Consider the following 72,089-nt stretch of genomic DNA (forward strand, 5'->3'; position numbering starts at 1 on the left):
AGGATCCGTGGTCTTTTACCAAGCCGGGCTATCCACCTTCTCTTAAGGGAAGAGCGGCTACTTACTGAGATGACGTGGCCTATTCCAATCCTTACAAGAGCTTGGCTTCTTGAACACCCGGGTTTTCGAACAAACGGTCAACTCCCGGTTCTATCTAAGTGCTTGCTAATGGCCACTCGGATCTAAGATAACCCGGGCTATCTTACCGGGTATCAGTGTGTATATATTTAATTGTTTCTGTTATGATTCTAAGCTGTGTGGTTCATACAGCTTCGTATATGATGGAGGTTTTGAAGACATCTAACTTAAGAGCAAGGTATTAACGCACAATACGCGCGAGTTTAAAAAATAAACAGTAATGATTTATTTTTTTTTCAAGTAAAAAATCAAGGATGATTTTTTTCCCCCTGGTAATTGCAAACATTCTCTAAAGTTGTGTTTGGATGAAAAGATTTGCAAGCCATAAATTTTGATTTTAGTTTTATTGTTAATAATGAAACAACATATAATGTAAAATTTTTGGACAAAAATTTAAAAACTAAGGGGTAACTTATTAGGGGAAATTATTTTTTTGGTCCAATAAATTGTTCAATGTTTGGTTTTGGTCCATTAACTTTTCAACATTTGGTTTTGGTAAGCTAACTTTTAATTTTCAGTGATTTTGGTCTAATTGCTGATGTGATAGCTAGACACGTCAGTATTTCCGGTGCCACGTCAGCATTTTTCGGTGCCACATCAGTAGTTGGATCAAAATACTCGAAAATTAAAAATTAGTGTACCAAAATAAAATTTTGAAAAGTTAATGGACCAAAACCAAAAATTAGACAAGTTAATGGACCAAAAAAATATTTTCCCAACTTATTACACATACCTCTGCTCGTGTGATTCTAGACATAGATGTGAGATTATATTGAAACTAATTTTATTATGATGTGTAATTTAAAAATAGAAAAACAACAAAAATATCCATTGTTTAAAAGCTTCATATACAAGCAATTGAGTAGATATTTGTGAAATGGTCTCTCTTTATCCGTGAGATGAGCCAACACTGTTCATATTTATAATAAAAATAATAATAATACTTTTTATATTGAAAGTAATAGGGTCACCCATATAAAATAACCGTCTCACGAAATTGATCCAGTTTTATAGCTCACATGAGTTTTGTGCAAGGAAACACAATGAATATCGAAAAATTAATCGTGGTAAATTTCTATATATATAAACACATAAAGGTGTAAAATTCAATCTTGAACTTACACTTACGCTTACACTTCAATGTAAAAATTATGTTTCACGGCTTTAAAAAAAAATTTATGGTATCATGTTCTCAAAAAAAGTTATGGTATATAACACAAAATTTAATAGAAAACTTGTTCTCAAACTAAACTTTCTGTAAATGATTGTATCAAAAATTTCTTATTTTTCTTTTAAAAGATAAAAAAAATTATGAAACTGCACATTATTAAACAAATATTGCTCCAAATCCGAAAAGATTTGTATTGATCTAATTTAAAAGATATTACAGTCAAACTAGGATTTAGGTCAGCACCTCACCATGCGAGACAGTGAGTTCAAAACGGCTTGCGCCCGAGCGGTACAAAATTGCCGCGTGAGCGCGGTACCAAAATGGCGAGGCAGTGTGTTGGCTTAAAGTTGGGCGCTCGCGCGGTAGAAAATTACCGCCCGAGCGCACCTTCTGCAGAATGAACAGTCACGACTGTTTCTGGCATTTTTCTGTCATGGGTTGCATCCTTATGCCTTCAAACGTGTTGTTTCGTGTATAAGACTATATATATGGTGGTTATAACACAGAAAACAAACACAGAAACATCTGATAACATACATTTTAGATTTCTGATTCTCAAAATCTCTCCCTCACTTTCTCAAAAAAAAGTAAAAGCATATTTTCGTTCGTTGAAGTTCGTGATATTTGCTGTGCTGCTATATCACGATCGAAAGTCGTTGTATCTTAGAGACGATTGCCGCTAACGTTTAGCACTTGGAACGGGCAATTTCGTCTTGCGGATAGAGAGTTTCTCTCGCCTCGACTGTGTTCATTATTGTCGCTGTTATTGTTGCTGCTGTTTAACAAGGTTTTCAGAATTCGGAATACACCCTTGTAACATATATATATATGGTGGCCGCACATGCGGTTGAAGATTCACAATTCATTATCTACTTTAACTGCAACTTCCTTAATTTGTTTCCTTTCAATCGTTTCTTCCAGGGATACTTTGCAACTCTGAAAACTTCCCAAACTTTTTGAATCTTCCACTTGAATTTAATTTGGAGGGTTACTTTGCAACTCAATCAATCAATCTCCACGAAATACTTGAGGATGATGCCACGGAGACTCGTCGTGAGGTGGAAGCTTCCCAAAGAATCACACGCTGATTCAACAAAGAGTCTGAATCCACGATGGGCTACCAAAGCTAGAACTCCCCGCCTACCGGTTAATATCGGACGTGTTTCGAGTAGTTCTGATAATCACCAGAGACGCCATTGGAACGGTAACATGAAGACGCAATCTGCTCGAAAAATCTTGGATTTTGATCTGAACGAGTTGCCCAAGGAAGAACTAGATCATGAAGATTTTTGTGCAAACTAGCTAGTGTTGAATCTGCTTGTACGTAGGTTTATCAAGTTCATGAAGGATAGCTGGGTAATTATCTACTTTTTTTTTTTCTTTTTTAATTTCCTTGTAGGGTTTTGGCTTGAGTTTTGAATCTTATGCATTGAACAAAGTTTTATAAGCACTCTATTACATTTACCTTTGTTTTCCATTTGGAGATAATGAATATTGCAGACAGTTGTATATATATATAAGTCTTTATACCTTCATTCGCGATGTTTTTAGAACATATATTGTTCCAACATACGTACATCGGTACATTAATTAACTACAAGATCATTGGCATATGATCTTTAGAGTATATGACTTGTAGTTTTTACCCCGCAATATTTTCCAACAAAAAGTGCGTACGTACGACACCAGTGACATCAAATTTGTGTATCTATATTGAACTAAAAAATATATATCAATGCACAACACATTGTCCATAAAATTTGCACATACAAAATTTATTTGAGACATTGTTACACTCATGGGTTGCTGGTACGTATAGTTTCACCGGTGGTGTCGAGAGGGTAAAGGTCGGGATTTTTCCAGATGGCTTAGAAGAGTCACCTTACAGTAAAGACTGCAAATATCGTCCTCAGCTTCATCACACACATGTATTCATCGTGTCCATATCGCCCGCATATATATAACGATTTAAATAGACCAGTAGCCTTGTTCAACACCCGCATGACATATCATATATATCACTGTCTTCCATATTGAAATCTAAAAATTTGGACGATTCTTGTCTGCAGGGCTCAGGTTTGTGGGGAAAAATGATTATTAAAAAATAAAAAAAGCAAAGTTCTGGGAAAAAAAGATTATAAAATAAATGAAAAAAGAAAATTGGAGATGCGGGGTATCGATCCCCGTACCTCTCGCATGCTAAGCGAGCGCTCTACCATCTGAGCTACATCCCCTTATTGGAAAAGGTTTTGGAATTAATTATAAAATAACTAATAAACACATTCGATTCTTCATTTCTCGGCATGTTTCAACAAATCGAGCCTTCTCTCACTTATTTTCGTCCACTGTACCATTTTTTTAGTCCGAATCCATTTTATAAACTAATTATATGCTCAAATATAAATCACGAGCGTATTTATCGGATTGATTTTGAGCTGCTTGAAAGTAAAGATGTATTCCCCAACAAAATCATGAACTGATATCCCTCAACGGGTAAATTCTCCGAACAAAGTAAAGAAAAGCATATATAAATTTCAGTTTATAAGCTTCACGTCTCAAATCACAAGTGCATATTATGACTTTTAATTTCAAAGGTTGTAGATATAATTTTGTATTTTGAGGGTTCTCCTTTTGATTCTCGAACCATTCAAAAAACATAAACCCGCAAATCCTCCAAGTTAATTGATAGTGTTGGGGTCATTCAGTTCATCCCAATAAATACTTTCCGAGTGTGCTTGGATTGAGTGGTTTGAAACCATAAATTTAGTTGTAATGATAATTGTGAAGAATTTGAAATACATCGAACATAAGTGTCCGGTATTTTCAGTTTCCGGGTTTTAAACATATTCTTCAAATTTTTCCGTCCAAATCGAATTCTTCCGTATAAGAATAATAAAAACCAGTTTGTGAGTGAGTCCCCTCGCATTTCATAACAATCCACATCCTAACCATTTTTGGCTTTCACATTTATACGCATAGCTGGAATCTAAAAACTATCCAGTTACATATACCAGAATTTTGACGCGAATAAAGGACAAAAACTTCATAACTATAAAAATGTGTACATTATCATGGCTTATCAACGGCAAAAAAAATACAAACTTGGCCACAAAACAGGTATATCTATATATATATAATAACTGAGTTTTTGTCAAATATAATAAAATCCCGCCAAAAATTTTTAGCTAAAAAAGGAAAAAAACACTACTTATTTCTATTTATATTTTAAATGCAAAGAAACACATTTCAAATCTTTTCATACCATATATATATATATATATATATATATATATATATATAATAGATAAAAATATTTCACAGATATAATTGACTCAAATTTACATAGTTTATAATATTTTTATTTGCTAAAAAATTTGCACATTAAAAAGTGGATAAATAAATACAAGTATAATAATAAATAAATTATCATTTTAAAATTTGCTTAATCACTCTATACAAATTTATTAATTTTATGAATCTGTATTTATCAAATAAATGCTTTAATATATAAAATATTTAAAATTTTTGTCGTTGAATTTTTAAAATGAATTACAATAGAAGATTTAATATACGAAATGAAATAATTACCTAATTTACTTTTAACATTTAAAAAGTCTTTCAATTTCGGAGATTGAATTTTCTTAAATAGAATACAATATTATAATTAATAATATGAAAGATTGAGCACGGATTGAAATAGAGCATTATTAACAGAAAATTTTTATTCCTTTGCATATTTACCATATTTATTAGGTTCAAAGTAAATTTGATTCATTTTAAATGTTAAAAGTAAATTATGATAAAAAAATGTACAAAATAACTAAATCTTTCGGTCGGAAATTAAAAACAATAAAATAACCAAAATAAATAATATTTCCAATTTTGTTTGATCCCAATTATCTTATATATTATATATAAAGCTGAGTTTTTGCCATTTTTAATAAAATCCCGCCAAAACTAAATTTCTAAAAATGTCAATTGTTTTGCTAAAAACAGAATAAGGTATGTTTTGTGGCCATATTTGCATAGCCGAAATTATTGCTTCAATTATTAATCAATTACATCATATTGGCATCACCAAAATTATTGCCGAAATTAAAAGATTTATTTAACATGATGTAACGGAAGTTTTGTGGCCACAAACAGAAATAAAATTTCCTTTAAGAAAATTTATATTTATTCAATTAATGAAATCAATTACTTCATATTTGGATCGTTGAAATTATTTTCGAAATTATAATATTTAAAAATCACCATAATTTTACTCCACTCTTAAAAATTATTTTTTAATATTCGTAAAAAAATCACGATTAGCTATATATATATGTGTAATATTTGCATATATTAATAGTTAATATATATATAGATCATTCCGTAATACCCGATAAATGTTACATATACATGATTTGCTTTTCAAAAAATATAAAAATCATCCTTTATTCAATTAACGTACGTGCACCTTTAAAATTAAAAATATAAATTAATAAACATTCAAAATACCCGATAAATGAATATATATTACAGAATATTGCTAATTTACCATATATGTATGCCTATATTTATATACAATATGTATCATATTTGGATTACCAACATTAGAATATTTAGCATGATATTTAAGGATATTATATAACCATTTAAATTTAGACCGGAACATTTATAGACAACTCCATGATTTTAGCATTTCATCCATGATTTGCTTTCCAAAAAATTTAAGAATCATCCTTTATTCAAAAAATATCACGCTTAAGATACGAGAAATGTTAAATATAATTGTATATATATATAATTTCGGCAAATTTGCAAAAATTTATATACGTATATATCATTTTATAATACGTGCTTTCCAAAAAATTGAAAATTTCACCACTATTCAAAAAACAATGGTGATTTTCCTGCACAATTAAAAATTCTAATTCTAAAACTTAACAAACACACAAAACATTTCCAATATTGATTTTAAGAAGGTACCGTTTGTTTTGACATATTATTAATCTATGTATAACTTATCTTATCTCATCTCACGTTCTTTTTGTCATATTATATATCCATCCATTAATTATATATCTTATATCAATCAAATCATTAATTATTTATTCAACATCAATCAAATCATTAAATTTAAATTACTACATTACCCTTTATAAATAATAATATTCTTATTTTATTTATTATTAAAAGGTCAAAATGGTAATTTACTATTTTTATATAAAATTTAATCAATCAAATCAAACATATTATAATCTATCAATCAAATCAAATATTATATTAACTATCATTTCTTATTTACTTTTTATTACAATATATTACTTATCTTTACATTATTTATCTCATCCTTAACTTCAAACGGTATCGATGTATAAATAAGGTTCAACATTGTTGCATAACTTTCGAACTAACAGACGACAGATCAACTAAAGGCAAGGGCACGAGTTCAAATATATATTTATTTTAGTATGTAAACTGTAAAGATTTGGAGGGTTTAAGATATATATACAAAATCTTATAAAATCTTTGTCATATTAGCGTACGTAACTATACATAAATATATCCATAGATTGGTTACATCTATACAAAAATCTTTTTTCGGCATAGAGATTTTTGTGTGCGCACGTAAATGGGTTATGTAATTGTATTGAAATTTGTTGATGGGTTCTTGAATAATGTAGTTCTTTCTTCATGTTGTTGGCGGAATTTCTTTACTATGGGTTAAGATAATGCTAAAAGTACAACAAATATTGTGTACAACGATATGTACAACAATTATATCATGAAATTTTATTTTTTATTTTATCGCGAGATTTCGCATTCAATGTAAAGTGAGATTTTGATATATTTAATTTTTGCATTGTGTTGTAAGATTTGTTGTACAAAATTCTTTATACATGTAGCATTGTTCTTAATATTATAGGGTTGACATGATAAATCATGGGTTGTTAGATCTTCTATTATGGTAATACCCTTAAGGTATGTTGAAATAAACCGCAACTGTGAGCTTTCTTAGCGTTTCCTTCCCTAGATCTCTGCACAAATTTTTCATCTTGCCATTTGTTGAACAATCAATGCTTGAAAAAATGTCTAAGAACAGATTGATGGAGCAGGATTTATGCTAGCTGGATGTGACGAAGCTCCATCCTCTCTCGCCTGAGGTTATTTCATGTCAGGCTACAATAAACATAGGTTAGCTTGTGTATTGTACTTTGAACATCTCTATGCACACAGTATGATTGTAGTACGTTACATTTTTCTATTAGCCTATTTACTTATCCCAAATTTTTATTTTACTGTTTCAGACACGATTTTCATGTGGCTCACGTGAAGTCAACAGTTGTGAAATATATCTCTGGTGTCCAGGTATAAAAGTCATTCCTTTAATTTGTGAGAGTATAGATGTTGTGAGAATCTCTTTAGTTGATGTGTTCATGTATAAATCAAAGTTTTTGAAATTTAAAATGATTTTTGCCTTCACTTTAAAAAAAATTGGAACGTACGTAATATTATCATCAAGCATGGATATGCCAATGCAAAAATATACAAGTGCAAAGATGACCGATGCCCTCGACCCATGTGCTACAAGTGAGTCCTTCAAAGTCATTTTATTTTCTTGATGTTAATTATTTAGTCTTTACTGTTGTTAATGTATGTTTCATTACAGGCGTATGGAAGTGGGAAAGAAGACAATCCAATGTGAGATGTGCCTAGTTTTGAGAACCGCAAGATGAAATTTCTTAGGCACGTTTCTTTCGTCGATTGCCCAATAACGTTTCGTGTGGCTATTATTTGAAAATATGATATGTTTTTCTGTGTTATCAATTTGTGAACGATATCTTTTAAAGATTTCAAGCATGTTTATATTCGCAAAAAATTTGTTATGTTCTGGTAATGCCTCTGGGACATGATATTCTCATGGCTAAGATGATTAAAGGTGGGGCGATTATGTAAAATTTTTATAAATCTATAAATGATGATATATCAATTTTCAGCTCAAATTTTAAAATTTGTTCGAATGTTATCATTTTTGTTTAATTTCACTAAATTTTTGTGTGTTCATATATATGTATGATAATATTATTTTTTGCAAACATAACAGATATTATGGCTCGACTTACTAAAAATATAAACTATAATTAAATATCTATGTTAATTATATTATTTTATTTAATTTCGATCATAATTTTGTGTTTTTGTATTGCTTTTTTATATTTAGTCATTACTATTTATTATATTAAATAAATATAATTGTTTTTATATAATGTTACGTTTTTTAACTTTTTAAAGAGTATCGTTGTAAATATTTGGTGTACTTAGGGGTGAACATTCGGTTAATTCGATCAAAAACCGAACCGAATTAACCGAATTGCGTTTTGGTTAACCAAAACGAATTTATGCTAAAACTAATTTAACCGATCGAATTAACCTATTTTTTAAAGAAAAAATTAAATAATTAAAATTTTTATAAAATTAATAATTTAAATATGATATTTTTATCATTATGAAAATATATTAAGATTAAAAAATTAAAATAAGAAAAACTAAGTAAAATATTAAATATAAACACATTAAAAATATATTATAAATTATATATAAGGCCTAATAAAAAATTCAAAATTTAATTCTTTATAATTCGGTTAACCGAATTGACCAATTTTTTTTTAAGAAAATCGAAAAACGAACCGATTTAACCAAAATTTTCTAACATAAAAACCGAATTTCCGAATTAACCGAACCAAATTTCTAAATTCATTCGGTTCGGTCGGTTAATTCAGTGTAACCGAACTTTTGCTCACCCATAGGTGTACTGACATTTCATAAATCGTTGTTATATATATCTTCAATATTATAACCTTGATATATATTTATTTAACATATTCTAAAAATAATAAATATTTTTAGTCAAATTTATTCATCGACAATGACAAAAAAAATTGAATTTTTTGAAAACTATTAATTTTTGATAATGTTGATAAAAAAAAATAATATATATATTTTTATAGATATTTTTTTGTATTATATTTAAGTAAGAGTTCCATACAATTACGATAAAGAAGTCAATCTATCCACACAAGATTGATATCTCCATTTAAGAATTATCTCAAATGAGACAAACATTTTTGATATAACAATTTTTACAATAATATTTAAAATTTAAATATATTCATTATATCAAATCAATAATTTTATAAATTTTCAAACACAAATTTCCGTGCATCGCACGGGTGAAATACTAGTATTTTACTATAAAACAGAAGAAATAAAAAGAAGTCCGCCGAACAAAAAAATTTCCAGTTGCCAACAGCAGGTCATTGAGCTCTCAAAGATATCTGTGTTTCTTTGCTCTCTTTTTCCACAAAAACTCCATCATAAGAAACCTTTCTACCTTTACATTTGAGATACAGAAGAAAACAACCAGTTCTGCAGAAGTCTTCATTCTTTGAAATTTCTCATCAACAACACAGATCTGGCTGGAAAAAACTCTCTAGAATAATGTACAAGCTTTGCATTGAATCACAATAATTCATCCACATGGTCCGGTTCGGTTCTGTATGGTTCTGGGACAAAGCAACTCGATGATTGTAGGAGGAATAACTTATAAATCAACCTGCATATCGAACAACCAAAGTACCATCAGCTTCCCCAATGTCAACTAAAAGTATACTTTGGTTCATAAACGACGAAAGTTTCACAAAGGTCGTGAATTCAGACATACAAAAAAACAGAGATATTGATAACCAAAAACGCCAGTAAAAAGTGTTTGTGCTACAATTCACGTGATATGATAGCCAAGAAACTAGAGGCATTTAGCAAGAGATCATGCCAGGCAATTGACGATCCCAAGAAAATGGTTGTTGACACTTTTCAAGGCATCTAAGAAGCTTCTTACAGGACAACAGGGGAGGGAACCACTAAGTGTGATATAATAAAGAATCAGTAAGCAAGAGAGCTGATAAAACGAGACATGAATCTAGAAAAATAAAAATTTCATCGCAAAATGATCATATAAAGCATGTCATGGTAGTCAAAATGTGTGTCGGCAAATAGCAAGTTATAAATCAAATGCAAGTTCGGAGATACCGAGTCAAGATGCAATGGACCAGATTATAGTTAGAAAAGAGGGCCAATATAACCAGCAGAAACAAAATCTGAACACAATTTATCCAACTTTAAGCACCATCCAAAATCGATGATATCATAGCTGCCACTAAGGTTTCAAGTTTCAACAATCACAAAACCATGTTTTACACAAACAACACTAAGCATTCAAATCTACATGTACATCAAATACATTCTCAATTAGCAAGGGATACCATGATCAAACAACTTCTAGCACGTACCATAAAGTTTCGAGACTCCAAGTATACATTAAATTATTGAATGGATGAAGCAAAACAAAAAGGATCATCAATATCATGAAGAAAAAAATGCTTAAAACATACGTGATAGCATATAAATATACCGTCAAGCATCCACCATCAAAGTGTCCCCTTCCTCATCTTGCATAACATCAAAAACTGAACCATTTCTTATCCCAACATTCAAACTAAAAACCAGTCTATCAGAGTTTGCGGCAGCACTTGTTCCAAATCTCAGTATCCCCGTAGCCCTACTCAGCATTCGCTCCCGTGGAGCCAAATCCAGAGGGAAAACCGAGTCTTGATCTTCTACCAATTGGGTTGGGTGCTGGGGTTCAATAGGTAATTTGAACCGGCACAACGGGCAAGTATAATTACGTTTAAGCCATTCTGCTATGCAATCCTTGTGAAAGTAATGCTCGCAAGGTAATTCATTAACTAGTGTATCGGTGTTTGGATTGATCTCGAAATCTTCCAAACAAATTGAGCAAGATTGAAGGGACGGAGATGAATTAGGGAGGAATACTTTCATCGGAAGGGAATTGACGAAGGATCTCAAAGCCGGTGTAGATGTGTAAAAATTCGGGGAGGTGAAGGAGAGAAGCGAACTATCGGAATCGTAATCATAATCGGAGTCTGAGTCATCAGAGGTGTAGTAAGGCGAGACGCTTGAGCCACGCGTGTGATTCGAATTCATCGGCGGAGGTGGAGGTGGCGGGGGTGGTGCAATCGACGACGATGGAGAGATTGTGTGGTGTGGGAGGAGGTGGCGGTGATGGCACCGAGGGCAGCGAAAGGATGACGGAGAAAGAGAGTTCGTAGCAGCAGCGGGGGATATGTGGAATGAGTGGCTGCAGTTGTAGCACCGGTACGAGCGGCGATTAATCCCGGCGGAGGCGGTGGTGGAGAAAGGGTGGTGATGGGTGGCGGGCTCCGTCGATGTTGACATGATGGCGTGAGAGGGACAAGTATGTTATGTTTTGGTCTCTCTTTTCCTATTTTTTTCATTCTAGCCTAAACTCTAAAAGGGGTATATATTAATTAATAAATAATAAACAATCCAATAATTAAATTATAAATTAAACTAATTAAATATATGTCAAAATATGATAAAAGTAAAACATTGTTTAAATTATTAGGGTTATTTGAGTGGAGTTACCTTGATATATAATTTTTATGTCTATTATTATTAATTAATAGAATTATTATATTATGGGTTTTATACTTTGATTATCGTAGTGTTTAATTATTTTGTGATTTGACGTTAGGTATAGTGGGTCTTCAAATATATCTTTACTTCTTTAATCTATATATATACTATATATAAAAGTTGAGCTTTAAAGGGAGGACACCAACTTTTTTTTTTTGAAATCGCCATTTCGATTCATATTTTGAATTTATTTGTATATATTTTTCTCAATTAACAATTATAGATAGGATAAATATTATTTTTTAAATTTAATTATAAGTAAAGATTTTATTTCTGAACATTTTTATATTTTTCTTAACTAACCATTGTATATATGATATTGATATCTATACTATATATAAAAGTTGAGCCCTTAGAAGGAGGACACCAAATTTTTTTTCGAAATTGCCCTTTCAATTCATATATGTGAATTTGAATTTATTTGTATATATTTTTCTCAATTAACAATTATAGATAGTATAAATATTAATTTTTTAAATTTAATTATAAGTAAAGATTCTATTTATGAATATTTTTATATTTTTCTTAACTAACTATTATAGATATGATATTGATATCTATACTATATATAAAAGTTGAGTCCCTTAGAAGGAGGACACCAACTTTTTTTTCGAAATTGCCCTTTCAATTCATATATGTAAATTTGAATTTATTTGTATATATTTTTCTCAAATAACAATTATAGATAGGATAAATATTAATTGTTTAAATTTAATTATAAGTAAATATTTTATTTTTGAATATTTTTATATTTTTCTCAACTAACCATTTATAGATATGCTATTGATATATAAAATTTTATATTATTTTATAAATGAAAAAAAATAAATTTAAAATATTATTAGAAAATAACATCAATATGTAACATACAGTATTAAATATTATATGGTTTTATATACACGCAACGCGTGTGTGCGATTATATTAGTATATTTTATTAAGTGTGAGAGATCTATACAAAATATTTTTTGGTATCATGGTGATTTTCCTCCTATTTGTTCCATTATGTCCCTTCACTCTCTTTCCAACTCCATCTCTTACCCACTTCTCCCACCATTTTCTCTTATCAATTATTTTATTATCACTTATTTTATCATCTCGTTTCTCATCATTTCTTTTGAAACTAAATTTCTACAACAACTAAATTTTTAATAAATTTGGGAAAAAAATCCACAACACAAAAAATAAGGATAAACCAAGTACTTTAAAATTAAAAAAAACATTAAATATACGATACATTATATTTATATATTATGATTTACATACACAATGTGTGTGCTCAATGACTAGTAAAATATTATCAATTGAAGGGTAATAACTCAAAAATGGATAGTGACCCAATTAAATTGGCCCGTCGTCAAATGGGCTTTATATTTAACTATATCCAAATTTATTATTTGGGCCCAAGACCAAAAATCACTAAAAAAAGCTTATAAATAGTGTGGACCTTTATTAAGGCACCGTTTGGTTTAAGGTATTATATAAGTAATATATAGATAATTAATATAATATAATAAAAAATAAATAAGAAATGATAGTTTAAAATAGTATTGAATTTGATTGATAGATTATAGTTTGCTTTATTTGATTGATTAAATTTTATATAAAAATGTTAAATGATTATTTTGTCCTTTTAACAATAAATAAAATAAAAATTATATTATTTATAAGGGGTAATATAGTAATTTGAATTCAATGATTTGATTGATGTGAGATAAATAATTAATGATTTGATTGATGTAAAATAAATAGTTAATATATGTATAAATAATATGATGAAAAGAACGTATGATGAGATGAGATGAATTATACATATATTAGTAATATGATGAAGAGAACAGTGCCTAAAAATATAATGTATACTCATTTTTATTATATTTGTTTTCTAACTCGATCGTACAATCATTTTTGGTATCTTTAGTTTATTCATGACGTAAATATCAAATCACCGTTTACCGAATATTTAGACTTAGTTTACTAGCCAATTGGATATCACTACTCATGTCTTCGTGATTCAGTTGATTACAATTTTTTTGCTTTTGTCAATATCAAAATTATTTAAGTTAATCAACATTATGTATACCTTGAATTATTAAACTTAATACTCGTACGCTAACAAACTTTTATATCATTTATTCAATGATGTTTAATTATATTTTTTTTATGACGTGAGAATCTGCAACTGCTATTTATGCATTTGATAAATTTTCAGACTAACGCAAAAATTTGTAAATTACGTTTGTTTTTTTTTTTTTTTGAGTTATTAATTTATTGATGTTTATGATATAATGTGCCCAGTATGGACAAAAATTGTGTCTCGCAAGTTTTTGCGTTACAACAATAGGGCACATGCCATCACAAGAGACCGTTATTCTACATTTCCCCATTACCAAATTCAAATTACCGTTCACTCTCTCCGCCCTCCCACCTCTCCCCCACACACCCAGCAAGTGCCGAAAACTCGCCGCCGTCATCTCGCCTCGCCGCCGTGAGTAGGAAATTTTACTTTTCTCTCTACTTCTCGTATTTGATGTTATTCTCTCCTTCTTCTATGTATCTGGGTTTCTTGATTCATTTGCTGTGACGGCTTTCATTCAAGTTTAAACCCTAAACCCTAGTGTTTCCACCGATGCCACAAGGGGAGTCACTCCCTTTGGTACAGATTTAATTTGAATTTAATCGAGAAGGTTTCTTTCGCAAAACCATTTCTTGTGTTTGATAGTGATTGGTCCATTCTCATTTTATGGGTTCTCTTTCCGCATTTTCTTCAGTGGGATTGGCGAAAGATTTAAATTTCCAGAGTCCAGCCCCTGAATTGTATGTGAAGATTTTCAACTTAATTAGGACATGTTAAGAATTTGGCAGAAATTCAGAATTTGATTAATTGTTTCCCAAATTTTTTAGCAGGTGATTTGCCCTCTTGGTGTGTATTAATTCGAAATGTGATTGAAAACAAATGTCCTGTTTTTTCTTGTCTTTGTTCTTGATATTTGATCTTGTTACTTGTAACTTTTTGGGTCTCTGGTCTGTGTAGATAGAGATGAAAAAAAACTTTGTTTTTATCAATGATAGGGTTATTTGGTAATTTGTGCCATAATTAGCAGGACACGGTCATTCTTTGTATATGATTAAAGGATTAATCTGGATGATTCATCCCTCAGTTTGTGGGATTGCTTTTTGTGTTGTTCGCTGTCCAAATGAATCTATTAGAATGTGTGTTAAACACTTTGTCTCCTCAATCCTAAATATAGTTATTAAAGCCTCTACAAGGTGAACAAGGCTCAACCTTTGGGCCAAGAAACATGCTACAGGTGCTGCACCTTGGGGGTAAAGCACACACCGTACTGTGCCTTAAGGCATGCATGTTAACAATTGTGTGTTTTAAGTGAAAATTAATGTAGATTTACATTTGCTCGGGACAAAATATACCTGGTTTGTTGTTGTTAAGCAGCTCATAAAATTTAAGTCAAATATTATGGTTACGATGTTTTTGTAATTAAAAATGTTAGGGGCGCTCTTTTGGCTTGATGTGCCATTATGACACTTGTCATTTCTCGACCTTCGTCGTCCCTTTGACATTGACATCCTTTCTACTTTTGCAGAGAATAATCATCTGCTATTAAGTCAGTGGTCAAGGCCATGCCTGCTATGAAAAAGGTCTGATTTGATATCTTGCATTTGGTATTCTATGTTTACCGCACCTCTAATTTTCAATTTCTTTTATGCTAATTTACTTGCAGTTGCATCATGTTGTATTAGTTTTGTAGTTTTCTTAGAATGCAATATGGGCATCTATGGTCTAACTAATACTGTAGAATCAAGATAGTGGGGTAAAGACGAGTTTGATTATTAGGAGAACTTAGGTTTGCCTCTGACTGTCTACGATTTTACTCTGTATTTGTTCGCACGTTTTCACATCGCAGTATGAACTCATTTATTACCTTTAAGTGGAGTTATACTCGGTACATATGATTTGCACCAGGGTGTGTTTTCCTCCCATATTCGTTATTTTTATCCATGGAACTCATTCAAGTGTGATTTATTTTTTTGTATACTTGGTTACACATGTTTTTTTCCCTTTATTTTATGTCCCACAGAGTTGAGTTGGGAAAATAGAGTACTTAGTGTGTTGATATGGTCGGTCATTGATGAGGATTCCATCATTCGAAGAGTATAAAGTCTTCTCTTTAATAAAGTCTTGTTGTGCAGTGACTTGACCTCGTATAATTTCACCAGAATATCTCAAATAACTTTTGTGGTCTTTATTTCAAAGAACTTGATAATACTTCATCCGGTTTAGCCAAATGCAAATTGGTAACATCATTATGATTCATCGCATTCCACTTCTCATTGTTCCATTATTTCCTTTGGTCTATCTCCGATTGCTGCCAAGCAAAACTCTTTTGTTAAAATTGCTTGTATCTTTAATTTTCACAGCAAAAAATTGATTCATTGAATTTTTCTATATCGTACCTTGCTGTCATTTTGACTACAATAGTCTTGCCTTAATAAAATCTCAAAAAAATTTTTTTGATGTAGAAGATCAATCAAAGCTAACCACAGAGCATACTCAGAAGTTTAAAGAAATTTTATACCAAGATTCTGATGTCACTTGTTGGTCACAAGTGCAGCATCTTGAGATATAAAATATGAAAATGATGAATAAAATAAAAACCAAGTTACGTGGAAAACCCCTCAAAATTATTAGGGTAAAAATCACTGGCAAGATAGATGAAAAGATTTCAATGATTAATGATTTATAAGTTACTATCTCCCACTGTGTTTCCAAAGAGACAATATTCTCTTGATACATGAGAAAACTATCTCACAAATATTATAGAGTATAGGAGAAATAAAACTCAGGAATGATACGATTGCTTGAGGCTGGGATGATCTGCACTAAAGGAGGGAGCTCTGTTTGTAGAGATTATCCTCAAATGTGAAAGCACGTTTTTTCTTTTTCTTCCCGCAATTTTAGTTGTCTTCTTTGAACAAATAAAGTCTACCTCATTAATTGTAGGCTCCCAATTGCTGCAGCGTGTCTGAATACTCTCACATTTATTGCACACACAAATAGTCAACAATTTCTTCTATCTCATACACACTCTTTCGATGTAATTGTTCGTGTGCATGTGGATTCGTTCTTATATTTTTACTTTTAATTTCTGCAATCAGAATGCTGAATGCGTCGGATTTGAGCAAGTATTCAGTAAATTGGTGAAGGAGATTGGAGGTCCAGTTGATTTTGAACTTCCGGAATGGTTAAATAAACGGAAACCGACATTCTCCTTTATCAGGCGTAGTATCCACGCGAAGTTTCTAATATATTTTCTTTGTTCATGTTTGTCATAATATCTGATATTTAGAGTTCTTGCATAGATTGATATTTTTATTCACCTATAAAGTTGATTCCTTTCATTTTCTGTTGCTTGCTAAAACTTGCATTTCATTGTTTTTAATTTGTGTTCCCCTTCTGTTATCATGGCTGTCATTTTTGTTGATCTTAACTACATTTAGATGTTTACCTGACCAAGAAGATAAAAAGGCGGGATGATGGCATCTTTTGCTCATGCAGCTCAACACCTGGATCTTCTGGTGTTTGTGGTAGAGATTGCCTCTGCAGGTAAGGACTGGGAAATGGGAAGTAGTCTCGTTCAAATTAAGATGGTGAAATGTGTTTTAGTAAGGTGTGTAAGATTTAGGACTCAATGGATTCTGAGAATACTGTACTCACACCTTCCCTTGAGCAATTTTTCATCCATTTCCATTTTTTGGTATTGTTTATATGTATATGTATATTGTGTGTGAAGGAGCAGTCTTTAATTGTATGTGTTATATCTTTTCATGCGTCATTTTTTTTTTTTATTTTGAACTTGAGAATGTCTCATGCTTTGGAAAAAAAAATTGTATCTATTTTGAGGGATATTTTTGTTTTTGCAACATTTTTTCGTTCAAGGGATTTCCCTGATAATTCATGTTTATGCTCAGTGAATGGTGGTAATCTGTTTTTGGAAATTTTTACGTATTCTCCTTGCTAAGTTGTATGTGTATTGATTGTTGCATAGAGTCTGCATGTTCTTACATGGTATCAAGGAGTATCTGTGTCTTGATCGGTAGCTTTTTCTTTCACAGCATGCTAAGGTCTAGCTGCTCTTCAGGATGTAATTGTGGGAGCTCATGTCTTAATAAGCCGTTTCATCAAAGGCCTGTGAAGAGGATGAAAAGCGTTCAGGTCATGCTTCTATTTGATAATATCCAGAGAACCTGGTTTTACAGAAACTGTGAATCCTACTTCATTATTTAATATTTATTCATTCTCTCATCACAATTTTCAGTGACTCGCTAGCTTTGCAGTTGTAGATTTTAATAAAGTCAAGAGTATGTGCTCATACCATTGAGCTAAAAGTGTTTTTAACTTTTTGGAGCTCAATATTATTCTCAAGATTATTGATACTTTCATTAACAACTACTTTGGGAGTACCACCAGTTGGTACTGCTTGCTATATTTTTTTTATTCCTTTTCCAATGTTATGACGAGGTACATTCCATTGTGGATTTGATAACACACTGTGTGGGTAAATTGTTTGCCGGGCAGACACTTTATTCTGCATCTGTTTTCTTGAAGAATAAATTTTGATAGTTGAAGTGGGCCATTTAAACCTGCTCTAACTCCAACCTTGCACAAGACGACGGCTTCCATCTAAAGTTGATAACTCTATGAGCTGCAGGAGAACTTTAGAGGTTTATTGCATTTGTGTTGGTAGTACTACTCCACTTGCGACACATGTTCCTTTCGAACTCCTCTCTCTACACACTTAGTTCTGCAATCCCTTTTCTTCCAGGAAGAAACTATTAGCCTTCTATTTTCAGACAGGATCTATCCTCACATGGTCTCTTCTTTTAAGTTGAATTCTATTTTGAATATAGGTGTTGAATTTTCCAGTTTATGCTTTCTTTAGTAATTTTTAATACAATCCATGGTGATTAATTTTTATGTTCACTTTTTCAACAAGGTTTTAGAACATAATTTTTTTATTTTGAAAGAAACTAGGCCACAAACTTGATTTAGGTGTGTACTGTGTAGTATACTAAATCTTAATTAAGTTTTTAACTAGCTTCTGGCCTAGCTTTATTCATGCATGGTTCAATTATTATTCTATTTTTGTTTCTTCCCCCATAATCACCATTTAAAGAATTGAATGTATAAACTTTAAAATCAGGTTCAATCATATTTTTCCGAGCATTCCTCTTTTGTGTCCAAGACCTTCGACTATAATCTCATTTGTTACTGTTATGATGGCAAATAGTCTATACTCTTTTATGTGTTCAGTACCTCCTGATTGCAAAATGTTTTTGTGCAATTGCAATGCATGTGTTTGCTGGAATGGAATTGTAATTAGGTAATCAAGATTCATGGAATATCAAATCAATTGTAGACCATTTTTTCTGGTTACACCGTACTGATTGTCCTGATCTTTGTTTTTATTGGTCTATCTGGTGACGTAAAACTTTCAGTAATCATATTTAGGTTTTGATGCTTATATTCTGTTAGTGATTTAATGTGCTTTCATAACAGACTGAGAAATGTGGAATGGGCATTGTGGCTGAAGAAGATATCAATCAAGGGGAGTTTGTGATAGAATATGTTGGAGAAGGTTAAAAACCTTTTGTTGTTCTAGTTTATCTTTTATAGAAATATTGAATTATGAATGTAGTTGATCTTTTTCTGCAACAATTTTTGCCTTGCAGTTATTGATGATAAAACATGTGAGGAAAGATTATGGAAAATGAAACACCGTGGAGAGACAAATTTTTATCTGTGTGAAATTAACCGAGACATGGTGATTGATGCCACATATAAGGGAAACAAGTCGAGATACATAAATCATAGTTGCTGTCCCAATACGGAAATGCAGAAATGGTTGGACCGATTCTTGTTGTTTCAACTCTAATTTACACTTCTTTATAACTTCTCTCACAACTTTCAATGTCAGGATGATTGATGGTGAAACAAGAATCGGTATATTTGCTACACGTGATATTAAAATGGGCGAGCATCTGACCTATGACTATCAGTATGAGCTTACACTCTATATTCCTTGAGCTTATTGGACTAGGAGTCTCTCAGAACACTCTATGTCGATATTTCAGTCTAACAAGTGGTAGCAGGTTTGTGCAATTTGGTGCAGATCAAGATTGCCACTGTGGTGCTGCAGACTGCCGGCGAAAACTGGGGGTTAAACCAAATAGAACAAAAATGCCTTCTTCAGATGCTGCATTGAAAATAGTGGCATGCCATGTGGCTGGACACTCTCCCAAGGTGGAATCAGTTGTACCTACAAACCTACTTGTTTTCCTTGTTTTTATATTATACTCCTTCATAACTATCATTTGTATTTTGGAAATGCTGAACCTGTATTTTTTCTGATGCAATTAAGAGAGAGGGTATTGGTGTTAGATTTGTGTTTTAAAAAGACACAAGCACAACTTCAGATATTCTCTTCTTCAATTCTCTTACTTAATTTGTTCTGAAGAATTTATTTTGTGGGAACTTAGTTTTTATATCATTCTTTATGTAGGTTTATTCAAATGGAGTTCCGGTCGAAGGTGGGCTGATCTACTCGGTTTCTTATCTCATCTTTTCAATGCATAATCTTCAAGGATGGCAAAGTTTGTGGTGTGCTTTTGGGTATAATATTGGTTGCTATTTGTTTCTTTTTCAGGAGGTTTACTTAATGCTTCCTCTCAGAGAAGGAAAAGGCACCATAATTGCATCGGTTCAGTTATAAACATATTTAATTTTTCTGATGAAAGGTGTGATCCATTGTATCAGGCATTTTTTCGTTGAATAGAGTTCTGTTTTGTCTCTTCTACTGAAGTATTTTTACTTTTCTTTCATTGTTCTCACATGGGTGCTTGATAACACTGCATATTCCTCTTTTTGAATGGTCTCAAGTATATTTAAGATGCCCAATTTAATTCAGCGTAATATAATTTTAATGTACATGGTGAAAATAATTTGTTTGATATGTGAGGAATAGTCATTTTTGGTGAGAGTCCAATTTAGACAATCATTTCAGGCTAATGCCAATGGAAAAACGGCTCCCATATACTGTCCAAATTATAGCTCTTAGCTCTCCTCTGTTTTTTGCACTTCTCCTGTGCTCTGAACGTTTCTTCTTGCACATTTTCATCTTTATCAGGTCATTTGGGATAATAAAACGTTTTGATAACACTACGAGAAAACATCTGGTGAGGCAAGAATTTTCTGATGTTGCAATTTATTTTTGACAATAGTTCTCTGCAAATTTACTGATTTTTGTTTACAGATCGTGTTTGAAGATGGAAATTCTGAGTTCCTGGACTTATCCAAAGAAGAATGGGAATTTTGTAAATGCTGAATGTACTTGTTTGGTAACTCAAAATTTCATGCCTTGTGACAAAGGTACTCTTAACGTTTTATGCCTTAGTCTCCCTTCATATCAATACCACGTTCATATCCGGTGAACTTTAGGATATGCTTGATTAGGTTTTTGGAGATATGTATTTCAAATTCATGATTTCAAATCTATTTTACCTGTTGGATGAATTTATATTGGGTGAATTTCAAATCCACCAATTTGTTATATTATGTAGATTTAATGGTAATTGTGATGGTGGATGGGTGTCATCCCAAATCCATTCTTTAAATCCCTCTCACCTAATCAAATTCTTTCCGCCAAGTGGCCACCTCAGTGATATAGAACTGAAGTGAAAGGAGAAACAAAGTAGAGCGACATTTGGTGTTTTGCATGGCTTAAAATTTCAGCACTCTCCCCTCTAAAGAACCAAGATGTGTGTACTGTTGGCAACTTTGTAAAGAGTTTCTGCTGTGCATCTTTTTTCCATTTTACTAAATTTATACGAGTCATAGTTGAGGTCGCGAAACATCTTGTTCTTGGCACTATGTATCCAAGCTTGCCTGTATTCTTTCTGCAATGCATTTATACCTGCAAATGAGTTTGGGTCTGTTTTTCTTTGTTTTTTGCAGATGTAACAGAGCTGGTATAATGTAAATGACCATGCCTTTTTGTTCGACAGCAACACACAAGATAAGATGTATACATTTTAAAGTTCTAACAATGCTCTGTATAATTGCCATAAGTGTAACATTAGTTGAGAATGTGTACGAATTCTAAAATGTAATAAACTTCTTAATAGAAAATGAATTTCATTAGGAATACTGGATATCGCTTGCTTCTATTTGTAATTTGATAGTGTATCTTAAATCTGTTAAATGATTGAGTTTTTTAGTGGCATATTCTTGTTGTCGAAGAATTTTGTTACTGCCTCCCTGACTTTTTATTTTTTTTTATTTTTTATGTTCTTACACTAAACTTTGTTTCACAATATTTATTTTGTAAATCTACTTAGTTTAATTCAACTGTATGTTAGAGTTCAAATTTAAAGGAAAAAGAAAAGAAGAGAAGAAAAAGAAAGGGATGGAAGATGAAAATTGAAAAATGATGTATTTTTTTGTTAAGAAGTTAGGGGAAGAAAAGAAACCAAATAAATTTATTTTGTATGGTAGTTAGAAAGGAGTGGAGGAATATAATAATTTTTTAAAAAAATTATTAGTTTGTGTCTTTGATTTTTGTTTTTTTTTCTAGAAATTACTTTCATTTGATTTTAATATCTTCAAAAATGGATTAAAATTCATGGATAATTTATGACCTATTATTGAACACCATTATGAAATTTTGAATATGATTTGAAATATATTTAATAATGATTTGAAAACTATCCGATACCAATTTTTTAAATTCAAGGATTTATCGTAACAATTTTCCTCCTCCAACAAAAATTCAAATCTACAAATTTAAATATTGTTTTCGGCTTATGGATGAATAACACTTATTTCTTAATAAAGTTACAAGTTTTATTTGTCAAAAAAAAATTCAAGTAGTATTTAAGCGAGAAATTGAAAAGAGATTTGAGTTATCTAACTATATTATTATAGTAGGGCATTTTAATTAACTAATTTTTAATTAATTGGTGAAACTTAAAATAAAATCATGATTATGCCCTAACTTAGTTCACAATAAAACCAAAATTATTAAACAAATTAGTCATTTTATATGACCTTATATTTCCTTGGTCATTATATTTTTTTTTATTTACTCAATTGACATTAACTTTGTCACATTTGGTATTTTTATTTTTTTTTTACAAAAATGTCACATGCACATGTAAAATGATGTATTTTTCATGTTTTAATGACCATTATGAAAATACTATATTTTTGTAATTTTTAATTTTACAATTTTTTTTTCTTTTCTTGTTTTTTCTTAAAAAAATACGAACTTTATAAGTACGCAACGCTTGTACGAGAGTACTAGTATTCATGATAAGTATGAGTGTTCATTGATCGAATTTTCGATTCATTTTAAATCCGAATAGAAAATGGAACCAATTTATAGGTTTGTTTCGGTTAAATTGGTTTAATTTTTCGGTTTAACCGAATTTTCATTATTTATTTATTTATATCTATCATAAATAACAAAAAAAATAAATTTAAAGTTTAAAATTTTTTTAAAAAAGATTTTCAGTTGACTATCCAAGCTAAAAAAAAAAAATCGAAGTGAAAAAATAAAAAATTCTAAATACTAAAAAAATAAAAACTTCCAATTCAAACAGTTTATTTAATAATTTTTTTTGAGGAATTCAAACAGAGTTTTTGCCTTTTCGGTTTCGGTGTGAATTCCCCTAATTTATTTGTAGGAAATTCATCTCTCCCGCCAAATTGCCTTGAAATTTCCCTCATTCCACCTAGGGTTTGAAAGAACCAATAATTTCAAGCAAACCGTGCCCAGCATCTGCAAATAGAGCCGAGTAGAAATGTCGGCGCTCAGCTGGAGACATCATACCCTCATACAAGCACTACTCTCGCGCGGCCCAATCAAGGAGGATGATTTTCGCTCTGTCTTCTCTCACGTCACCGGGAAATCCTCAGGTTTGTATAATTGCTTCTATAAGCGCTGGTGTTGCTGAATCATGTTTTGATTGCCTTGATGGGGATTTGTGTGCTTGTGTAATTTCGTTGGTAAAAAAAAACTGTGCTTTATCAAATGATTTTGTGATTGTCACGTCGAGGACGCGCTGTTCAAGTCTTATGTGTATCATGTGCTGTTTTTCAGGTACGCAGAAGCAGCAGCAGCTATTTAATGAATATCTTCGAAAAATAAATGCGGAATTGAACTATGTTCAATTTGAGTTGCGAGCATGCAGAAACCAATATGATGGAAATGTTTATTACGGAGTTGTAAACAGTGTTTCAGATGATCAGTCCAAACTTGGGACGAAGTACACTGTGCCTCAGATTACTTTCTATAAAAGCATTGTAAGCTTCTTTTCCATGCCTGCCTGCACTTCTATAAGAGAAGGATTAAATAATAAATAAAATAATAATAATAGAAAATAATGAGACTTGTGTTTCTTCTTCTTATTTTATTTGTTCAATAGTGGGCATAAATCTTGTATTAGTACAATGAAACCCCAGATAAAGGGGTGAAATAAAGTAGATAATGGTTAGAGGGAAAGAATAAGGAGTATTATCTGTATTTTCCTTTCGAGAAGTTCCATTTTCCATAAGCTGCTTTTTGCATGTCTGAATGTAATTTAGTCAATGGAGTATTGGTGTTGTGAATGATTTTGTTTGCGACACCTTTGTCTCTCTTTCCTTGTTGCTTAGTTCAGTTTTCTTCGCAATATTAACTCCCATGTGGCACAATATAGGAATTTCATTTTGATTAGAATAGGTAAAATATTTTCAGTCTGTTTGGTAATGCATTGTCAATCAACTTTCCCCTTTGTTTCACTGAGTGGATGGAGTCTTTTGCTGCAGGTTTTGGGTAATTGGTAATTGGTAATTGGTAATTGGATGAATATGTATTATTTAGACTTCTAAATCAATAACTAGCATAGGTACTTTCTAATCTTGTGATTTAAGGTTCAGAAGCTTGAGAATGCTGCTCCTCTTTGATAGAGATACTGCAAGGTCATTGTCTTGATTAGAGTGTATCTTTTAACATATTTGATGTGAATGTCTATAAATATTATTGGTTTTGTGTACAATATAGAACTCTTTATCTACAGAATGGTTCGAGTCTTTTACATCAATGATGATTTTTCTTTGCACTTGATGGTTAATGGTTTCTTTGTGGTTGATATTCATGTTAGGTCGAAGCTATCATCCAAGATGCAGAAGCCACTGGAAGCATTTCCAATATTGATGCTTTGAACACGCGGTTGGAGACGCAGGTTGCTTGACCTCTTTGTAACCTGCAATTTGTTGTGCAAAGATATTTTATTTGTTTAATCCATAGCTTGTTCGGGCAAACCATTGGGATATGCATACTCGTAGAATTTGGTCCCTAGATATCATACACGAATTTGACGCCCTTTAGGTTTTCGCTGTGCAATATGTGATGGAGAAAAGAAACAATTAATCGGGTGATGTTTCCTTGTACTTCAGCAAAACAGTTGTTAGTCTCTGTACTATTTGGAACTTCTGTTTTTGTTTTGCTGGATTCACGGAGTCACTGCCCTTCATTTCCTTGTCTCTATAATCAGTTCTTGCACGAGTCTCTGTTTTATTTGGAACTTTTGTTTTTTGAATTGCTGATTCATGGAGTCGCTGATTCACAGTCACAGGGTGGTGCAGTCCAGATCCCTCCTGCCTTGAAGAATTTCACTCTGTCACAAAAGGAAAAAACTCTGGAACAATTGGTAAAGGATCAGTGGCTTTGTTCCACAGCAGAAGGAAAAATTGGTCTCGGAGTAAGATCCTTTTTCGATCTTCGAAGCTGGTTCCGGAGTAACGAGGTTCCTGCATGTGAAGTTTGTAATGAGGCTGCGGTTAAGGTTTGTGTGTCTTGCCGAACTGTATTAATATCTAATACGTGTACTCATGCTGCTATTTGACAAAGCTTTGAACGGTAAAACCACCAAATTAACTCCTCGTGCTAAACTTCTGCGACAGTAGCAGTACAGCTCATTTATTTTCTGTATCTACATTGATCAAACTAGAAGTTGCCTATTACGCTATCCACTAGAGGTCTTAACTCAATAGCTGAACCCACTTTTTATTAGTTATTTATTATTTATTACATAATTATTCCATGATTTATATTCCAGTTGACCTGTGCGTTAGACTTGTCAATATTCATTCTTTTGATAAGATGCATGATGACATCATAAAACTATTTGTGTCCTATCATTTTGAGCAGGCTGAACTGTGTCCGAATGAAGCTTGTAATGTTCGACTGCATCAGTACTGCCTGCAACAGAAATTCTCACAACAAAGGGTACTATTCACTTCTTTTCACGGTGCCTTTGAAATTCACTGTTTTACGCGAGGGCGTGGATTTATGTCATTCTGTATGAAATGCAGATCGAAAAAATATGCCCGGTTTGTGGTACAAAATGGCCTGGCTTTATCTTCAAACCAGAATCTGTAGAAGAAGATGATCTTCCTCATGTTCCCTCTCACAACTCACAGCATTCCGAATCTGCCATGAGAAAGAGGCGAAGAGCCCACCTAGAAGACGAAGCTGATGTCACAGGCTCCAGTTCTCGTCAAAACGTAGCAGATCTTTCTGACACGAAGAGGATGACTCGAAGATCGGCCCGACTAAGTGCCAGTTAATACGTACACATCCAGCCTATTTTGTGATTGCATGCCTGCATTTTTTGGAGAAACAATTTGGAATTAGGTTTGGATTGCTGCATTGCCGTGTAGCCATGTTGAAGTTTGTGGGCTTAGTTTGGAATGTGTTTAAATTTTTGCTGTAGATAACTGTGAATTTTATGTAGTTCCAACGTGTCAGCTGTAGTAAGAACGGGTGTTTTCATTGTAAGAATGGGTGTTCTAAAAAGCTCGGTCAAACAGAGTTAAATTTTGCTTAAGCTTTGATTAAGTTATCGTTTTTCAGAACACAATGTGTCATTTTTTTTTTGGGAATGAGTATGTTTATATTATTATTATTATTATTATTATTATTATTATTATTATTATTATTATTATTATTATATATGCTAAATAAAAAAAATCATGAATATGAAAATGGCACATTAACTAATAATGAGCTTGTTTGTTATATTATTTTGTAGATCTCTAGAAAATTACTGATTATTATAATTTTAATTTTTTCATTTTCTTAAGAAGTTCAAAATTTATTTGTTAATCTTAAATTTATGGAAATATTATTTTTTTAGTTTAAAATTATAATTATAATAAAAATTGAAAACATTTTTTTACGTTTGAGTTTGCACTGCTCTTTTTTTTTTTTTTTTTGGGATAGAAAAGTTTGCACTGATCTTGTTTAAATTTGAATGTTAACTTCGATGTTTCAACAAGCTTCTTAGAATCTTAAACTAATTTTATTGTTAAAAAAAAACTAATTTTATTAATAAAAAAAAATTAGATGCAAATACGTACGAGTTACACAACAATGTATTATCACTCGGTGGATATATAGGAATACATAAAAGACAAAGGTCTGGACACATAGTTTAATAAGTTGAAAAAAAAATATGGTATGTTTTTATACAAATTTTTTGTAAATTTTTTTTAAAAAATATGTTTTTAAAAAGTGTTTTTCAAGTACAGTTTTTAAAAAACAATTGAGATACGTTTTTTAAATGTTTTTAGAATTGCAAGCAACAATAAAAAACAAAACATACTACTTTTTAATTACAAAAAAGTTTTTTATAAAATAGTTTTTCAAACATATATTTATTCTTAAAACAACGTTTAAAATGATTTATAAAAAAAAATTTAAAAAAACACTTTCATAAAAAAAATATATTTTATAATCACTTGTCCAAAGAGAACCAAAGTGCAAGAATCATTTGTTGAAATCATAAATCCGATCTTTTTCATGTAAAATAACATAAATTTCAAAGCATTAGATTATGAAAAAGATAATTGAACGAAAGGGAATCAGAACAATCTCAACTTAGGTAGTGTTTATAACATTAAAAAAGAGTGATTATATATTTTTCTTAACAAATATTAAAAAAATACATGATCATTTTTTAGAGGTTACAAACATTATCTTATTGCATTTTAAACTTATTTATCGATCACTCTCACTTGCCCAAGATTTAATTAGCGTCAACATTGTCAAGAGAATATCATGTCACATTGTGAAAAGAAAAAATGACAACTGAAAGGCAAAAATGCCTGATTTCATATAGATATCTAGGAGACCATTGTTAACTTGAACTTTATTCTTCTTCCAACTTCAATGCCATGTCATTAAGAAAGAATATACCATGCTAATACACCATTTGAAAGGAAGGCTAGTAACGAGATCAGAACTATAATGTTTAAGTTTTAAATCAGTTAGTTTTCACAATATAAATTACAAAATATTCAACTAAACTACTAAAGTAATAGCCGAGATAAGATAAAGAATAGAATTTTTGTTTTTTTATACAATTACAGATTTTTTTTTAAAAAAAACTTAATATATATTTAAAAATTATTAAGTTTATTCCTAAATGGAAACTTTAGGGTTATGTATGGGGCAACTAGATGGGCCTGTTAGAAAGTTAACGTAAAGGAGACTCAAATTGGGCTGGAACTATCTGATACGAGAGCATTGGGCCCAACGTTATTTTGTCCTTGTTGCAGTATTGCTTCGCTTCCGAAAAGGTGCTGGCTGGCCATGGATGTGAATTCATGGTTTAGACGCAGTTTTAACAAGCTTAAAATCACCTCCCATCTTCCCGCCGCCGCCGACGCCCCTTCCGACTGCGCGCCATCGACCGTTTCCGGAAACAAAATTAAAGAAGAAGAGGAGCAGCTGTACGGTGTAAACGACCAATTGGTAGAATTCGTCAAATCCTTCTCGATCGAAACTTTCAGAAGCTTCTCTCTCCCCGGTATTCACTCTTAATTACCGCCATTTATCACTGTATGCGTATTATATATTTGTGTTGATTCTCTGCTGGTTCGGAGATTTTACAGACGGCGAGGGAAGTAGTGGTGATGGTGAAAACTCTGGAAATGTACGGAAGGATCTTTCTGATTGGCAAGAAACGCATGCGATGCTTGTTCTTTCCCGGGTCAAGGTTTCTTTTCTCTCTCTCTTTTTTTTTTCAATGTTGGGTTGATTTTATAAGTATTTGATTTGCAGTTAAACTTCCTAACTGGATTTGCTTCTCTAGGAACTTTCACAGCTTAGGTTTAGGTTATGTCCTCGGTATCTGAAGGAGAGACAGTTTTGGAGAATATATTTTGCCCTTGTAAAGAGTTATGTGATCGAGTGAGTTTCCTAGCTCTTACCTGCCATTTTTCTGTAGATTGTTGAATCTAGCTATTGTCCTTTGTGTATATATTCTTGAAACACTGTTAGTGCATCTTGTTTTTGTTGAATGCTGTTACGTGATTAGTACATTCTATCGGAGGATTTGCTGAAGATAGGCTAAGGTTGAATAGATTAGTCCTTGTTCTTATGGTCGTTGCATCGACTAGAGCAGTTGAGTTAGCCATTGGATTGATACCGATTTTTTCTGGTAGTCAGTGATGCTACTAATCTGGCATGGAAGCAAAACCATCTTAATTCTTTAGCATCTTTTTTTGTTGTTGTGCTATTTAAATCTAATGTGTATGAGACCTTAATTCGGTGAATGATAAAATAATAAGCATCATTCCCAACTTATTACTTTTATTATTGAAATCGACTAAATCTCGCCCATGATACAATATGAGCGTCCATTGTGTCGTTCATTAGTACCCTGAGTCGTTGAAGGCCACGACAGATGGAATTTTGGTTTTTAAAGACTTATTTTACTCTCTTAATTAGTTCCTTAGCAGTTGTTACATACTTACATCTTTGACTTTATACTCTTCAAAAATAGGTTTAGCTCACAGACCAACTCCCTTGCACATCCTAGATTTAGGATTCTAAAACCAAATGTCTTTATGGGTAAACATTTTGCATTGGTCTTATACTGTTAATAGGACACAGAGACTGGTAGTTAAGTTTGTGGTTCGACATTGAACACTTCAACATTTTTCATTCATTCCCATCCGATCCAAAACTACATTGTTGGATTTAATGCGTTGATTTCTGGAATAATAACATTTAAAAAAAAACATTTATCGAATTAGTTATTAGAGAATTATTAGTGCAAGTTGAGTATCTTGTTTATATTAGTTTCAATCTAGATCATGGCTTAACATTGATCCTTTGTATAAGAGAACTATTGAGAGCCTGTTTCTATTAGTTTCGATCGAGATCCTGGTTTCAATGTTGCTCCTTTGTGTAAGAGAAGAACTGATAATTTTCCAATCAATATATATTCTATTGGCATTTTTTTCCATGTGCATCAAAGAATCAATTAAAGAAACAAAAGCAATTGGGGTGCAAGAAAATGGATAGGGATTGAGATAAATATGTACTCCGGACTTTGCAAAATGATGTGCAAGAGAAATTGAAGCCATAGCGCCTGCTTGTTTTGGATCCATCACAAGAAGAGATTGTTTCTTTTTATCTATTGCAAAGGAAACAGTCCCTTCGACCATGAAATTGTTGAGAAGCCTAAAACTTGGATGACAGATTCATGGATAGAAGGCATTAAGGAACCTTTCTTGTGTAAAGTGGAGAAACCAGAAACCATTGGTTCTTTTAGAAAAACTTCATTCAAAATGCTTCTTTTAGTGACTATGACTCTATTCTTTAAAAAGGGACCTCAAAGTTCAAAGTATGGAAATTGAAAAGTTAGGTAGAATGCTTTGATCAACCCCTTTCACCTTACCACACTCTCCTTTTTTTCCTCTCTGGCGCGTGCATGGACGTTTTTGCAGCATGTAAGTTAATTTTTACATTTATGCCAATATCAGATATGAGTTGCGAGCTGTACGACTGGCCAAGCTCAAACAGATTAGAGCGGAAAACGATTCTGTCTCCAACAGCAGTTCGTGTGAAGTTGAAATGTCTGACGTGAAATTCATACTGCCCGCGGAATCTTTGTCTTCTATGGAACAAAAGTAACATGACCACCATCAAAAGTCATTAACCATGGCGAGGTACTTATTTTTTCCCTTTCTGTGCATATGTAGATAATTTTATGCTTTAATCTGAATTAATGTCACTGGACTTGAGTTCTTTTGTATTGATTATTTTTTACTGTCAAAGGGTCAGTTGACTCTCACTTTTCTTGTTCTTTGACTGGGGTAAGTGGGTCTCTTCACATTTAAACCGATTGGTTTCTCGGTATAACTTGAAATAGAAATGACTTTTGCTTGCTGATATGTTTGCAAGTTTACTTTCACTAGTAATATCAGTGAAACCATTAGCTGTCTAAGATATATGAGTTAAACAGTGAGATTCCTTCATTGCCTTCAATCCACTGAAACCTGCATCCCAGATCCAACCCAATAAAGGCAAAATATGATTTGACTTGTGATATATATCTATAAATTAATATATATCTGACTGCTGACCTTCATCGCTGATGCAACTGACCCTTTTCTTTATTTCCTTTCTTGCATTGTTCCAGTGTCAGTTATTGTGGACACTACAGTATAATGAGCGAGTCTTTTCGACTTTCGTGGAATTCAACAACCTACTTAGTACTTATCCAATAGTGTGAGGAACATCAAAAAGAACCTTTGATTGGAAATCAGTATACTAAAGAGGCACACAACCTTAAATTAGGTGGCCACACAATAGTACAACACATGGTTTTTCCATAATTAAGTGTTAGCCTCGAGCAACTCCAGATAAATAACTATGTTCCGATCTTGCAAACTTGAATGTGAGTCTCTGACATCAAGAAATCATTGAGAGAGAGAGAGAGAGAGAGAGAGAGAGAGAGAGAGAGGGTTCTCTTCATGTGTCCCGGTTTTCCAAGTTTAAAATAAAGATCTCCTCATGGAGTCTAAAAAAAGCCAAAGATTAAATTATCGTTTCATCTTCATCTTCTAGTTGGACTTTCAAGCACGTGTTTTCCCATGTATATTGTGGGTTTAGGTGATTTATTTAAATGTATGGGACTTGTGAGGCAATTATGAAATACGTAGTACGAAAACATGCATGCACTTGCAATAAATGGCACCATCTCCAAATCTAAAGATACGCGTTTGGACACTTATAGTGTCAGTGATAGGAAATTAGGAATAATGCAATGGGCGGTGCAGTGCTCCATGTGAGGAGGCAAAAAAATCCACTATGAATGACCACTTATATAAAACACGGAGCATTTTAAAAAACTATCTTGGTCCGACCGTTTCAAATTTACAATTTTCACCTTTGTTATCCTTGATTCATACTTATGTTTGCGTACAGTTATTTCGAACTCGCACGTACTTCATCCTATCGTTCTTACTACTGTGCTGTAAATTATAGTCCAACTACCTCGTGCCAAAATCCTATCGATCCATCACTCTCCACGGTCGCACACAGCTGTGATAAATGATAAATCCACTCACAATAGGCGTGATTCTTGTGGCATTGCACGATCATATATATATATATACATATATATATATATGTACCGGTCAACTCATTTATTGTACATGGTGGGCATGAAGTGGGCATATAGTGTTGGACACCATAAAAGAACTCTCTATATATATATATATATATATATATATATATGTGTGTGTGTGTGTGTTTGTGTGTGTGTGTATTTCAACTTTTATAAACACGCAGTGTGTCTGTGTGTGCACATTGCTGGATGTAATAAAGATGTATATATATTGTTCCACCCTGCACCTTATCACCACAAGTTTGAGAGAAGCGAGACAAAACACAGTAATAAATTGAAAAACAACAAAGTGTCATCGAAGGATGGCCTCACCTGACATGAGTCAGAAACCCAGAACCTGAATTATCACAGTTGGATTTTGCAACAATCCAAAAGACCTTTTCGAACACGGCTTGATGAATAACATTTATGCATTACATGATCCTTTGCTTTAATTTTTAGAATCATACGTTTATAAACTGATGAATTGAATACGATTGTGAAATATAATGCATGCATCGGAAAAAGAAAGTAGATGTTAAATTAGCCAGAAAATTTCAACGTGGAAAAGGATTTAATATTTTATTATCTCTATCTTTGAATTACCAGTTTTGATGTTTCGTCCTCTTTTATCCTATTATCGATATCCATTTGCTCGTTTCTGAGTATAAATCAGTTGGGTTTCTGCCCCAATTTCTTCTCATCCGGCTCAAATTTGATTTCCTTTTCATTTAAGGGAAAAAAAACAGCAACCCGCTTGTTCATAGGACTCTCCATGTCGACATATGTGGCTGAATACTGGTATATTTCAACTTCACATGGTGGCTAATTCCTAATCGCGAGCATGCATAATGTGTATTCATGCATTCAATGTTTATGTAAGATAATACTGCATTAACAATATCATGGATAGAAATGATCTGCTGAGTGATTAAGTTTATACAAATCAATTACTAGCTAAAACATAAAAAAACCTAGTGAAGCTTTTTGCTTGATGGCGACTTCCAAATACGAGATGTTACTGTATTCATTCACTGCCAATAGTGCTCATCGCAAAAGGTTAGTCACTAAAACTACCTGCCTAGTATTTCTATAGAACATTAATTTACACATCTTCCGTTAGTGATTACCATCACGCTTGCAATAGTATTTCTGCTCAAGGCCTCGCTTTCACCCATTCATAACGGCCCGGAAGCGGCGATTCATTCACAAAGTCGAAGTTGTATCTGTAAAATTTAAAGTAAGAACAGACGGGTCACTCCACTAAACCACGGCCTAGTTAATAAAGTTTTCTAAAGAAGTTGAAGCAGCATACTTTTCTATAAAATGGCGTTGCATGGATTGCTCCTCAATAGCAAAGAAATCCTCCAACTCGAGGGGCGTAGGCATGTTCAGAAAAACAGCATTTAACGATACCCTTTGGCTAGGGGTCCTCAAATGCATCCTTCTACTCGAAGAGCCCGGGGTCGTTGCAGCCCTAGTTGAACTACAGGGAGTGCTTTCCCTGGTGATCCTGCTGAAGATAATTTAAAAAATAAAAATAAAAAAATTAGTTGTTCCCCCTTCAAGCTATAATCTCAACATCATGCACCCAAACCCTGTCATGTCAACTAAGCACTACATGAAGGAATATTTGATAACCAACAAAGAGATGAGACTCAGACGCGCAAGATTAGTACAAGAAGAACTGTACAAAGTACTAGCTTTGATCTTATTGTGGCCCCATCAAGACGACATATGCTGCAATCACGGATAATGTTCGCTGCCACTACAGTACAAGACAAAAAAAGTTTTAGCAAGTAAATTTTTCTTCCTTTCGACTGTCAAATTTCCTTTTTTTACTGTGAAATCCTTCGAGAAGAATACACTGCTTCTGGTTAAAGTTCAAATTTCAATGACATGGTAAAGAAACAGAGGGTCACCAAGATTTGTAGTGAGCAGAAGTTAAAATGTTAGTGAAACCAGTCACATTCCATGGGCAAAAATTTCAGCAAAGGGCAGTTAATAATGTCTTCATTTACCTACTGCAACAGTACAGGAAAAATAATAGAAGCCACTAAAGTTTAAACATGGCTGCAGCTGCTGTAGGCGAAATGGAACAAAAATTGAACTATAATAATTGTGGGGTACCCTTCTGCGCCTTGTGTGTTGTCATTTTTACACATAGTGTACGTGGGGCAGTAAAAGATTCGCAAGCCGAGATCGTTTATATTTCATTAAAAATGAAGGTACATTGATTTTACCCAGTTTTCCACATATGACATAATATGCTAACACGATGCACCGAAAAAGAATGAAAAGGCTATTTCAATAAATACTCTGCCTCTCGCGTGAAAGGAAATATAATTTGAAAGCACTAGTTTAACAGAACACAGTCGTACATTAAGCTCAGCTATCTGTCAGCATCCGTTTCAGTGAAGAAAAAAACTGAAGAGATTGAAGAAATTAAGTCACATTCATTCCAACTCAAATAAAGAAAAATCTGATTAGAGATTTAATTCTTTATAGAACTCAATTCAGAGGACAAATGTGTATACTCTTTCTCAAGAACCAGAGACTTATAGTGGAAATTAAATAGCTAGAAATCTCTAATTCATCAAAATCATTCAAACATGTTAATTCTGACATGAATACTGATTAACACGAGTGAGTAGAAGTTGCATGAGTGAACGCACCTGTCCCTGGCTTCCGTATCGAAACTATTTTCACCGAGAGAGGCCTCAATTTCCAAACCACCCGCGCCTATCGAACACGAAATCGAAGCTGCCTCACAACACTCCTCGGAGTGTTCCCGTCCTGGGCAAACACAGCTACGACGCCGGCCTTTTCGCGAATTATGCTGCTGCTGCGGCTGTTTCTCCAGCCGCCGCGAGCGAAGCTCGAGGTAGCACGAGTCAGGATTCTCCGCAGGCGGAGCAGCAGTTGAAGCGGCGGTAGACTGGAGGCGCTGGAGAGCTAATGTTTTGGCGCGAGTGCGTACGCCGAGCGATGATTGCGACATCTCCACGACCGCCGTGTCGCCGGCGGTTTTGGCTTTCCTCATGTACTTCCCCATGTGTGTCCCTGTGAGTGAAGAAATTTCACGAAGACAGCTAAGCTTAGGGGTCTTTATATGTAAAATTAGGGTAAATATTGAGAGAGGAATGGAGGGAGGGAGGGCTCCGTTTAAATAGTGCTTTATCCCCCTCATCCCCGGTCCCCCCACACCTAATTTTATTTATTTATTTTTTTTAAAACAAAAAAAAAAAACAAATTTACTATTAATTATTAATCGTTCTCTAATTCTCTAGGTTATTAGGTTATTAGGTGGTGTATCATTTGTAATTGCATAGATTTAAATTTTTAAGACATCGACATTTTTACCCACGCTCCATTTTTTTATTTTATTGAGCTGGATGGGGTCCGGAGAGTTTGGATTTCGAATCCAAGATATCATCTCAATATATAACATTATGTTTTAGTTAATTAGTTACATTTTAAAGGTCGCGGAATAATTTGTAAATTAGTGTGGGCTCATTCTTTATTACATAGAAATAAAAAGATTAATATTCATTTTGGTACACAAACTACTGATAAAATGTCAAATTGATATATGAATTATTATAAATGATTTAATTGGTACATAGTCAAATTAAAAGTTCACATCTAAATTGTTATCAATTAAAATTACTAATATTAAAATTTTATTAGGCACATAATTTTATTTTCAACTCAAAATATACAATAAAAACTATTGTAATATATTGATGAAAATATAATAAAATACATATATATTACCAGAGTTCGTTGATACTATTTTAACTGGTATGTTCTGTTGACAATTCAAAAAAATGTTCAACATTAAAGATTTAGATCATGAAAAAACAAATCTCGTAGAAACAAGTCACACTCTCACTCATTGTCTCGATTTGCGTGATTTTAATGACCTAAATTTTTTTCACTTCATTTAAAAATTTGTAAGTTAATTTTTTTTTTACTCGTGCTTGAATTTAAATTTAAATAATTATTTATTTTATTATATTTTTATCAATTTTAAATATATTTTTTTCATGCATATGATTTATTTATTGAGTGTGATTTTATTAATATATAATTTTTATATCAATTGTTTTCAAAGAAGGGATAATCATTTAATATAGATAGGAAAAATGATCATTTTATTATATACTTATTAATATTTTAAAATATGATTTATTAATGAGTATAAATATGTTATAAAAATAGTAAGATACTTATGTCTTAAAATTTTAAAATTAATAAAAATTTATTTTTATATTTTAATCAAAATTAATTTTAAAAATAAAATGTTCACTTAGTTGATTTTACTAAAAATAATTGGCTTAAAAAATTTATTAATGGATAAAATCGACTTTTTAGTTAGATCATGAATCAATTAAATCATTTTAAACTGTTCATATATCAATTTAACATTTTATTAATAGTTCGTGTACTAAAATGTATTTTACTCAAAATTTAAATGCCTTGTTAGCTGACACAACTCTATTGAATTTCGAAAATTAAGATTTTCCTACTTTCCATATAACATTTGTAGTATTTTTATTTTCTTTAAACATTGACTTTTTGGAGAAAGGAGAGGCAAATGAAAAAAATGGCACTTTCTTTCTTTTTCTTTTTCTTTTCTTTTTTTTTTTAGTCTTTATTTTTATTTTTATTTTTTAAAATTAATAGAAAAGGAACGAGAATTGAAAAAAGGAACGGCCATGCTATCATAAAAGAATGATATATTGACTTGTGTAAAGCAATAAAGCCCATTTGACATGACAAGGAATCTCAATCACAAAATAAAGCCCTCTTTTTATTTTCAAAAAAATAACAATAATAAAGCCCTCTTTTTCATAAATTTATAGAATAAACAAATTATAAAGAGAAACATGTCTTCTCTTGAAATGCATGATTTTTTTTACTGGAGTTGGTCTTTTATACTATGGGTGGACACGATTTATATTTTTAATGAAAAGAATAATATATTTTTGGGTAGAATTGGACATCTGTTTGAGTAAAATTGATTTGTGATAACCAAGGTAGTGTCTGTAATTTGTTAAGAAAAAAAAATTATAATCACTTATTTTTAGCGATTACAAACATTGCTTAAGATTATAGAATAAGAGTTTTGTATTCTATCGAAGTCCATGAAGTGTTTTTCATTTTTCTTTTCTTAAAAATTATCTTAAAAGCATGAGTTGTTATGGCTTATTTAAAACATAGGTCTTATTTTCTAATACCAATAATTAGTGTAAAGGATACACGCTTATTGAAAATAATAGGACACCTTTTTTGGTGTTTAGCATCCTCCCAAACCCTATATAACAATTTGTTCACAATTAAGGGCGTAACGTGTTAGCATAAAGGGGAAAAATGCTATTTTTAAAAATGTCAAATCTTGTAATTGAATTTTGCAAAATCCAACTACGTTGATCTAGATTTTAATCCATATATCCTTGCTGAATGTACTTCAATTTATGACTAGGAGGGGCCAATCTAGACATTTTACCATTAAAAGGAACGATTTTAGGCTTGGTAATTAAAATGTAGGACCGTTAGAGCACAAAATTCCAAATTAAATGACTACGATTAAAGCTAAGCATCTATTTTCACTTATTTTTATCTTTTTTTAGATGTACGTAGAGTAGTTATATTAGGACTAAATTAGTGGCATCTTTGAATAAAATAACACACTATGCTCCATAATAGTTTTTTAAGCTTAATCTATCTATATTGCTATATAATAATTTTAAGTTGGAGTGGGCTAAAACCACCATAATTTAATTGAACAACTGTTATCCTTTTTAATAACCGAGTCATTTATTGATTGTAACGAGAGTTTGCTCCACGTACGTATACGTTAAAAAAAATTTAAATAAGGCATCACCATTAATCACTTGATCTTTACCGTTATTTATCATAAATCATTTTGAGATGATCAAATATATATGTATATGTCAATGTCTTAGAGACGGTTATATCATGTATATATAATAGTATATATATTTCTTTAGAAAATTATGACCAATAAATTAACCGTATGCATTTTTTATTTTAGTTTATTTTTAAAAAATAGATGTCTGAGGAAAAAAAATGAAAGATTAAGAGCCCGTTTGGGAATAATAGATAGTTTAGGAAAAACACTTATATTTTAAAAATAGTGTTTTTCTTAAAAAGTTATGCGTTTGGTTACAATAGTCGTTTTTTAAAAAAACACTTATTTAAGCTCAAATAAGTGTTTTTTTAAAAATCAAAAGTTTTGGCCTTTTGGCTTCTACTTATATTTTTATTTAAAAAATCATATTTTTAACATTTATCCAAATACTAAAACTGCTTTTGTTTTTTTTTTTTTAATAAAAGCACTTTAAAAAAAACTGAACGTATTTAAGTGATTTTTTAAGCTAATAAATTTTGTATACAAACTGGCCCAAACTTCACTTAGATATAGGCAATAGAACCTAAATTAATCTCTCGGTGGAAACCATTGGCCTCTTCTTTTTTCTAGACTTATTATTTTTTGTCCTAAAAATTGGGCCCAACGGTATTATTTTTGTAGCCCCTAGAGCGAAATTAACGTTCATATTAAAATGTAACAAATCTACAACGTTGTTGTGTAATTATTGACGGGAATAAAACTGAACGAGCATTAGCACTTAGCAGCCAGTAATTTTCTATTTTTTTATAATTAATGTGAATCAGCTTGTGTCTTTGTTAAATACATCTTTTTTATGCTTAAAATTGATGAATATCTTTTGAAAAATTAACTAGACCGAAACATATCGTATTTTTGAAATTTGGGTTAAGCTTGGATGAAAAATTTCTAACTCCATAAATTTCGATGATAGTTTTATTGTTGACAATGATACAATAGATTAAATTTTAAATTTATACATTGCTTATTTATACACTAGTTATATATATATATATATATATATATAACTAGTTATATAAAGTAGAATGTATTTCAAATAACATTATTAGGTGATTTTAAGATCCATCCAAATTAAAATGACAAAAATAAATTAGAATCCCTTCATCCATATGTAACATTGTGCTTGAAATCAATGACGAAGTCACCTTAGGTTAGGTGGGCTCTAGTCCTACCTATCTTTTTAAATTTTTTTTTAACTAATTATACAATTTTTTTTAGTCTCATGATTTTTTTTTCCCCAAACTTTCAGCCCCATGTTAAAAAAACAAAAGAGATAATTGCATGTACTATTCCTGTGAAATTATGAGATTGTTGAAAATCTCCTATTAGTTAATATTAAGCTATTGTATTTTGAAATTTTGAGCACAAATACTCCTAAAAACACGTACGAACAAGGGGTTGTGTGCTCAAAATTTAAAAACATTGGGAGATATGTGTTCCAGATAAAAAAAAATATGAATTAATATATCATTCTTTTTTCAGATAAGATTTTTAGCAATTTCGTTATTGCACCGGGGTATTGTATACAATAACACCAAAGTAAAAAAATGGAACAAGTATAAAAAAATCACACTTCATTCTCATCTATCGTTTGGTTTATTATCATTGGTGTTGAAATTATACCACTTTGAGGTAAAATTAGACAATTCTAAAATTATGTTAAATATTTTGTTGCAATTATTTGAATTACGATAATATTGACTAATAATGTTTATGAATTTCGAGTTTGGATTTTTACCCTATAAATCTATAGTTGAGAATTTGGGAAAAATAATCAATTGGTTGAAATAGTTGAGAATTATTGATTTTACAAGTATTATTGGGTTTCTATTCCTAATTTTCGATTTAGAATAACCGAAAATTAAATAATTATGAGTTAGAAAATAATTCTTTATTGGAAATTTTTGGGATGGTTAGATTTCTAGTCAGTTAACTTAGAGAATGAAGAAAATAAAAAATATTAATCAAGTTATTTTTAATCAAATCGTCAGCCAACAATTATTGTATAGATGTGAGCAAACTATCGGTTTCCAACGAAATAACTAACCAAACTGAATTGAAAAATCGGTTTGTGTTTCTTCAAATTTCGATTTAGTTTTAAAAATATCGGTTGGTTCGATTCAATTTCAATTTTAATATAAAATTTTGGTTAGCCGACAACATGAACTTTTACTAAAAAATTTAATTGTTATTAAATTTTCTAACAAAATTTATTAGGATAAAATATTACAAATTTCTAATAACATTTTGTTGGACGATACAACTGGATTTGAAAAAATATTTTAACAAATAAAAATTGAAATTTATTTAATTCTACTTTTATATACATTTTTAATTAAAATTGATTTTTTTTAAAAAAAAATATCTTCAAGTTATTCGGTTTTCGACCGAAATAACCGTTTTTTTCGATTTGGTTCATTCTATTTTGTAGTAAAATTCGGTGTATTCAATTTAATTTATCGTTAATTCGATTTCTGAAAGTATGATTTGATTTTAGCGAATATTAACCTTAATTATTATCAAAACTTGGCGGAGCCAGCCAGGCTCTGCCCCTTGTTGAATCTGTGTGAAAAAAATCAACAAGTTAAAAAGATCCATGTGTTGTCCGGTTTGTAGGTAAACTTTGATAATAAAACTTGTTTCTTAAACTTCTACTGTTCGACCTAAGTACATTTTTATAATACAGCTGCTCTTTAAGTACATGTACAACAAACCTTACAAAAAACTGAAGTGTTCCCAGCCACTTGTAACAAAAAATATTGACTGGAACTTGCTAATTTTTCACTATTAATTTTATTAAATGTATTAAAACCATTTTTAGGTAAAATCAAACTTTGTAAGAACAAACGAGGGATAATTTGAATCTTGGTAGCTTGCAATATAGTTTTCCAGTTAACTCGAACGAAAACATGCGAATCATCAACTCTTTTTTTAAGGGGCATTTTAATCCAGAACAAAAAATATTATCTGGTTTAATATATGTTTTAGTAATATATACAAAATTATTTTATCATAATAATTTCCCAAATAGACAATGCAATATAACGAACTACTCATTATTTCCTATTCCTCATGTCGTGTGCTAAAAAATTCAGTACGAAAATACTATATTAGATGACTTAAAAGTTAAAACAGATCTAAGAATTCGTTGTTTTCCTTTGAACCAGAAAAAAGACTAGTACTTGAAAATAAAGAATATCGAATCTTTGTCGCCATCTTACAGAACTTCAAAACGGTAACTCTTATAATTGCTATACAAAAAGCAGTAATTAAGTATAAAGAAAATTGTGCATAGTCAACCATTTTACTTTTGCATAATTTACAAGGAGTAAAAGAATGAATCGATACCACTTGTTGAGCCCGCATTCAGAGGGCAGCCCTCCGTAGGTTTGAAGTTTCAACAAAGAAGTGGGCACCTATTTTGCAAGCGTAGATATTTCCATGTCTATCCACTTTGAGAAGGCTTGATCATGATTCACGCCAGTGTAGGCTTCAAATGACAATGAAATCAGAAATTCTCATTGGAACGGTGCTGGCTGTCGCTCTGATTTTCCTCTGTGTCGGAAGAGGTGACAAGAGTGTTGTTCTCAGCATCTTCGTTGGTGTTAACTGATATATGCGTGGTGTTTCCTGAATCTCCCACATCATCACGCAGGGCATCGGAGAAGGCTGAAATGGCCTGCAATTGTCCTCTTAGCAGCCTCAACATCATCTCGTGCATAGCACTAGATTTCAGGATTTCAAACTTGTGATCTGAGGTGTGTTGCTGATTAAACCGGCCCTGAAGCTTGGAACTAGTGGAGTAACAAGGGTTACAGAGGTCGTAGCCTATTTCCTCTACACAGTCCTTGCATTTGTATCTATCACCGATTATTGGATACATCTGCATTCAGGTACAGTTTTGGAGGATGATAGAATACATACAAGTCTGAATAACATGTGACAATAGAAAGAGTGCTAATGGAGCTTATTTTGAGAAAGAAAAGAAGACTCGATGAATTATAAACCTTGTAGTGTTTTATAGTCAAAAAGGAAGAAGAGGGCTCCAGGTGAAAGCTCTCAATCACCTTGGCTCCTTTGTTTTCAGATTGTATCTCTCCTTAATGGCTTCTCTTGGTTCGATAAGATTTTTACCATTTTAGAAGTTAGACCCTATCCTCCTCTATGTACCTCAGTTTCAGCTTTGTATATATTTTTAGATTGGGGTCTGCCTTAACCGCTGTTGATTGGTGGTTTTGTTAGAGCCTACCTTACTACTGCCAGTACAATTTTTAGCAGGTTGCCGGAAAAAAAAAGATATCTAACTGACTGTAAGAAAAAGATTCACAAATTAACAAAGTGCAATTACTGGAACCGCAAATATTTTAACTGAATTGAGTTAGCAAATCAACATACCCCGCAAGCATCGCAACCAACCCCAATATGGACCTTTGAGCTAGCATCCCACAATGGCAAAGGATCCTCTCCTGATGAAAACGGAAAATGGACTTTGTTTTTGTCAGCTTCCGATGAGCCTGAAAACCACATGTTCATATCAGAAATATTGGTACTTAGATGCGCAGCGATAACAACAGGATGGTACAGTATGTCCACAAACAATGAAATACTTTTCAATGGCAGGAAGAAAAGAAGATTTCAGACATTTTTGTCCAACTTGCTGCCATGAGACAAATTTAAGAACCAATGCTTTAAACTTGTGAAGCAAAAATATAAACCGGAATCTTTCCCTTAAATAGTCTTCCATAGAAATAGGAAAATTCTGTTACTAATGATTATTTTATCCACTTTCATTCTACTGATTTTTTTTTAATGCATACAGTATATCTGTATATGAATCGAACACATGCAAAAGGAAAGTGCAAATTAAACAAAACATTTCTACCATAAGATACCCAGGAACACAATCAAAAGTACTAAAAAAAGCAATGAAATCATACAAGCGCTTGGAGTTTCGCAAGGAAATTGCTCTTGTTTCATCTGTAGACCTTTCCGCAACCCATATTCTTTAGGGAATTGTTCCTCCAGAAAATGATCAAACTCCAAGCATACTTTTGGAATGTCGCTCGGATGTGGATGTTGACAAACTTCACACATGAGCATCTCATTTGTTGGCGGGATAATGCAGCATTTACAAAATACTGAAAATATTACAGTTGATGTGGTTTAGCCTTTAGAGGAACCGTATCAATTCTAAGGTTGAACATAAAGTTTTTTATTTTTCCCATAAAATATCAGGATGAATGGTGTCAACAAATCATACCGTGACCACAATTAAGAACTGCAGGTCGGAAGAGCACACGCTTACAGGAGCCACACAATACTTCATCAGCCGAAACTGGCTTCCAAGTTCTAAGATTACTATTTCCAGGATTCATATTTTTATCTTTGACACTGATAGCATTAGTTGTCAAAGTATCTTCTTTGTGAGCTTGTAGGTTTGGGATGTCAGTCTCAGGATGAACTGGATCAGGTCCAACCTGCTCCATCCTCCCCGGAATCTCCTCTTTGCCTATAGAACACGGATTGAGTGATGAATCAGCTCGAGATAAGCATGGTTGTAAAGAATCATGGGACAGGATGACCGGGTCTTTCGGTTGTACTTTGTCTGCAGGAACTATGAGTTGCGGCGAGAAATAGCCCATCAACTTCTCATCCTCTGCAGCATGAAAAATCATCAAATTGCATAAACCACTGGCTGAGCTTGCATCAATTATCATCAACCAAGTAACAAAAGAAGTAAAGAACTATAATACAGTAAATCTGACCTAAAATTTGGTTTCCTCTTTTCTCATAGGCAACAGGATACATTTTCAAGAGCATCAAATGAAGAGTCTGACAAATTGAAGGAAAATGATAATACCGGTTCCTACATATCGGACAACGGGACTTGTGCAGACCACTCATGGACTTATGAATACACCAGAAACAGGAGATATGACCACAAGCTGTGACATATGCGAGGAAAGAATTAGTCACAAGCTAATACACCAGGGGGTTGTGTATATGTATCATGGAACAAAAGTTTACCTAATACAACAGGCTTGTATAGAACATCTCTGCAGAAGAACATTAAAAAAAAAGAGTTTAATTTCCAAAACACACTTGAGATATTTCTAAAGAAAACAGGGGATCATACAGGTGGAAGGTATGAACATGCACTATAACAGCAATTTGAACATGTCAACGGAGATTCTTGGAAACTTCAAAGACTACATGATGACTTAATATACAAACCAAGCTGGTTTCTACCCATTCATAGCAATAACAACTAGAAAGCACAAACTTGAAATAAGTTCAAACCACCCCGACAAACGAAAAATCTGGAAATCAACTTGTAGCAAAAAAAAAAAACAAAACGCGCAAATCGACAAACAAAGCCAACGAAAAAACCAGCGTAGTTCTCTCCTGATTCCGTACCATGAAAAAGTATTACTAAAAGCATAGAAACACAAACAAGCGTCTTCCAAGAACACGCATATTGCGCATCAATTATTGGACCTTTTTCCTCTCAAATTCAGATAAATGGCAAACCAACGTCAATTGCATCGGACCAATTAACCTCAAATTGACACGACACCGCCGTATGACGAGAAAAAAAAAAGCTGGCTCTTCGTGCAAACAAATTGGCAAACGAATGCAGGAAAAACAAACAATGAAATGGCATCGAAATTACCGACAAACGCAGCAAATAAATGCTTCGTGAATCAGCTCCGATCCATCATCATCGGATTCATTCTCCATTTCTTTAGATTTTTCCGAGAATTCCATATCAGCCCTGCGTGAGAGAGAGGTGAATCCAGAAGACAGAAAGATTACGGAAGAAAGTCAAATAAAATGACAGACACGTCTCATTATTCCGGTTCAAGCCGGCCTTGGTTGAATTTGGTCTTTAATTTTACAAATTTAATTTCTAATTTTAAAACACAATAATAGTTTATTAAAATAAAAAACATTAAACCTGCAGACAAATAATTATTAATTTTAAAAGGTGGACAGAGTGTTTTATGTTTATATATTTTTCTACCATGATGTTATATCATATATGTACATCAATATTTTAGATCAAATTTTATATCACAAAAATTTATATACGAAAATTTCATTCGTCAAAATTTCGAGATACATTGAAAAAAAATCTCACAATCAGGGGCGGCCCTAAGGTAGCGTAGGTCGGACGACCGCCCAGGGCCCCACCTTGACACCTGATTATTTTTAAAAAATTAGTATTTAAATTAATATCCAAATAAATTTAATTAATAAATGGAGATATAACAAAATAGAGAAATCGTGAATAGGTTTTTATGACAACAATCTTGCTTCAAATGAGTTAAATCACCACAAACTCTCATGGTTCACTAACTCTGTTCAACTTCTATCTCCTTTCCTTATGCGGCCCTTCCATGCATAGAATTTCTCTCAAACCTCCGTTGCATCATAGGAGATACCATCAAGTTTTTCTTATTTATTATTCAATTAAACCATGTTGATTACTCAAATTGTAGGTTATGAAATTGAGTAATTTTGCAAAAGTTATAATTTTTTTTTCATTTTTTTTTCAATTTACTAATAAATTGTTGCATCATTATGTTATTAATTTATATTACACTAAATTATTATCTCTCTCTTATATATATATATATATATATATATATATATATATATTTTGTTCGTATTTGACATCATTATTTAGTACTATTTAACATTTTTTATGAATTTAGTTAAATAGTTCTATTCTTGCACAATTATTCATCATAAAATGTCAAAAAATTACGACTTTGTTTTAGAAAATACAAAGCGCGAATTTTAAATAATATTGATTGTTAAATAATTTATTTTGAAAAACTAAATATAAAATTATTTTTAATATGTATGTTCTTTAATATTATATGTATATATATACACACATTATTAATGAAAGAGGATCATATTTTTAACTTTGCCCCGGATCACATTTTTTTCAAGACCACCCCTACTTATAATATAATAGCAAAATCTTACGATATAATCAGTATAGATGATATTGGATTTAACTTTAATCGATGATATATAATATCAATGTACTTCATATTTGATGTACTTTTAACATTATTCCTTTTCCACTTCTAGAGAATAGATAAGCATAAAATATTGTAGTGATTTTTTGAAAATGGATAGATACATGGTAATTAATAATTATAGATATTATAAATAAACTGCTAATAGGTTTTTAATTATGTTATTTATATTATATTATTAGAAGTTGGAGAAATGATCAATAAATCCCTAATAAAAACTTAAACTTTGCTTTCAGTCTCTGGGTCAGAAACTTCTTGTTCCAATTTCTTGACAAAATACTATCATTTGTTTGACCTCCCTAATTGAGATAAATTACGAAATTGCCCTCAAACATTCTTAAAACCCATTATAACCAACAATAAATATTTTTTAATGAGAATTCTCTCTCTCCTTCCAATCATCCGTCTCCCCAATCTCCTTCTACTTGACCTTTAATGGTTAAACCATCAACGATATGTACATTTGCGTCGAAGTTTGATGCAAAAAATAAGGCAAAAGGAGTTTAAAGTGAAGAAGGGTCGGATTTTGAAAATCTTTGTGAAGAACCGACATCGAAACAACAACTTCAACGTATGATTTTCTTTTACTGGAAAATTAAGAATCTTTTTAGATGCAATTTCATCTTGATGATTGTTTCTTTTTTTATACTTTTCCAATTGAGTGATTCTTTGAGGTTTTCATTTATTGTGTAGTGGTTATGTTAAAGTTTTGTACATCGTTTGAATTATACAGATTTGATGGCCAATATTTATGTTTTAAGTATCTCAGTGGTTCTGTGGTTCATCTCAACCAATTATATATTTATTATCTAAAATTCGTTATTGTTCTTGATTATAACGATTTCATTGCCAATTTTATAGTTTAGTACTGGATTATAAAGATTGTATGGATAGTCTTTATAATATTCGAATATGCTACTTAAAAGTGTGATTTTGTGATATTTTTTGTTGCAAAATGGGTTATGAATAGCCATGGTCTTCATTTTTTATCTTATTGTATTGAATGTTATGTTTTTATTGTATATGTTGAAAATAAATTCTGGAATTGGTTCTTACAACCTTGCATTTTTTGGTTGTCATAAATACAAGAAGCATATATTTGTGATTTCAATCTATAGTGAGTGTATTTTGATATATATATTTGTGAGCCTCGACAAAAACGTGCAGAAATTTTTTCGGAATTCATGATTATGCAATATATAGCACCACATCATAAGGTGTTCGTGTTTCTAACCGATGACGATAATGTCCTTATTATGATTCATCTTTATATGTGAATGAAACTCACAATGATCGAATTGAGGACTGAGAGTTAAACTACCGCAAAGTGTGAAAAGACAAAAAGCGGGGAGACATGATATTCATGGCACATATAAAGAAGGATAATATTGATTATGATGGTACTGTCAGAGATCCAGATATTAATGTTTTTCATGGTTGCATTTGATCAAATTTTGAACTTCTTGAATGATTATTTAAAGATCATAAATGTTGATATAGTGCTCGATTATTATTACATTGTTCCCAAATTTGATATTTTTGTTCTTTATTATTGTATATTTGATATTGTGATAAATGATAATGTTAATATTTTTTATATATTTTTAAAAATGAATGTAATTTAGGCATCGTCCATATGTCATTCTATTCTTTTTTAAAAAAAAAAAATCAGACTTTATTAATTACATATTATTGTAGTTTGTCTGACGGGTTTTGAAGCAACAAGAATGCACTTCAGATGCTTGTTAACTCGGAAAAAAATGTGAAAGAACAAATGGATGAGATAAAAATGGTTAAACGAATTTGTGCGGGTCAATTTCAATGTGAAAGTGAAAAACTTTGTGTGAGATCACATCATGTGGTGATATCATTCATTGTCCAATGTCTACACGTAATTAGACGTAATTATAAACTTCAAAATTTGGTAAATATGATATATAGATATCAATTATCTTAATTAGTAAGATGAAGCTTGTATTTGAAATCTCCTACTAAAAGAGCATGCATGATCATGTGGTCTGGCACAACACATGAACAACAAAAGTACAGATGCATCATAATTTAGCATAAATTTTTCAACTTACCAGGATAAACTTTTGGGCCATTAATATCGACCTTACCAAGTAAAGATAAATTAAGTTAGAATTGTCCCGGATTTGAAATCTTTCTATACTCAAACAGAGAAGAAATTGAGTATGAAAAGATTCATTCTCTGCACACGCACGAATATGATATGATTTTGTGCATAACACACATTATGATGCTTGTATTGAGTTTTCATTGTTGTATAAATTATCACTCAATTATATTGATATTAGTCATCTAATGTCATGTATATTACTTTGAAAAATGTAGAAGAATAATGTGTTGCTCATTATTGAATGAAAACAGACGTGGTGATATAATTCATTGCCCAATATCTAAAATTGTGTAACTAGATGTAATTATAAACTTAAAAAATTATTGAATATTATTATTATGCATCGATTAACCCAATTTATAAGACAACACTTATATTTTAACTCCAATATTAAAAGAGCATATCTGATGGTGTTTGGAACAACACATGGACAATAAAAATACAAATGTTTCATAATTCAGCATAAATTGTTCTACTTACCGAGATAAAATTTTAGGCCACCAAGACAAACCTTGCCAAGTGAAAATAAATTAGGATCAAATTGTCCCGGATTCGGAATCATTTCATATTAATTTGAAACAATCTCGAACATTTACGACATAAACAAAGAAACAATTGGGTATGAGAGAGACTCATTCTCTGCAAACACACACGGATATGTTATGATTTTTTGCATAACAAATATCATAATGTTTATAATAAGTTTTAACTGTCGTATGAATTGTCGTCAAATTACATTGGTGTTGGTCATATAATATCATGTGTACTACTTTGGTAAATGTAGAAGATGAATGCATTGTTCATTATTGATTGAGATCACATATGGTGATATTGTTCATTGTACAATTACTATAATTGCATAACTAGATGTCATTATAAACATAAAATTTTTTAAATATAATATTCAGACATTGATTAGCTTAATTAGTAAGATGAAATTTATATTTGAACTCCATTGTTAAAAGAGAATGTCTGATCATGTTGTTTGGCACAACACATGAACAATAAAAGTATAAATGCGGCATAATTCAGCATAAATTGTTCTACTTATTGGGATACAATTTTAGGCCACTAAGACCAATCTTTCCAAGTGAAAATAAATTAGGACTAAATTGTCATGGATTCATAATCATTCCATATTAATTTGAAATAATATCGAACATTTACGGCATAAACAAAAAAATAGTTGGGTATGAGAGAGACTCATTCTCTGCACACACACACACACACACACAAAGATGTTATGTTTTGTGCATAACACATATTATAACGTTTATAATAAGTTTTCATTTTCGTATGAATTGTCGTCAAATTAAATTGATGTTGATCATATAATATCATGTGTACTACATTGGAAAATGTAGAAGATGAATGCATTGTTCATTATTGAATGAGATCATATATGGTGATATTGTTCATTGTACAACGACTATAATTGCATAACTAGATGTCATTATAAACTTTAAAAATTGCTAAATATAATATTTAGACATTGATTAGCTTAATTAGTAAGATGAAACTTATATTTGCACTCCACTATTAAAAGAGCATGTCTGATCATGTTGTTTTGCACACCACATGAACAATAAAAGTATAAATGCAACATAATTCAACATAAATTGTTCTACTTATCGGGATAAAATTTTAGGCCATTAAGACCAACCTTGCCAAGTGAAAATAAATTAGGATCAAATTATCCCGGATTCGGAATCATTCCATATTAATTTTGAACAATATCGAACATTTACGGCATAAACAAAGAAACAATTGGGTATGAAAGAGACTCATTCTCTGCACACACACACACACACACGAAGATGTTATGATTTTGTGCATAACACATATTATAATGTTTATAATAAGTTTTAATTTTCGTATGAATTGTCATCAAATTACATTGGTGTTGGTCATATAATATCATGTGTACTACTTTGGCAAATGTAGAAGATGAATGCAATGTTCATTATTGAATGAGATCACATATGGTGATATTGTTCATTGTACAACGACTATAATTGCATAACTAGATGTCATTATAAACTTTAAAAATTGCTAAATATAATATTTAGACATTGATTAGCTTAATTAGTTAGATGAAACTTATATTTGCACTCCACTATTAAAAGAGCATGTCTGATCATGTTGTTTTGCACAACACATGAACAATAAAAGTATAAATGCCACATAATTCAGCATGAATTGTTCTACTTATCGGGATAAAGTTTTAGGCCATTAAGACCAACCTTTCCAAGTGAAAATAAATTAGGATCAAATTATCCCGGATTCGAAATCATTCCATATTAATTTTAAACAATCTCGAACATTTACGGCATAAACAAAGAAACAATTGGGTATGAGAGAGACTCATTCTCTGCACACACACACACACACACACACGAAGATGTTATGATTTTGTGCATAACACATATTATAATGTTTATAATAAGTTTTAATTTTCGTATGAATTGTCATCAAATTACATTGGTGTTGGTCATATAATATCATGTGTACTACTTTGGCAAATGTAGAAGATGAATGCATTGTTCATTATTGAATGAGATCACATATGGTGATATTGTTCATTGTACAATGACTATAATTACATAGCTAGATGTCATTACAAATTTTAAAAATTATTAAATATAAAGTTTAGACATTGATTAGCTTAATTAGTGATATGAAACTTATATTTGAACTCCACTATTAAAATAGCATGTCTGATCATGTTGTTTGGCACAACACATGAACAATAAGAGTATAAATGCGACATAATTCAGCATAAATTGTTCTATTTACCGGGATAAAATTTTAGGCCACCAAGACCAACCGTGCCAAGTGAAAATAAATTAGGATCAAATTATCACGGATTCGGAATCATTCCATATTAATTTTAAACAATATCGAACATTTACGGCATAAACAAATAAACAATTGGGTATGAGAGAGACTCATTCTCTGCAAACACATACAAATATTTTATGATTTTGTGCATAACACATATTATAATGTTTATAATAAGTTTTCATTGTCGTATGAATTATCGTCAAATTACATTGGTGTTGGTCATATAATATCATGTGTACTATTTTGACAAATATAGAAGATGAATGCATTGTTCATTATTGATTGAGATCACATATGGTGATATTGTTCATTGTACAATGACTATAATTGCATAACTAGATGTCATTATAAACTTTAAAAATTGTTAAATATAATATTCAGACATTGATTAGCTTAATTAGTAAGATGAAACTTATATTTGAACTTCACTGTTAAAAGAGCATGTTTGATCATGTTGTTTGGAATAATACATGAACAATAAGAGTATAAATGCGACATAATTCAACATAAATTTTTCTACTTAACGAGATAAAATTTTAGGCCACCAAGACCAACCTTGCCAAGTGAAAATAAATTAGGATCAAATTGTCACGAATTCAGAATCATTCCATATTAATTTGGAATAATATCGAACATTTACGGCATAAACAAAGAAACAGTTGGGTATGAGAGAGACTCATTCTCTGCACACACACACATACACACACACACACACGAGGATGTTATGATTTTGTGCATAACTCATATTATAATGTTTATAATAAGTTTTCGTTGTTGTATGAATTGTCGTCAAATTACATTGGTGTTGGTCATATAATACTTTGACAAATGTGGAAGATGAATGCATTGTTCATTATTGAATTAGATTCCATATGGTGATATCGTTCATTGCACAGCGACTACAATTGCATAACTAGATGTCATTATAAACTTTAAAAATTGTTAAATATAATATTTAGACATTGATTAACTTAATAAGTAAGATGAAACTTATATTTGGAACTCCACTGTTAAAAGAGCATGTCTGATCATGTTGTTTGACACAACACATTAACAATAAAAGTACAAATAATGCATAATTTAGCATAAATTGTTCTACTTACCGGGATAAAATTTAGGCAACCAAGACCAACTTTCTCAAGTGAAAATAATTAGGACCAAATTTTTCCGGATTCAGAATCATTCCATATTAATTTGGAACAATCTCGAACATTTACGACATAAACAAAAAATAATTGGATATGAGAGAGGCTCATTCTCTGCACACACAAGAAGATGTTATTATGTTTTCATTGTCGTATGAATTCGTACAATTACATTAGCATGTCCGATCAACCGATTAGTACCGATTAACATATTTTCATTATGTTTACTCACGAGACTTATTTCAAAACAAATTGTTATATTTGCTAGGATAAAAAAACTACCAATTAGTATCTAATTATCGCCAATTAGTACAAAATTAATACCAATTAGTACCTGAAATTTTAAATTTTAATTTTATAACAAATTCTGTATTCGAATAATAATTCGACTATGTATATTCATGTATATCAATTTGGCATTCATAAATGAACTAATAAATAGAATTTTTGAAACAACAAAATTCCATAAACATATTACATCTAACATCATTCCATATTATATCAACCTCTACAACCTTAATTAAAATAAAATGTCCCAAATTCTATCATAATATAATACTCATGTGTCTAGCATAATTCTCAACCATAAAAATAAATTCTAGCAACAAAAAGTTTAAATAAATCATAATTAAAAAATAATTTCACACGATAGATAAGAATCGTCCCCACAAATAGTTTATTGACTGTCTTGATAATCTATGGATCTCTGATAGTACCATCATAATCAAATTTAGCCTTCTTTATATGTGCCATGAATATGATGCCTCGCCAACTTCTTGTCTTTCCATACTTTGCGGTAGTCTAACTCTACCCTATAATCTCTTTGCAACTTGTTATGAATAGTAGAAGGATGATAAGAGATCTTACATCTCAATTTTTATTTCACGTCATTCGCGATCTAATATGTATCGACTCTACGATGTCATCTGCTATATAGCTTGTTTTCACCGCATGTATCCAATTGCGATCCTTAATTGTGTGTCTTCCTGTAGTAACCCAGATTCCATTTTAAGATAATAATATGTTAAACATGATTAAGGGTTAATAATTAACCAAATCAAAGGCTGAATCGAGCTTTACAAGCAAGAATTGGACTTCTGAAGTTTGCTCAGGATCGGATGGTCCGAACCCAGTTCGGACGATCCGAACCTTGTGAATCGGAATCTCTAATGATGAGCATATTTACTTCGAAGTTAAGGTAGGATCGGACGATCCGAACCCTGTTCGTACGATCTGAACTCCTTCAGCCAACAATGCACGATGACTAAGCCATGAGTTTTGACAAGTGTCGGACATAGAACAGTTCGGATGGTCTGATCTTGACTTCAAATGCTCCAAACCTGACGTGTCACACATGCAATGTAAGGCCCAGAATTATTTAATTTAATCCGGGATTATTTAATGTAATCCGAGATAATTTAATTTTAATTCGAGTATATTTAATTTGGGAATATTTAGAGTTTTGATTTAAATTCTAATATTCTTAAATTATTTAGGATTGAAATTGAATTACAATAAGGGTCGAGGACTGAATTGTAATTTCTGGAGACTTGAGGGACTAAAATGCAAGTTGGGTTGAATATATCTGATTTTTCTTGAATAGTCAGCTATCTTACGTGTGATGTGTTAGAAAAATTCAGAATTTTGAAGCAGAGAGCCGAGTTCTTCTTCTTTTTCTTTAGATTTTTGATTTTTAAATCGCCGTAACTTTTGATTCGATTGTCCGATTTTGATTCCGAAAAGTGTTTTGAAATCCTTGTGACGAGGGCTTCGGTCTCGTGTAAGTGTCTAGTTATTTCAGCATGGTTTGAAGATTGAAATATTCCAGATATCAGATTTTGATTGTGTGTTCATGTTCTTGAGCTTGTATGTGACTCGATATCGAAACCGGCTTGAAGAATTCATGTTGTTTGTACTTAATCCTGATTTTCAGCTTGTGTTCAATGGTTATAGATGCTGTTATCATGCTATTTGAATTGTTATGGCTGATATGAATTGTATTCGAAGTCGGAAATGGTTTCGATATTTTGTCGGTTACCGAGTTTCAATCGCTACGCCGTCGATTAGAGTTTTGAGACTGTTTTGATAGCCTATGTCTGAGCTGAGATGTTTGTTTAGATGCTATTGATGTTATATCATTTTTATTCCTTAGTTTCAGTTGAGTTTTGAAGGCTAACGACTCCAGACTCTGAGTTGAACCGAAGAAGAAGAAGTTGAGGTTTGAAATGAAAATGATTGATGATCTATGGATGGTTTTGATTCGATTTTGATATGATGGAATTGAACGAAGTTTGATATGTGTCTTTGATATTATATTTCAGATTGGAAGTTTTCAGAACCAAGATATACGAAGGTATAATGACGACGCGCGAGTCAGGAATTTTGAAACTCAAGATCGATTATTCTTGATTTGTCCCCCCAAAACCACATACTTGTGTTTGTGTTGATTTGATTTTGATGTTGTTGATCCATCCCAGGTAGTGGATCTTTGAGTTTGAGTTGATATGATTACGATATGATATTATATTGAATTGATTCAATGCCAAGATTTGAGGTGGTCTTATTTTCTGGTCAAGAATGACTACGATAGATGTATATCCATGTCAAGATCGTTTACGAATCTTGATGGAAAACGACGTTATATGAATCAATTCTTAATCGATATATGCGTTATTTACTCTATTGTTGAGTCGTTTATAAATAGAGTTGATATGATTTCTTTAACGCTTTATATATGTCGATTATACTGGGAATGATTTCTCATCGGATTTTATCCGGCTGTTGCTTTGTTTTGTATGTGTACATGGCAACAGAGGGGGCAGGAGCTGGTCAAAGACGACATTGACGACTTGGGAAAGAGTTTAGCATGTGAGGACTCGGGTTTAGCTGAAATGATGTACCTTAGATAGCATCAAACTTGTTATGGAACTTAAGACTTGTAGTACACATATTGATACTTTGTGTAGCTTGTGGTGAATGCCATGTTAATGTTCCGTTTGATGTAAGAAAAGCATGGATTTATGTTCAATAATTGATACTATCAATATATGCATGTTTCCAGATTGTATAACATGTTTAGAATCCATGTATGGTGATGAATTATGCCAAGTTCCAAGTTTTGACAGCAAGATTTATTTCTGCAGATTGTCTGGGCAGAGGGGCCGCTCGATCGGTAGGATTTCACCGATCGAGCGAGGTCTGTTTTGATTGAACATAAACTTTATTTTTCTTGCTCGCTCGATCGGTAAGATTTGACCGATCAAGCGAGGCCAAATTATGCTCTGACCCGAGAAGTTGATTTGTTAGCTCGCTCGATCGGCGGAGTTTGCCCGATCGAGCGAGGTGCAATATTTAAATTTTTTTTTTTTGTTATTTGGTTTGAGTATTCTTTTAAATACATGATTAATTGTTTATTAATCATTAATTGCCCTAAGATGATATTAGCAACCCGAGGTCCCCACAACAGATGGTATCAGAGCTTAAGTTTCTCGGACTGAGAATAGATGAGCGAGGTAGATCGAGTCTTCTATTCTGATTTATTTATGTCTATATTCTTGAAGCATGTTTATTATCTGAACTGATTTACAGCTTTAAGAATTGCATGCTATCTATTTATCTGATGTAATTGAAAGCATGTTAGATGAATTGCGTGCTTATCAGAGGAGGGACTGAAACAGAATTGTGTTATGATGTGATGATGAATTGTACACTAATCTGTTTGATTAGCAGATATTCCTCCCCGACCAGCACCGACTACTAGACAGACTTTGGCAATGAATCAGCCAGAGCAGACTAATGCTGCACAGATACCAGTGACAGCACCTGAACATGGACAGAGTAGTACTTCTGCTGATGCATTTGGTGATGCTAATCCGATGGAAAAACTGTTGAAACGATTCCAGTCATTCAAACCACCAACGTTGCAAGGAACTGAAAATTCTGTTGATTGTGAGAATTGGCTTGAGGATATCGAGCAGTTATTTGAATCCCTCGACTATACAGATGATCGTCGTGTGAGACTGGTGATTCATCAACTGCATGGCCTTGCAAAGAGTTGGTGGATAGCGACGAAGAGAGCGTTTGAAACTCAAGGGACTGTTATTACCTGGTTAGTATTTCGAACTGCTTTCTATCAACGGTTCTTTCCTGTTTCTTATCGAAAGGACAAAGGAGCAGAGTTTGCAAGTTTGCAACAGGGACAGTTAAATATTGAAGAATATGTTGCAAAGTTCACCAGCTTGTTGAAGTTTGCTCCACATATTGCGGTTAGTGATGAAGCTCAAGCCGATCAATTCATCAATGGCTTGAATCCCGATGTGTTCACTCTTGTTAATTCGGGAAGACCGAATACCTTTGCCGATGCTCTGAATCATTCAAAGGGAGCTAAAGCAGGTATACTGAGGCAACGAGGAACACAGTTTGTGTCACAGCCGATGAGACAACCGCAAGAGCAGCCAAAGATTCCACCACCACCTCGATTTGATGCTGGAGGTAGTAGCAGTGGTAAGAAAAATTTCTTTAAGGGCAAAAGCAAACAATTTAAGCGTTTAGGTGGTAGCTCTTCTAGTTCCAGTGGATCCAGATAGTTCAGAGGTGGACAGAAATCCGGTACTTCTGATGTTTACTGTTCCATGTGTGGGGGACTTCATACCAATGAGCAATGCAAAGGATTGTTTGGCAGTTGTCACATTTGCCAACAACCGGGTCATTTTGCGAGAGTATGCCCATAGCGAGGTTCTGGAGGTGCACAGGGTGCAAGTGGATCTCGAACAGTGACACATCTAGAGAGGCAAGCATCTTTAGTGCATTCATTCCAACCTCAGCCATCAACACAGAGCCGTACTGGAGGAAATCAAGCTGGGAGCCAGCAACAGAGGCAACAAGATCGAGTGTTTGCACTGACTGAAGAGCAAGCACAAGCTGCACCAGATGATGTGATTGCAGGTAACTGTTTCCTTTATGGTTATCCTGCTTATGTCTTATTTGATACTGGTGCATCACACACATTTATTTCTGAGCAATTTGTTGCATTACACGAGTTGCCTGTTGAACCTTTAGCTACTGTAGTATCTATTTCATCTCCGTTGGGAAGAGATATCATATCAGTGAAGTCTGTACGAAGTTGTATATTACAGTCTGAGGGTCATGAGATTGAGGTTGATTGTGTTGTACTCGGTTTGTCTGATTTTGATTGTATTATCGGTATCGATATGCTAACCAAGTACAGAGCTACAGTTGATTGTTTCCAGAAGATTGTAAGATTCAGACCTGATATGGCTGATGAATGAAAATTTTATGGTAAGGGATCACGAGCCAAAATTCCTTTGATATATGTTCTTTCTATGACTGACTTATTACAGAAAGGGGCAGAAGGATTCCTTATTTATGCAGTTGATATACTGAAGACTAGTCCAAACTTGGCTGACTTGCCAGTGGTTTGTGAATTCGATGATGTTTTCCCTGACGAGATTCCGGGATTGCCTCCATATCGAGAGGTAGACTTCAGTATTGAATTGATGCCAGGTACACAACCGATATCAAAAGCACCTTATCATATGGCACCAATCGAATTGAAAGAGTTGAAAGAACAGCTAGAAGATCTGCTAGCCAAAGGTTATATCAGACCGAGTGTTTCGCCCTGGGGAGCACCGGTTTTTTTTGTTAGGAAGAAAGACGGATCGATGAGATTATGTATTGACTACCGGCAATTGAATAAAGCAACGGTAAAGAATCGTTATCCTTTACCTCGTATCGATGATTTATTTGATCAATTGCAGGGTTCGTCAGTATATTCACAGATTGATTTACGATCTGGCTATCATCAACTGAGGGTAAGAGATGAAGATATCCCAAAGACTGCATTTAGAACCAGGTATGGTCATTACGAATTTATAGTCATGCCTTTTGGTTTAAAGAATGCACCAGCAGTATTTATGGGATTGATGAATAGAGTATTTCAAAAGTATCTAGATGATTTCGTGATCATATTTATCGATGATATTTTGATTTACTCGAAGAATTTATGAGATCATGCTAATCATTTGAGAACAGTTTTGAAGACGTTGCGGGAAGAAAAACTGTATGCTAAGCTATCCAAATGTGAGTTTTGGCTGAAACAGGTGGTTTTTCTGGGTCATATTATATCATGAGATGGTATTTCAGTTGATCCAAGCAAAGTTGAAGCTGTTATTAGTTGGCAGAGAGCGACATCTGTGCCAGAAATTAGAAGTTTTATGGGCTTGGCAGGATATTATCGTCAATTTATCCGAGACTTCTAGTCTATTGCGAATCCTATTACACATCTTACACAGAAGAATGCACCGTTTGTGTGGTCTGAAGCATGTGAAACCAGTTTTATTGAGATGAAGAAGAGGTTGACTACAACACCGATCTTGACAATCCCTTCAGGTACTGGTGATTTTGTTGTTTATTGTGATGCTTCTCACCGAGGTTTGGGATGTATTTTTATGCAGAAAGGACATGTGGTTGCTTATGCATCACAAAAATTGAAACCACATGAAGTCAGATATCCAATTCATGATCTTGAATTGGCAGCTATTGTTTTTGCATTGAAGATCTGGCGACATTATTTGTATGGTGAGAAATTCGAAATCTTTTCTGATCACAAAAGTCTGAAGTATCTGTTTTCACAATCTGAGCTGAACATGAGACAACGAAGATGGCTCGATTTATTGAAAGATTTCGACTGTGAAATCAAATATTATCCAGGAAAGTCAAATGCAGCAGCTGATGCCCTAAGTAGGAAGGTATGTGCCTTATCCTTATCTACTATAGGTGTATCTAATTTGATTGAAGATTGCTGTATTTCTGGATATATATTTGAGACAGATAGAAGACCGATGAGAATTTATGCTATCAGTGTTGAGCCTGAGTTGTTGATTCGAATCAAAGAAGCACAGAAATCTGATTTGAGTGTACAGAATTCGATTGAAATGATCAGATCAGGACATCAGTCTGAATACAAGGTTAGTGATGATGATATTCTGTATGTGAATAACCGAATTGTTGTTCCCGATCTTTCAGATGTGAAACAGAATATTTTGAAAGAAGCTCATTGTAGTCGATTCAGTATTCACCCTGGAGGCAGAAAAATGTACAACGATTTGAAGAATCAGTACTGGTGGAAACAAATGAAGTCTGATGTGACTGAATTTGTATCAAAATGCTTGAACTGCCAACAGGTGAAGGCTGAGAGAAAGAAACCAGGTGGCTTATTACAGAGTCTATCTATTCCTGAATGGAAATGAGATCATATTTCCATGGACTTTGTGACGAAATTGCCACGATCATCCCGAGGTTGCGATGCTATTTGGGTGATCATAGACAAATTGACGAAATCTGCGTGCTTTATTCCTTATCGAATGACTTATCGTCATAATCAAATGACAAATCTCTATATTCGAGAAGTGGTAAGACTACACGGTGTGCCAAAGTCGATTGTATCTGATCGAGATCCTAGATTTACTTCGCACTTTTGGCATAGCCTACAGGAAGCTCTAGGTACGCGTTTACATTTGAGTACTGCTTATCATCCTCAAACTGACGGACAATCTGAACGAACCATTCAAACTCTTGAGGATATGCTTAGAGCTGTGATACTTGATTTTGGTGTTACATGGCAAGATTCTATATCACTTGTGGAATTCTCTTATAACAACAGTTATCATACGAGTATAGAGATGGCTCCATTGGAAGCGTTGTATGGGAAAAAGTGTCGATCGCCATTATATTGGGATGATGTGTAAGAGGTGCCTGAGTTGGGACCGGATATGATCAGACAGATGACTGAGAAGGTGAAGTTGATTCAGCAGAGAATGAAAACAGCGCAGCACAGACAGGCTAGATATGCGAATGTGCGACGACGACCGTTATCTTTTGAACAGGGAGATAGAGTATTCTTGAAGATTTCACCTTTCAGGGGTACTATACGATTTGGTAAGCGAGGAAAATTGTCTCCACGATTTATTGGGCCGTATTAGATTCTCGAGAAGATAGACAATCTTGCTTATCGACTCGCTCTTCCTCCATCTTTGTCCGGTATTCATGATGTGTTTCATGTTTCGATGTTGAGGAAGTATCAGCCTGATGTATCGCATATTATCCACGTTGATGAAGCTGAACTCGATGACACTTTGAGCTATTTTGAACAATCGATTCAGATTCTGGATAGGAAAGAAAAGCAACTCCGAACGAAGACCATTCCATTGGTAAAGATTCAATGGACTCGACACGGAGTTGAAGAAGCGACATGGAAAGTTGAAGAAGACATGAGACAAAGATTTCCTTATCTGTTCCACTGATGTGAGTTCTTATTCAGTTTTCTGTTATTCTTTATTTTTATGAGTATACAGACTGCATATCTATACTGTTTATGAATTCGAGGACGAACTCATGTCTTAGTGGGGGAGAAATGTAAGGCCCATGATTATTTAATTTAATTCAGGATTATTTAATGTAATCCGAGTTAATTTAATTTTAATCCGAGTATATTTAATTTGGAAATATTTAGAGTTTTGATTTAAATTCTAATATTCTTAAATTATTTAGGATTGAAATTGAATTACAATAAGGGCCGAGGACTGAATTGTAATTTCTGGAGACTTGAGGGACTAAAATGCAAGTTGGGTTGAATATATCTGATTTTTCTTGAATAGTCAGCTATCTTACGTGTGATGTGTTAGAACAATTCAGAATTTTGAAGCAGAGAGCCGAGTTCTTCTTCTTTTTCTTTAGATTTTCGATTTTCAAATCGCCGTAACTTTTGATTCGATTGTCCGATTTTGATTTCGAAAAGTGTTCTGAAATCCTTGTGACGAGGGCTTCGATCTCGTGTAAGTGTCTAGTTATTTCAGCATGGTTTGAAGATTGAAATATTCAAGATATCAGATTTTGATTGTGTGTTCATGTTCTTGAGCTTGTATGTGACTCGATATCGAAACCGGCTTGAAGAATTCATGTTGTTTGTACTTAATCCTGATTTTCAGCTTGTGTTCAATGGTTATAGCTGCTGTTATCATGCTATTTGAATTGTTATGGCTGATATGAATTGTATTCGAAGTCGGAAATGGTTTTGATATTTCGTCGGTTACCGAGTTTCAATTGCTACGCCGTCGATTAGACTTTTGAGACTGTTTTGATAGCCTATGTCTGAGCTGAGATGTTTGTTTAGATGTTATTGATGTTATATCATTTTTATTCCTCAGTTTCAGTTGATTTTTGAAGGCTAACGACTCCAGACTCTGAGTTGAACCGAAAAAGAAGAAGTTGAGGTTTGAAATGAAAATGATTGATGATCTATGGATGGTTTTGATTCGATTTTGATATGATGGAATTGAACGAAGTTTGATATGTGTCTTTGATATTATATTTCAGATTGGAAGTGTTTAGAACCAAGATATACGAAGGTATAATGACGACACCGCGAGTCAGGGATTTTGAAACTCAAGATCGATTATTCTTGAGTTGTCTCGCCAAAACCACATACTTGTGTTTGTGTTGATTTGATTTTGATGTTGTTGATCCATCCCAGGTAGTGGATCTTTGAGTTTGAGTTGATATGATTACAATATGATATTATATTGAATTGATTCAATGCCAAGATCTGAGGCGATCTTATTTTCTGGTCAAGAATGACTATGATAGATGGATATCCATGTCAAGATCGTTTACGAATCTTGATGGCAAACGACGTTATATGAATCAATTCTTAATCGATATATGCGTTATTTACTCTATTGTTGAGTCGTTTATAAATAAAGTTGATATGATTTCTTTAACGCTTTATATATGTCGATTATACTGGGAATGATTTCTCACCGGAGTTTATCCGGCTGTTACTTTGTTTTGTATGTGTGCATGGCAACAGAGGGGGCAGGAGCTGGTCAAAGACGACATTGAAAGCTTGGGAAAGAGTTTAGCACGTGAGGACTCGGGTTTAGCTGAAATGATGTACCTTAGATGGCATCAAACTTGTTATGGAACTTAAGACTTGTAGTACACATATTGATACTTTGTGTAGCTTGTGGTGAATGCCATGTTAATGTTCCGTTTGATGTAAGAAAAGCATGGATTTATGTTCAATAATTGATACTATCAGTATATGCATGTTTCCAGATTGTATAACATGTTTAGAATCCATGTATGGTGATGAATTATGCCAAGTTCCAAGTTTTGACAGCAAGATTTATTTCTACAGATTGTCTGGGCAGAGTGGCCGCTCGATCGGTAGGATTTCACCGATCGAGCAAGGTCTGTTTTGATTGAACAAAAACTTTATTTTTCTTGCTCGCTCGATCGGTAAGATTTGACCGATCGAGCGAGGCCAAATTATGCTCAGACCCGAGAAGTTGATTTGTTAGCTCGCTCGATCGGCGGAGTTTGCCCGATCGAGCGAGGTGCAATATTAAATTTTTTTTTTTTGGTTATTTGGTTTGAGTATTCTTTTAAATACATGATTAATTATTTATTAATCGTTAATTGTCCTAAGATGATATTAGCAACCCGAGGTCCCCACATGCAAGCAGGGAGTTGGATCGGATGCTCCGAACCCGAGTTCGGAGGCTCGGAACGTGGCCGAGTTTGGGGGCTATAAATAGGGGTCATTTGTATTCATTTTGAATTACAAATTTACGAGTTTCCTTCTTTAGTAATATAGTGTGAGATATACACTTGAGGGCCCTATCGGTTTATAGAGAGGTTCTGGAATAACAAAGGTGTTGTTATAGTCCTCCAGAACAAGCGACTCCAAAGGGCTAACTACGGACGAAGGTATGGTCCGGGAATCTTATTAAGTTTTGGGAGTATTTAATAGCTTAGTTAAGGTTTATAGAACTTGTGTAGTGATACAGTGAACTTTTGATTATAGGCTTTGAACCTAGGTCTTACTAGACTCGAACTAGCTTAGAGGTACGTACACATTGACTGAGATTGTCAGCGGGTATACATTTTTATATGTTGCATTTTTGTGGAATTATTATGTGGCATGATGTATGGTTTACTGCTTTTCATATTCATATGTCATGTGCGCATACACGTTGAGCCTATTTCTTTGATATACCTGTATTTAGTCTAGAGCCGGATGTACCGTTATAGCGGGGGGTTCTAGGAGATATTCTAGAACCAGATGTACCGTTATGGTGAGGGGGTTCCAGGCAAGTGTGGTTGTATCCAGAGGTTTGATCCGAGCGGTCACATCACTCATTGGCGCCGGTTATTAGATGACTTTCAGATGACTTATTACCCGTCATCACGATTGCATGAATCATATACATATGTCTATTCATGTTTATGTACTGGTCGTTAGTCGCTCACGTCCTAGTTATTATCTTGGACATCCCATTCCACGGGGAAGGTCGCAGGATGGACGGAGCTGGGAGTTCGAGACATGACAAGGGAGCAGGAGCCTTCAGGGGATATTTTATACAGCAAGATTCGATATAGCTGTATAATGTTTACTTTAAGTTATTAGATATGGTTGTATCACTACTGAGAATAAGCCTTGAACTATTGTCTTAAGTTTGTTATGTAAATTATGAGTTATGTTTCCGCAAGTTTTACTTTGTTAATTGCTTTTGATATTAATTAAGATTAATGCATGTCATAGTTGTCAGTTAGTAGGTGATTCAATGCAGAGTCACTATACTTCTTCACAAACCCTTATAAATTTAATATAGAATTAAAAATATCAATAAGAAACAATAATTATAAAATCTCATATTCAAAGTACATAATGTAAATAATATTAGTACTAAGAAATTGATCAAATATACAAAATAATAATATCAAAACATAATTTCAATTTTAATAGATGTAACATCAACCATGATCAAAACCGCAATATGAACACACACACACAGATATATATATATATATTATATATATATATATATTATATATATATATATATTATATATATATATATATTACCTCTCAAAATAAAAAAATTGTTCAGATGTTCATGTTTGCTCTCTGTCTTCAATTCGATCATTGTGAGTTTCATTTACATATAAAGATGAATCATAATAAGAACATTATCGTTAAAAACACGAATATTTTATGATGTGGTGCTATGTATTACATAATCATGAATTCCGAAGAAATTTCTACATGTTTTTTTGTCTAGGCTCACAAATGTATATATCAAAATACACTCACTATAGATTGAAATCACAAACATATGCTTCTTGTATTTATGACAACAAAAAAACGCAAGGTTGTAAGAACCAATTCCAGATTTTATTTTCAACAAATACAATAAAAACATAACATTCAATACAATAAGATCAAAAATGAAGATCATGGCTATTCATAACCCATTCTGCAACAAAAAATATCACAAAATCACACTTTTAAGTAACACATTCGAATATTTTAAAGACTATCCATATAATCTTTATAATCTAGTACTAAACTATAAAAATTGGCAATGAAATCATTATAATCAAGAACAATAACGGATTTCAGATAAGAAATCTATAATTGGTTGAGATGAACCACAGACCCACTGAGATACTTAAAACCTAAATATTGGCTATCAAATCTGTATAATTCAAACGATGTACAAAACTTCAACATAACCACTACACAATAAACGAAAATTTCAAAGAATCACTCAATTGGAAAATTATATAAAAAAAGAAACAATCATCAAGATGAAATTGCATCTAAAAAGATTTTTAATTTTCCAGCAAAAAAAATAATACCTTGAAGTTGTTGTTTCGATGTCGGTTCTTCACAAATATTTTCAAAATCCGACCCTTCTTCACTTTAAACTCATTTCGCCTTATTTTTTGCACCAAATTTCAACGCAAATGTATATATCGTTGATGGTTTAGCAATTAAAGGTCAAGTAGAAGGAGGTTGGAGAGACGAATGATTGGAAGGAGAGAGACGACAATTCATATTAAAAAATATTTATTGTTGGTTATAATGTGTTTCCAGAATGTTTGAGGGTAATTTCGTAGTTTACCTCAATTAGGAAGCTCAAACAAATGACAGTGCTTTGTCAAGGTGTTGGAACAAAAAAATTTTGACCCAGGGACTGACAGCAAAGCAAAGTTCAAAGTTTCTATTAAAGATTTATTTATCATTTTCTCATAGAAGTTTCAAAAAGTATATATGTTATATTATTAATCAAATCATAAAAAATTTAGTATATCTCTAGATTGGTACAAAAAATTATTTAACACATTTTTTTAATATATCACGTGCAAATGACGATATTAATTTATTAATTGGAAAAAAATACTTTTGCAATTTTTATTTTTTTTGAAACAATACTTTTGCAATTTCGAGGGGTGCTTTCGTAACATTTTGCTGCTGTAACCATGTTATACGACATATTAAAATAACAAACTATCAGGCACATATTTTTACGATATTTTAATTAGTGCTGATTGCTAAAAGTAACGTGTTTATAAATTCAAAACAATATATTGATAAAAATAAAAAAATATTTTAATAGTTTCGAAAATATTCGAATATGAAATTTATAGGTAAGTTGCAACTTACCGTCACCCTGTGTGACCCATAGAATTCGATAAGGGCTGGCACGGAAATAATTTAGTTACTTCAACTTCAAGTAGATTGATTTTGATTTTAGGTAGTGTTTGAGAGAACTTATAGGAAACACTTTTAAACTTTTTTTTCAGAAAATTTTGAAATTTTGTAAAGAAAAAACTGAGAAATATTTTTTATAAGCTCTCCAAAACATTACCTTAGCATTATGCACGCGTAAGAAATCGATGTATTTCCATGGATCGCCCTCGTTCCGTTTATAAGTGGATAACTATGGATAAGTATAACAACCTTACATTCACTACTTTAATGTTCATGTATTTGAATTTTCGTGACGGTATTTGAGGAATTTGGCATGATTTCTCTCATATATATATATATATATATTTATATTGAAATAGAGATTTTTTATAATTGACCATCGATTCCGATATCTTGTTCTAAAGTTGTAACAAAATAAAAAAGTTATTCATCAATTTTTTTTTTTAATTTTTATGTACAGTGATAAACAGAGTAACATTAACAAAAAATATATATGAAAAATTAAGCCTAACAAGTTATTCAATATGAGCAACTGGTATGCGCAATCGTCAATCGGTATGAGTAACACTCTTAACTTTTAAATTTTCGTAACTCTTAGTTTTGAAATGTTCTAAAAAATGTTGGGCGATAGGCGAGCGCCGAGCGGTCACCCAACGCCTTGCACGCCTAGACGCTTAGGCGGGGGCCTAGGCGGTTTTTTCTTTTTAGCGTAAATATTTGATTATTCTAGTTCGATCAATCTTAATATTTCTTTAATAATTCGTCTTTATCGAATTCATCTGCCTAAGTGGTGTTTTTTTTATCATAAATATCTAATTATTCTTGTTTATCTTAATATTCTCCAATAATTCATCTTTATCGAATTCAAACTTAAAATACATGACATATTTTCCGTCTTCATCCGCTACAGTGATAAACAGAGTAACATTAACAAAATATATATATGAAAAATTAAGCCTAACAAGTTATTCAATATGAGCAACTGGTATGCGCAATCGTCAATCGGTATGAGTAACACTCTTAACTTTTAAATTTTCGTAACTCTTAGTTTTGAAATGTTCTAAAAAACGTTGGGCGATAGGCGAGCACCGAGCGGTCACCCAACGCCTTGCACGCCTAGACGCTTAGGCGGGGGCCTAGGCGGTTTTTTCTTTTTAGCGTAAATATTTGATTATTCTAGTTCGATCAATCTTAATATTTCTTTAATAATTCGTCTTTATCGAATTCATCTGCCTAAATGGTGTTTTTTTTATCATAAATATCTAATTATTCTTGTTTATCTTAATATTTTCCAATAATTCATCTTTATCGAATTCAAACTTAAAATACATGACATATTTTCCGTCTTCATCCGCTACAAATTGATGGACAAATATGTCAAATAATATTTTTTTAAAAAATTAAAATAAAAAATTACATATATGTTAATCTAGGCGGCCACTTATTTTTCCCTAGACGTCGCTTATGCGGTTCTAGGCGTTGCCTTTTAGAACACTATGTTCGGATAGATGAAAAGGTAAAATTTTATACATAACTTTGCAATTATAATGATTAAGTATGATAAAAAGTTTTCACAAAAACTCCTATAAAATCATTTTATGGGTCAAATTTATGAGACGTAGATCTTATCAAATCATACCCATGAAAAATATTATTTATTATACTAAAATTATTTTTTTTATGTGAGTATTGATTAAGTCGACTCGTCTCACCTACTCATGTTCACAAATATTTGTACATAATGTTTTCTGAAAGTGAAATTTGTTAGGGAAAAATAACGTGGAAAACGGGCGCTATTTTATTATTATTATTTTTTTTGGATGAGTGGAATATATTAGGCAGCGTTCGAAGTGACATATTATTAATTCATTGATAATTTATCTTATCCAATCTCAGATTTATTTTGTCATATTATTTATTTATTACTAAATATTTATCTTAAATCAATCAAATCATTAATTAAAAGTTATCTCACGTCAATCAAATAATTGAATATAAATTACTATATTATCTTTAATAAATAATATTATTCAAATTTTCTTTATTTTTAAAAAAAGACAAATGATAATCTATCTTCTAATTATTTAAGATCTAACAATCAAAACAAATAAACAAACTATTATTTATCAATCAAACCAAATACTATCATTTTGGATTTTATATTTTTTTATTATCATATTAGATTATTTATCTCTATATTATTATCCTGTTTTTAACTTCAAACAGTACCAAAAAGTATTGTTTTTAACAAGAAAATACTGCAGCGTCATTGTAGTAACCCGATTCTGTTTCTAGTAATTATAAGGGCTAAGCATGTTTAGAATGATTAAAACATGAATAAGGAGTTCTCAGATGAGATTAATAAATAGAAAATCGAATTCAGGACGTTCGAAAATGATTCGCAGGATTTCAAGTGTTCGAGCCGTTCAGAAGGTCCGAACTTGAGCTAGGAACAATTCGGTGGTTCCGATCCCTTCGGAAGCAAGATTAAAGTTCGGAAGTATCGAGCAGTTCGAAAGCTCCGAACTGCAGATCGAAAGCTCTGAATCTTGATGCAGTCAGACAGGATATGTGTTTCGATTTGATGATTGGACGTGACAGAGTTTGGAAGCTCAGAACTAGAGTTCGGAAGATTCGAATGTTGTCGGCAACTGAGTTGTCCAATCAAAGGATATGAGTTCGGAGGAGGAAGTTCGGAAGGACGATCGGAAGTTTCGAAGTGAGTTCGGAATGTCTGAACGAGAGATCGGACGTTCCATCGTGATCGATAAATATGGGTCGAGAGTTCATTCTTCCTTGCTCATTTCTCTATTCTCTCTCTGTTCCTAGGTGCTTCCAGTGGGTTTTTAGTAGAGTCATAAATTTGAGTTAAGTCCGCAGGGCTGGCCCGTTCCGCCACACAATTTAAGTGGGTTGGGTGAAAATTTTTCAACCCAACTAAAGATGGGCCAATCTGCGTGGGTCGCGGGCCAACCCGCGGGAGGCCTGGAGTAAAAATTTTTGAATTTTTTTTTAATTTTTTTTATGGTGGTATATGTATTTTTTAAATGAAAGTTGTGATTTTTTTGTTTTAATTACTTTATATAAAAGTTACACGTGTGAAATCAATAATTAAAAATTTGATTAATATATTTATATTAATATTTATTTGTTTATAAAATTTATAATTAGTTATATTGATTTTTATTTTTATTTTTATTTGTAGTGGGCCAACCCATGGGCCGGTCCGCATAACCCGCATCCACCTTGGGTTGGGTTGGGTTGAGGATTTTCAACCCGCCCTCGACCCGACAACGGTGGGTTTTTGGTGGGTCGGTCCGTCCTGTCTTGGGTTAGCTAGTCTGAAAGCTCTAGTTTTTAGGCATTTCTAAATGTTGTTTCGGAGGTCGGACGATAACGAGGCACTATCGGGAATGTAGCGGGATTGTGCCTATGTTTTGAGGTCATCGCCATCAAAATACTAACGATAAATGCAGGTATATTGTTAGACTTTGATTAGCTTTTGTGAGTAGATATTAGTCTAGTTAAGGATTTTGGTAAGATATAAGTGATATAGTGATTATCTTCTATTAGGCTTGGACTTGAGTACCCGAGTGGCTAGGTAACTTGAGTCGTTGGATTTGAGGTACGAACATACTATCCGATAAGTTCTAGTTGAATATGCATGTTCTATGTTTGCATGATTTATATGACATGGATTATGTGCATTTATTATGTCACGGTTATTACTGCTACATGCATTATCATGTTGAGCCTATACCTTGATATTATCAGTAGAGCGATCGCTCAACCCCATGATATTTGGTGGATAAATTCCATGGATTTGGGTCCGGTTATTTCTACGGTTTATGATATGAGAGCCACCTTCTGATGCGACGGCCCAACATGATATAGTGATTTTTACCGTGATAGGTTTTCGGTACGCGTTCATTTGCATTTACATTCATAACATGTGTATACTCGTACCTTCGTGTTGTATCGCTCACGTCCGTGTATTTTCTAAGACACCCCATTCGGCGGGGCAGTTGCAGGTTTTTCAGGTTTGGGGACCAGTGTGTAGTTGACGACCAGGGGTTTTGGACTCAGTTGATTCCAGCAGAGCTAGTTAGGATTAACCCTCCTGTGCTTTGGGATTTCCAATTGGGTTGTATATTATTTCGGGTTGCAATTATTTGTCGGTTGTATTCTACCGGGTTAGTATTTTATTTAAGTTTCCACATTTTTCTCTGATTACTGTTGTTTAAGTTTTAATTGCATACTTAAGTCTCTGTTGGTAGGTGATTCCAGAGCGGATCACTACATTTATGGTATAAGAGCATGCATTAGATCTTTGGGATATAGAACCTTCTGTTAGGCTTGATTTCCATTGAGACATTATAGTGATGGATGAACTCGACGATGAGAGCTGCCATGACAGTGATGAACATTGGGGCAATGACCAGAGGTATCCCCGAGACTGCCCTCACCAGAACGGTCGTCGTAAGTTTGATCTCCGTAGATATATCCGGTTGGAGCCTAGACCATTGGTGGGAAATGAGATCTCACCAGAGGTTGCAGAGGATTGGTTGGATCAGATAGAGAGGCATTTACATACATCTCCAGATCAAAGGAGTAACCTGTGAAGATTCTCCACAAGCAGTTGGAGAGATTTTCATGAATATTCTACCTCATCTACCAGATAATAGACCCCACGACATTGAAAGGATCCGGTAGATTGGTAAGATCTTGTAGATCTTGTGAGGAAGAGGTTCTGCCAGAAGTCTGCATGGACGCTTGGTAGAGGCAATCAGAAACCTCACATTCAAGATCAGTATATCGATACCAGGATGCATACGACAGTGTGTTGTATAAGTTATCTTAGACGAAATGTAAGATTTCCGAATTTAGTCGGATTGTAAGTATTTCTTCTGTAAGAAATTGAATCATTGTATTATTGATTTCAGACTTTTGAAATTTCTTAGTAGTTGTAACTAAGAGTTTGTAATAAGAATTGTCTTAAACCCGGTTCAGTGGTTTAATTTTTTCAGTGTTGGATTATTTGGTTGATTCCAGTAATTGTTTCTAGTTGATTAGTGTTCAACTACGGTGACTCGTAGATTATTTGAGTAAACCGACTGTAAGTACTTACCATGTGATTAGTTTTAGGCGTTTCCCTAGATGGTTGAGTAAGTTTGTGATGAGTGGTAAAAATTCCCGAAATCCCGACCCTTCTCGAATCTCATCTCATTTTCGTCTCGAAAAAATCTCTACCCGACATTTTCCCGACCCGATTAGTATCGGAAGAGGGATCGAGAATAAACCTTATCTCCACGGAATTCCCGACCCATCTCGAAATAATATTATAATATACTTTATTAATGATTGTATTAATAGATTGAGCTAAATATTATTGTGTTTCCACCCATATAATAATTAATTGTGGGGTTAATTCACATAAGTTTTTATTATTGAAATGATCAAATTTATCTAGTAATTTATATCCGAATATTTTATTAATAATTATTCGATGCATATTATGATGTTCTTATTTTGACAAAACCTTCAAATTTATCCGGAATATTTTAATATTATATGTTTTAAGTTATATTTATTTTTTATTTAGAAATATAAATTTCTAAACAATATTTTTTATAAAATAATCACATTTTTTTGGTTTTTTGAACTAAATCTTGAAAATGAAAAAAAATTCGGGATTTTCTCTCCCTACCCGATCGGATCCCGAACATTCGGGTCCAGAAATGTTTAGGGTGTGGGATCGGGAGAAAAAAAAATTCTCAATTTTTTTCGGAACGAGAATTGGATAGGAGGGTTACGGTACGGGTCCCGACCATGTTCCACCCCTACTTGAGATTGATGCCAGGGATGACGTGTTTCATCAGGGGCATGATTCATACCGGTTTGCTGTATGGTTTGATGTGGGCAGTTTTCCTAGACCAATTGATTTAGATTGAGACCTTATTGGTTGTTTCCAAGAGATGATGGGTTTCATCAAGGGCACGGTGGTG

General features: G+C 32.6%; 6 protein-coding genes, 1 non-coding gene and 1 pseudogene across 16 annotated transcripts; 4 read left to right on the top strand and 4 right to left on the bottom strand.

The window, feature by feature from the left end:
* Positions 1–3,470: 3,470 nt before the first annotated feature.
* On the bottom strand, positions 3,471–3,543 carry TRNAA-AGC (transfer RNA alanine (anticodon AGC)). The gene has a single exon. It is a non-coding gene; the product is annotated as a tRNA-Ala (tRNA).
* A 3,716-nt stretch (positions 3,544–7,259) lies between these two features.
* On the top strand, positions 7,260–8,251 carry LOC140878608 (uncharacterized; annotated as a pseudogene).
* A 1,215-nt stretch (positions 8,252–9,466) lies between these two features.
* Positions 9,467–11,649, bottom strand: LOC140884450 (uncharacterized). Of its 2 annotated transcripts, none has more exons than XM_073291220.1 (2): positions 10,764–11,649; positions 9,467–9,908 (listed from the first exon to the last, which is right to left on the bottom strand). In XM_073291220.1, exon 1 carries the CDS (start codon positions 11,606–11,608, stop codon positions 10,766–10,768), a length of 843 nt encoding a protein of 280 aa, XP_073147321.1. In that variant the 5' UTR covers positions 11,609–11,649; the 3' UTR covers positions 9,467–9,908; positions 10,764–10,765. The 2 variants fall into 2 exon arrangements, with proteins under 2 accessions (XP_073147321.1, XP_073147320.1); XM_073291219.1 differs by having other exon boundaries at positions 10,744–11,649.
* A 2,560-nt stretch (positions 11,650–14,209) lies between these two features.
* LOC140881429 (histone-lysine N-methyltransferase ASHH3) lies at positions 14,210–22,159 on the top strand. Of its 7 annotated transcripts, none has more exons than XM_073286729.1 (15): positions 14,212–14,400; positions 14,640–14,775; positions 15,471–15,525; positions 17,044–17,170; positions 17,386–17,491; positions 18,001–18,100; positions 19,445–19,523; positions 19,618–19,789; positions 19,863–19,943; positions 20,038–20,188; positions 20,448–20,475; positions 20,592–20,682; positions 21,072–21,125; positions 21,198–21,313; positions 21,899–22,159. In XM_073286729.1, exons 3-15 carry the CDS (start codon positions 15,508–15,510, stop codon positions 21,916–21,918), a joined length of 1,143 nt encoding a protein of 380 aa, XP_073142830.1. In that variant the 5' UTR covers positions 14,212–14,400; positions 14,640–14,775; positions 15,471–15,507; the 3' UTR covers positions 21,919–22,159. The 7 variants fall into 7 exon arrangements, with proteins under 7 accessions (XP_073142828.1, XP_073142827.1, XP_073142835.1 ...); XM_073286728.1 differs by lacking the exon at positions 14,212–14,400 and adding an exon at positions 14,407–14,524; XM_073286732.1 differs by lacking the exon at positions 14,212–14,400 and adding an exon at positions 14,426–14,555.
* A 1,492-nt stretch (positions 22,160–23,651) lies between these two features.
* LOC140884160 (uncharacterized) lies at positions 23,652–26,826 on the top strand. Its single transcript, XM_073290830.1, has 6 exons — positions 23,652–23,860; positions 24,045–24,247; positions 25,087–25,167; positions 25,555–25,770; positions 26,136–26,213; positions 26,300–26,826. Exons 1-6 carry the CDS (start codon positions 23,746–23,748, stop codon positions 26,552–26,554), a joined length of 948 nt encoding a protein of 315 aa, XP_073146931.1. The 5' UTR covers positions 23,652–23,745; the 3' UTR covers positions 26,555–26,826.
* A 1,721-nt stretch (positions 26,827–28,547) lies between these two features.
* On the top strand, positions 28,548–33,258 carry LOC140882250 (uncharacterized). Of its 2 annotated transcripts, XM_073288122.1 has the most exons (5): positions 28,548–28,797; positions 28,883–28,986; positions 29,083–29,180; positions 30,761–30,946; positions 33,125–33,258. In XM_073288122.1, exons 1-4 carry the CDS (start codon positions 28,581–28,583, stop codon positions 30,909–30,911), a joined length of 570 nt encoding a protein of 189 aa, XP_073144223.1. In that variant the 5' UTR covers positions 28,548–28,580; the 3' UTR covers positions 30,912–30,946; positions 33,125–33,258. The 2 variants fall into 2 exon arrangements, with proteins under 2 accessions (XP_073144223.1, XP_073144222.1); XM_073288121.1 differs by lacking the exon at positions 33,125–33,258 and having other exon boundaries at positions 30,761–30,947.
* A 216-nt stretch (positions 33,259–33,474) lies between these two features.
* Positions 33,475–35,501, bottom strand: LOC140882249 (cyclin-dependent kinase inhibitor 3-like). 2 transcript variants are annotated; one of them, XM_073288120.1, is made up of 3 exons: positions 35,064–35,501; positions 33,704–33,901; positions 33,475–33,614 (listed from the first exon to the last, which is right to left on the bottom strand). In XM_073288120.1, the coding sequence occupies exons 1-3, from the start codon at positions 35,441–35,443 to the stop codon at positions 33,545–33,547; spliced, it is 648 nt and encodes a 215-aa protein (XP_073144221.1). In that variant the 5' UTR covers positions 35,444–35,501; the 3' UTR covers positions 33,475–33,544. The 2 variants fall into 2 exon arrangements, with proteins under 2 accessions (XP_073144221.1, XP_073144220.1); XM_073288119.1 differs by having other exon boundaries at positions 33,704–33,904.
* Positions 35,502–41,480: 5,979 nt separating this feature from the next.
* LOC140882228 (E3 ubiquitin-protein ligase PRT1) lies at positions 41,481–45,149 on the bottom strand. Its single transcript, XM_073288085.1, has 7 exons — positions 44,997–45,149; positions 44,351–44,379; positions 44,089–44,268; positions 43,584–43,979; positions 43,261–43,461; positions 42,719–42,837; positions 41,481–42,206 (listed from the first exon to the last, which is right to left on the bottom strand). The coding sequence occupies exons 1-7, from the start codon at positions 45,089–45,091 to the stop codon at positions 41,832–41,834; spliced, it is 1,395 nt and encodes a 464-aa protein (XP_073144186.1). The 5' UTR covers positions 45,092–45,149; the 3' UTR covers positions 41,481–41,831.
* Positions 45,150–72,089: the final 26,940 nt, after the last annotated feature.

This window comes from Henckelia pumila, chromosome 2 (genome assembly GCF_033568475.1).
Source record: "Henckelia pumila isolate YLH828 chromosome 2, ASM3356847v2, whole genome shotgun sequence".
Taxonomy (NCBI): Eukaryota; Viridiplantae; Streptophyta; class Magnoliopsida; order Lamiales; family Gesneriaceae; genus Henckelia; species Henckelia pumila.

Bases quoted from the DNA above. Each gene is read 5' to 3' on its own strand.
- LOC140884450 (XM_073291220.1), bottom strand. From the start codon at position 11,608: ATGTCAACATCGACGGAGCCCGCCACCCATCACCACCCTTTCTCCACC.
- LOC140881429 (XM_073286727.1), top strand. The intron at 19,790-19,862 runs GTTGGACCGATT...TTTCAATGTCAG, and splicing joins AATACGGAAATGCAGAAATG to GATGATTGATGGTGAAACAA. The intron at 21,314-21,898 runs GTACTCTTAACG...TGTTTTTTGCAG, and splicing joins TTTCATGCCTTGTGACAAAG to ATGTAACAGAGCTGGTATAA.
- LOC140884160 (XM_073290830.1), top strand. From the start codon at position 23,746: ATGTCGGCGCTCAGCTGGAGACATCATACCCTCATACAAGCACTACTC. The intron at 23,861-24,044 runs GTTTGTATAATT...GCTGTTTTTCAG, and splicing joins CGTCACCGGGAAATCCTCAG to GTACGCAGAAGCAGCAGCAG. The intron at 25,771-26,135 runs GTTTGTGTGTCT...CATTTTGAGCAG, and splicing joins GTAATGAGGCTGCGGTTAAG to GCTGAACTGTGTCCGAATGA.
- LOC140882250 (XM_073288122.1), top strand. From the start codon at position 28,581: ATGGATGTGAATTCATGGTTTAGACGCAGTTTTAACAAGCTTAAAATC. The intron at 28,798-28,882 runs GTATTCACTCTT...GAGATTTTACAG, and splicing joins CAGAAGCTTCTCTCTCCCCG to ACGGCGAGGGAAGTAGTGGT. The intron at 29,181-30,760 runs GTGAGTTTCCTA...TGCCAATATCAG, and splicing joins GTAAAGAGTTATGTGATCGA to ATATGAGTTGCGAGCTGTAC.
- LOC140882249 (XM_073288119.1), bottom strand. From the start codon at position 35,443: ATGGGGAAGTACATGAGGAAAGCCAAAACCGCCGGCGACACGGCGGTC. The intron at 33,905-35,063 runs GTGCGTTCACTC...AATTATCTTCAG, and splicing joins GATACGGAAGCCAGGGACAG to CAGGATCACCAGGGAAAGCA. The intron at 33,615-33,703 runs GTATGCTGCTTC...TAAATTTTACAG, and splicing joins CAACGCCATTTTATAGAAAA to ATACAACTTCGACTTTGTGA.
- LOC140882228 (XM_073288085.1), bottom strand. From the start codon at position 45,091: ATGGAATTCTCGGAAAAATCTAAAGAAATGGAGAATGAATCCGATGAT. The intron at 43,462-43,583 runs GTATGATTTGTT...TAATATTTTCAG, and splicing joins AGTTCTTAATTGTGGTCACG to TATTTTGTAAATGCTGCATT. The intron at 42,838-43,260 runs GTATGATTTCAT...TGTGGTTTTCAG, and splicing joins TTGCGAAACTCCAAGCGCTT to GCTCATCGGAAGCTGACAAA.